This window comes from Phoenix dactylifera, chromosome 18 (assembly GCF_051530095.1).
Source record: "Phoenix dactylifera cultivar Ajwa chromosome 18, Ajwa_hap1_PhDact_Kaust_v1.1, whole genome shotgun sequence".
In the NCBI taxonomy this organism is placed as follows: domain Eukaryota; kingdom Viridiplantae; phylum Streptophyta; class Magnoliopsida; order Arecales; family Arecaceae; genus Phoenix; species Phoenix dactylifera.
This window is the reverse complement of record NC_143207.1, coordinates 13495314-13554674: the sequence shown is the minus strand read 5'-3', so window position 1 is coordinate 13554674 and position 59361 is coordinate 13495314. Positions and strand designations below refer to the sequence as shown.

At 37.7% G+C, this 59361-nt stretch overlaps 1 protein-coding gene and 1 long non-coding RNA gene across 38 annotated transcripts; one reads left to right on the top strand and one right to left on the bottom strand.

Moving 5' to 3' along the window:
• Positions 1-1474: 1474 nt before the first annotated feature.
• On the top strand, positions 1475-31398 carry LOC103715025 (uncharacterized). 36 transcript variants are annotated; one of them, XR_015974642.2, is made up of 7 exons: positions 1475-1872; positions 6687-6748; positions 8610-14582; positions 15310-15379; positions 16347-16694; positions 16794-16899; positions 25145-25461. It is a non-coding gene; the product is annotated as an uncharacterized LOC103715025 (long non-coding RNA). The 36 variants fall into 36 exon arrangements; XR_015974629.2 differs by having other exon boundaries at positions 1482-1872; positions 8610-10885; positions 14502-14582; positions 15310-16694; XR_015974639.2 differs by having other exon boundaries at positions 1483-1872; positions 8610-10261; positions 14502-14582; positions 15310-16694.
• On the bottom strand, positions 11403-43807 carry LOC120109097 (MADS-box transcription factor 23-like). 2 transcript variants are annotated; one of them, XM_039122841.2, is made up of 9 exons: positions 43547-43807; positions 43148-43346; positions 23072-23150; positions 14518-14579; positions 12411-12510; positions 12280-12321; positions 12151-12192; positions 11824-11978; positions 11403-11740 (listed from the first exon to the last, which is right to left on the bottom strand). In XM_039122841.2, exons 2-9 carry the CDS (start codon positions 43327-43329, stop codon positions 11686-11688), a joined length of 717 nt encoding a protein of 238 aa, XP_038978769.1. In that variant the 5' UTR covers positions 43330-43346; positions 43547-43807; the 3' UTR covers positions 11403-11685. The 2 variants fall into 2 exon arrangements, with proteins under 2 accessions (XP_038978769.1, XP_038978768.1); XM_039122840.3 differs by having other exon boundaries at positions 12109-12192; positions 43547-43806.
• Positions 43808-59361: the final 15554 nt, after the last annotated feature.

Genomic DNA, 59361 nt, shown 5'->3' with positions numbered 1-59361 from the left:
TTGACAAGTGAAGAACAGAGCATTAATAAAAATCTTATGCAAGCCTAGACAAAAATGAGAACGATAAGCAGACCTAGGATTGTCATTCTCAGCATGCACCTTGATTTGAATTTTTAACTTCCCAATTGGATTAATTTACTTCTTTGTTTTGTTTTTTTCAGATATAAGAACTATTTTCTTTCACATGACATGCAGGTCTGATCACAATATCAATTAGATATAGCATGTGTTTGGTGACATTTACAATGATGTTAAGACCAAAGATTACTCCTCGGTATGTACCTCAATTTAATTTCTTCACTTAAAAATTAGGTTTCTTTTACTAAATAATTACTTTGGATTGTTTTACTAAAAGATTAGATTATAACATGTCTAGTACCGACCTTCAGTTGCAAGTAACTTGATCTTAATGCATCTGCATGAAACCAAACAACCTATAAAACGAAGCAGCTATTTATAATCGATGCAAACTTAATTTTACTTATGGTCCTCAAATCTATTAGAATGAAAGAAAAAAATTGATATAGCCAACCTAACTAGTGTGAAATTAAGACTTAATTAAATCAGTTTTTTTTTTTTTTGTTAAAATGATTGACTTACACAAATCTAGTATGATTATATTTCTATTCTAAAAATCAGAAAATAAAATATTTCAAAAAAAAGAATAATAAGACAGCATCACCCATTCATAATATAACCTATTCTACTACTTCCCTCACAGTAAATATGTCTCGCACATGCAATCAAACTTTTATGCGAGTCTGAATTTTGCCTCGCGGTAAATATGACTCGCACTTGCAAGCATTAGATCCATGCACCTAGTCCAAAAGTGAAACTTTCCCTTGCAAGCACGTGCAATCCAGCTTTTTCTGCGAGTCCGAATTTAGCATCGATTTCTTGACTCGCACTTGCAATCTCTAGCATTAGGTGCAATGCACCTAGGCCAAAAGTGAATATTTCCCTTGCAAGTGCGAATTTAGTATCGATTCGTTCGCTCCGTGATGCCCGTTGAGGAAAGGCAGGGGACCACAGTCGCCTTAAAAGAATCCAACCATCCCCCAATCGTACGGATAGAGGGATAAAGCGTATCCAATGGTATTTTTTAACCTACATTCCCACTCGCCGACAACACCCACGTGTCGACGAAGTAAGTTGGCACGTACCATACGAAATCGGGCCCCGCTTGCCAGGTGGAAAGCGCGCAGTGGGGGCACGCGTTACTACCTGTTCAACGGCCAACACGTATTCAATAAAGCAGCGAAACGAGCGCACCGGGTCCGCTTCTCCACCTCGATTATAATACTCCGCAGGAACCCTCCATCATCATGGCATCGCCCAGATATTTTCCCACAGCTCGATCCCCTCCCTCGGGAGATGGACCACGTGGAAGGCATCCAGTACACCAGCTGTCACCCTGCATCGCTCCTGGGTAACACTTTATCGATTCCGTGGATAAAATACCTTGAAGTGTGCACCATTTCCGTTTCAAAACTTTCGAGGGTTATAAAGAAATAGAGGCGGCGATGTGGATGGAGATACCGCTGCTCTCCTCCATTTATTTATACCCTTGGGAGCACATGACCCCCCGAGATATTTTGGCGTCCCTTAGGCTTTCCCTCTCCATTCTCTTCCGGTTTTTGGATCCAATCTCTCTCTCTCTCGGCATTCTTGTAGAACGTTTGATACGTCGTTGCTCTGGCTTTCGCTTCTTGTTGGATCGGTTGTCGCGGTTATGCGTGAATTTGCTGTCGGATTGTGGCCGGAGGGTCGATCAGTTTGAGTCTGAGAAATGGAAGAGAGAGAGAGAGGGAGAGGGAGAGTTATCGAGAGGATCTGAGGGTGGAAGTCTTTAGCCTCGGGAGGGGATCTCAGGTAAAGAGGATTTCATATATATGTTGACTTCAGATGTGCTGGTGCGAGATTAAAATTCGGTTCTTGAATATGTTATGTGTTTCGTTGTTATTGATTTGATTTATTCTCGTTCGCTTCTTTTGGTTGTGATTTTGGTGTGGCTTGAGTTAATGCATCAACCCCCTTTTCCCCTCTCGAAAGGAATAATGGCTGAACTTGCTTTCTTTATTTCTTCTTCTTTTATCCCTCTTGCATGTATATAGGATCAACCAATTCCGTCATGTTACCCTTTGAAGAGTTTCCAATTCCGTGACAAGCTAATCTCCTTCAACCCCTATATTACTACTTTCTCTCTCTCTCTCTGTGTTACACGCACGCACAAAAAATTCTTTTGCTTTATCTGTTGTTAATCCAATACTATTAGTGTTATCTGTGCACCACAATGTTGAGCAACCAACTAGAGTACATTAATAGATGTATTATGGGCTGATTGCTGTGTTCTTGATAGAATTCTTTAGCCATAGATTGGCTTTTGTGAGCTAGTGTATTGGCATAAATTTCATTGAGTGGGTAGTTCCATGTGCTTATTTTTTGCTTTAATTAAATTTACTTTGAAACCTGATTTTACTTAAGCATGCAAGTTTTAGTGAGTATCAGTTACCAGTACTGTTATGGAGTGATTTTAAGACTTGGCTGTATGGATTAATTAAAGATGACCTCATAGAAAACTATTGCCACTTTGAGAGCTAGTTGTAAACATATTTGGACTTTGATGGGTCATACCTTGATTTAGAAAGCCAAACCTTTTAGATTAGATATTGCCTTTTTCTTAGGACATGTACTGTCGGACACTCTTCTTGTAATGTTCTCTAAAGCAACACTAAATTTATTTGTTCATTTCATACACAACCGTCCATAGGTTACATGCATGACATCATTGCATGTCAATGTCACACTCAATAGTCATGTTCACACACTAAAATTGGTGGGTAACCCCTTTTACTAACACTTAGTAGTAGCATGGCTATTGTCGGATTGCTGAGTAACTCCTGGCAATTGTTGTTTGGATAAAATTTCTGTTTCATTATTTTATAGATGTACTCACATTGAAGCAAGAATATTACAGCAAGAGATGCACATTTAGGATCTTGTTGACCACAGCTAGCAAAATCTTAACGTACTAACCATGTTGGCCTAAAATTTGGATTTGTATCTAACATTCATCATGCATAGTACGGCGCAATGACAACTTTAAAACACATATTTTGTCAAGATGGGGAGCAAAAGATAAATCAATTTGTAATGCAGTTTTTTGTAAGTGATGGAGGAGGAGGAGGAGGCCAGTAATGCCTTCCATCCTGAGGGATAAGGATAATTTCTTGTCTACACATTCAAAAGGATAAGTTATGGTCAGTAATCCTCCATTATGTATGTTTTGCCTAATCTATAAAATGAGTCAAGGTTCAATGGTGAATTAGATCTAAATTAGTATGTTATACATGTTTTGGCTAGAGCTGATCATGGACCGGGCTTGGACACAAGAAATATCAAATTTTACATAAGCTTAGCCCGAAGCCTGATTAAAAATGAATAGAGTTTAGATCCGAGGACCAGCCCATGATCAGCTCTAATTTTGGCTAATCCATAAAATGTGTAAAGGCTCAAAGTGAATTAGGTACAAACTAGTTATATATTTCAATATTTCTATATGTTGTTGTGTCTGAACTTGAAAAACTGGCAGATTTATCAATCTTTTGTGTCTAATAATCATGGTCAGTCGACAGAACTAAGCAAGGTTAATCAAGAAGGTATATGTTTAAAAGATTTCATTTCAAATTGTTCTACTGTGAAACACCAAATATTGTAGAAGTCTTGTTGGTTATACTGAGATAGAAGAGACACATTAATTGCCTATGATATAACTGAATAGCTTTGATGGTGTCAAATTCTGATATATTATTTTTGAGGTAGACGGAAATTGACATGTCAAAAATAGGAAACATCATACTCTTCTCAAGAAGGTGCCTCAACACAGTGGGAAGAATCTAGTCTACCTTCATCGTTAACTTAGGCATCTTACTCTTGGACCAGCCAGAGCTACTATTATTTTGAATCCTTGCTTGGTGGAATGAGAAATGAATTTAAAAATGGTGCATAAACTGAATTCAGAAACACTTAATGTAATAAAACTTTGAAGAAAGATACACGAATCTAAGAAGCAACTGTGTGGAAATGAGACATGGTTCAATAGCTTTTCTTTTGAAAAAAAAAATCATAATTAATTAATCATGATAAAAACCTCAGAAACTCATCTAATATGACAATGTTGGTCTAATATAAGGGCAATTTCTCGTATCATATCTCATGCAAGTCTTGGATTTAAGAAAGGGATGACTCACAATATCAATTGTTAGGTTATATGATGTGTTGGCCTTATGCTTTGAAAATGGATGTTCTCATTATATTCATTAAACCTTGATAGAGATACCATAATAGATTATAGACGTTCAATCAAACAATATGTTCTCATGCTTGGCATGCCAATCTTAAAATAGAGCCATTTTTTGAATGTTGAAGCTTGTTCCATTTCAATTTATAGCTCAGATTGAATGATGCGTAGATCTACAAATTGAAGATGGTAGTGAATTGTTATTTGTTTTGAATCTGATTTGGTTGTCATTTGAATTCAACATGAATTAGTCAAACTATATAATTTTAAGGGACTAGGAATCATTATATGCATCCATGAATAACCCCAATTACTCATCTTTTCTCATACAATCAATCTTATTCAAGTTCTCTTCTATTCTTGTGTGTGGTGTGTCATTGTGAGACAACTCAGAATGGTAGTCTGTGGAAGGAAAACTTGGTGAGGGGCAAAGTCTTTAACTGAAGTCCCACGAAGACTAACAATGTGAGGTTGAGTGTTGATAGCACAGAGGATGTGCAAGACCTTCATCCTTGTTGGTATAACTTAACCTTTAATTGCTATATATTATTATCCTTGACTTTATTGTTGTTTTGCTTGTGTGATTGTTTTTACTTTAATCTTTATAGGAAGAGAAATCTACCTGAACTTTCATGAGATTGCTATTAAAGGAAGTTGTTCTTGGTTGTTATCTCACTATTGCAACCAATCTTTCTACCTCTATTTGTGTGGTAGGACGAGGGCTTCTTGGATTCCAAGCATAGTTAAATCTTGGCTTTGTCTTACTTGCTAGCAACTGTCATGCATGAACATTGGCCTGAAATAGCAGACCTTTGCATTTGTTGCATGACAAAAAAATTTGCTTGATTGTTTTTTCAAAGCATTTTTGCTTGCTTCAAATTAGATTCCTTTCTAAATAATATATTTAAATAGGAAATTGTAATTGTGACCTAGTAACATTTGATTCCTCTAACACAGTTATCTTGTCCTTGTATCCTCAAAGAGTAAAAGCAGGCTTTGAGTTAAAGTTGAATTGGATTTTAAATTTCTAATATTTTGTAATCCAGTCCTTCATAAATGTCTTTTGTAAACAATGTCAAATTGGAATTGTTGGATGAAAGGCGATAGCATTTGATCATAAAGGAATAGAGGGGATTGGTTGTAGTGAAACCCTATTTGATGCTTAATAGAGGGGATTGGTTGTAGTGAAACCCTATTTGATGCCTAATATCTAGACATTTGATGCATTGGACATGTCAGCCGTGCAATATACAGAAGACACTGCAATTAGAAGCGGTAATTTGAGTTAACGTCCATCTTTTGGACACTTTTAATCTTTAGATGCGAGGCTTTCACTATTCTATTTTGCCCCATTTTATGTAACCATGAATGACCCTATTGAAGATCTCAGAGCATTGTGTATTGTGAATTTGAGAAGTATGTTGAATATACGGCTTGCAAAAATGCACTAAATAGTGGTATCCTTTTGGAAATTGATTTTAATTTTTCAAGAGCTTCAAGCTATCAGCTCGGCCACTAGTATCAAACAACCACTTGATATCCAATGTTTGACATAGTTTTGGAGTCAAATGAAGTTAATTCTAACCTCAATCTAAATTTGAGATGACTAGCTTTGATTTCCTAGTGACGAAGGGAAATATGCTTAATCATTTCCATTTAAGGTCTCTAACCTAGGTGTTGATGCTTTTACTAAATTGCTAGTAGAAATAAAAGATTGTTTATCTAGATACAAGATGACATGATCCTTGGTGTGGTTCATCCAGTGAGAACATTATGCCAATTGATATGTTGAGAACATCACTATCAAAATGTTAGGAGGTTCAGATATATTTTTACCCCCAATTATAGAAACAAGTTGGAGAACAACTCTAATCAAAACAAGGACCATCAACCATAGTGGATTAAATCGAGTGGTTGACCTTATAAAAATATGTAACATCTTAGATATAGGGGAGCTTCATAGCTCGTTACTGACATGGAGTGTGTCTAGAGATAAAGGTGGAATTTCCCTCTTTAACCCAATCCTCACTGATGGAAATTCTGACAAGGCCATGCAGTTGGTGGAGGCGATTTTCCTTTAGATAGCTAGGAAGCCAAGTTCTTGAGTCAGGCAGTTCTCAAATAGATTGTTGTCTACTTGCCAACCTTCTATGAAGATTGTTACTCCCACCACTCATGTCTAATGCACAGAAACTAAACATGGTCAAAAAAAATTAATTAAGCTGTACATGAATTAGTGGTGGTTATTGGTCAAGGTGGCAACTGCATAACTTGCAAGAAATTCAATAAAGAACTTAATGGAGTTTACAGTTTTATTTGCATGGTAATTATTTGTCAAGTTGAATCTATACTTTCGTTGGACTAAACTATTGATTGTTTTCACCAGTCAATGCAGGTGGACGTAACAAGCTCGAGGCGGCAACTGCATAACTTGCTAGAAATTCAATGGTACATCTATTTTCCTTGAAGGCCTTAACATGCTAGTCCATTAAATACAATAATTAGAATCAGGATATTTCTATCGTGACCTACAAATGTCAAAACTTTTGAACTTTTTGGTAAAAGAGTATGTCTAGGGCACTCGATGGTACCTCTCAATTTGGTTCAAGCCTATGGTTGAAAATTGTTCAAGGTTACCTTGCTAAAACCATTCAGAAATTTTAATTGATAGAATAATATGATCAATTTGAAATGTATGAGAATGTATGATTACTAAATGAAGATTCAATACTTTGTTATCTCAATGATTATGTTTTCAAAAACCAACTGGTTTGGTGTCTACATTGTGAGCTGGAAATTTGATTTCATGGTCAACATTTTCAAATATATGCCATGAAAATGAACCATTCATTAACTTTAGCATGGTTGACCACATGCAGCTATATGCACTATTATTTAAATTATTACTTTAGTTTCTTATGTTATCGTGGCGAAAATAAGTTGAGGGATGCCAAATACTTATGCCAGGAATCATTTAATGGAAATTGCTTATTTTTTTTCTTTTGGGTGAGCTAATGAAAAGTTTCATAAAAATATTAACATTGATAAGCACATTGTTGTTCACAAATCTCTCTTTGTACAACTAAGAAAGTTATGGATGGCTTTGAGCAGATGGCATAGAGCGAGAACTGTATAAAGCAGATTATTGTTGATGTATGCGAGATAAACACAACTTGACATGGAAAAGTGAATTAAGTTTTTCAGTATGAGGAATTCTTTTTTATTTTTGTTTTTTTTTTTGGCGGTTTTTTGCCTTCTTATTTAAAATGAATTTTTGATGTTAGGAGATAATTCTTTGGAAAAGTTAGCTGATATATGTTGACAAGGTACGTCGTACCTGTCCAAACCGGATGGTACAGGGCGTACCAACACTTGGTGCGCCAAAAAAGCCCTATACCATACAATACCGACACTGTGCTAGGGTGGCACCGGTACGGGCTCCAGTACCGAGATGGCGAATCTTATTTTTGACTTATGATGGTTTTTCTTATTATAATATTTTGTGGCATCTTTATTAGGCTGCAAACTGCTTCATGAATCAACCCTTCTTTGTGATGTTGGTGGCATCGTTTTGTATCTCCACCTGCTAATCTGATGCATTCAAATGAATGTCCTGACTCCACCTATTCTTTCTAGATGCGGAAGTAAACATTGTGGTATTTATGTTGTTTATCAGTTGTATACACTTGTATTAATGAATTTCAAATGTGTTAGATGCATGAAAAATTTGATATTTCTGGTTCCCCATGACTTTCATAAAGCTGTATGTTTGGTAGCAATAAGCATAAAAACCATCAATCTCTAAAGGTTTCATGGTCATTTGGTCTTTTTTTTTCCCCTTCCCCTCTGCTTCTGTCTAAACTTTTGAACCCAAAGTTTTTCTTTTGTGATGTGATGTTTGCACCTTGAATGTCACTTTAGTCTTCTGTTTCTTAGAATCTCTTTTCTAATTCCTACCCATGTCCTCTCTTTTTTTCTTTGCTTTACCTATTTTGTCCATCCTCATGTTTAGTGGATAACGTTTGGATTTTGATCAGCCATTTGTGCTTTTTCAGATATTATAGCCTGCTTAAAGAGTACACATGTTATATGCTGCTATTTGTTGTTTGCATATTTCTCATGGGAATACCTTCTTTGTAGATCTATCTTATTATGCTCTTTCTGATCCTATTTTCTCCTATTGTTATCAGTCTTATATTGCTTTGACGTGCTGTTTCCTTGTTGATCTTCCATTGTATAAGACTGCATATGTACCTGTTTATGAACACTTATGCCATTAATACTGCATGGTTCTCTGTTTTCTCTACAGCTGAGGACCCCAGCTCTCTGGTAACTCCTACTGGGCATGACTATCTCGTGATTCGAGACTCATATACCAACTTTCACCTATTTTTATTTTTATTTTTTTGTAGTCATCCACAAGCTGGGATTACTCATCAGTACCATGATATGGCTAATAAACTTGTTCATTATTGCACCCCGAGACATGTGATGTTGTTCCCTTCTCATGGGAAATCCTATCTCCTGCAAAATAGGTCTACTAAACTATATTTGAATTGGTAATTCATATTTGGTCTGAGAACTATGTTATAGATTAATGAGACTTTGCTCCTGTTTCCTGGATGATTATTTTGTGGTTCTGGATAGTTGTTGCAGCTCTGCAACCAGATCTTTTATTACCAAGATATAAGTGATAAATCTCTTCATGATAAATGTTCAAGTCGAGTTTCATATGCTTCCTCCTTATGGTCTTCTACATCCTCAACATGTTTACAGTTCTTGTTTGGCAATCTAGGTGATTATTGTGGTAAGACTATTCTATAGTAAGCATGACAATGATATGTTTATCCACTTTTCTACCTAAGGTGAGACTGGAAGGCATTATATCTTCATTGGTAGTTTGATGAGAATGATCTTGGTCAACTTCCTTTCTTGCTTGGCCTTGAGTAGGCCTGTATTTGAAGGACATTTTGTGGATGGAAGTCATAAATATGAGAATGTCCTGTTGAAGATCACCAATACAAACTACTCGGGGTTTAAATGAAAACTCTATCAAAGTTACAAGAGATTTAAGGTTGAGAATACATCAAGACATAGTCAGATTTGGCATCAATTATATCCTAATTTCTTAATATTCTTAAGAATCAGACTGATGGCTCAGTTGGCCTTTTTATGAGAGATGCCTAAAATTATGATTTTTGCCATCGAGAAAGGACCTAAGGACAAAGTTGGATTTTGTGTTTTTTTGGTAATTAAATGAAATTTTGGATTATTGGATTATTGGTTGTTATCAATGGTTAGAATTGATGCTTTGTTTAGTTTATAAAGTTCCTTGTTGACTGCAGAAACAATCTTACATTGGCCTTTTGTTGTAGAGATGATTGCTGAGAGTTAAGTATTTAGTGAAGTTTTGAGTGTTCTGGACTGGAACTTTTCCATGTTTGTTTTCTTCTGTCCTCATTCCTTCTCTTATTCTTTTCCACCTTAATTTCCTTGAAGAGCTGTCTCCTGTTCATGTTGAATTTGCTTAGGGATATCTGCTTTCTTGTCAGTAATCCTTTTGAGATCACTGCTTGTGCTCACTTGACAGACGAAAGTTTATAAGACTGCATGATTAGGAGTGCCTTCTAGCTTGTTGAAGCGCTGGGTATTTAGAATTATGTTGTTCATTTTCCATTCTAGTTTTTTGTTACAAAAAGGGATGATCATTACTCTATATGGTCGTTTGCATCTTCTGTTTTTCAGTAGCACCATTGTTGAAGTCCTTTTGTCTCATCCTTCACTACATCTCCATGCCTAGTCATATGTTGATTGTGTTAGGGATGTGATTGATTGTGTTACTGCATCTTCTTAGAGACTTTTATCTTCTATACAGTACAGAAGCAAGCTTTGAGTGGATGCTTGAGATATGGATAGAGTGTTGCACTACAGTTGAATCCTCTTTAGAGATGTCTACTGCTGGTACTTTCTTGTTGAAGTAGGCTTTTATTGGCACATCTACCAGTATTTATTGCAAGGACTAGTGTTATTGAGATGGAAAGAAATGCAAGATATCATTACATGCTTTGCTAGTATTCTCCTCTTATGTTGCTCAAACAGTATTTGCTGCTATTATAAATTATTCATTATCTTTTGTTGCTTTACTGGTTGTGTGAACCTTTGCCAAAATGGTTTTTGTTTTGGGCACACAACCCGACATTATTACAAGAAATCCAAGATTTCATGAACATTCTATCCAGTTATCAGTGCAGACCTCTTATCTTCCTTCTGGTAGGAGGCATTATTGTGTAATAGTAATTGTCTTTTGTTGCTTGCTTCACACTTCCTAAATAAGCACCAGTAGTCATGTGCCCTTGAAATTTATGTGTACCACCATGTTTTATGTTCAGGATTCCAATTTTATATGGTTCGTTTCTATGTTTTGCATCAAGGTGTAGTGAACCGTGCCGAACCAGCTGGTTCGAGGCGTATTGAATTGGACTGATCAGTTACTGCATGGTTCAGGGGTTCTCGTCAAAATGATAACCTCCTCCCCCTCCAGATGCTTCAAACCCTTGCCTCCCCTCTCTTTTGAATTTCAATCAGGTCATGTGGTTACATAAAAAAAATTGTTTTCTAGGAAGGCCCCTTCTTTTATGCTTTATAGTAAGGCAAATTCTGCAGGAAGAAATCTGCTGCTTCTGTTATCGTTTTATATATTCATGAGAGAGATTTATTGGTATGGCTGCATGACCGTGTTGCTCCTTATCAGCATATTCTAGAAGGGAGAGTAAATCAAGCATTTAAGGAAGTTCATTTGAAGGGCGCGACATTTTCTTATGTATAACCTACTAACTTGAATTCAGATGGAGTTGGTTTTATAATTTCAGCAAAATGATTTAGCTTGCTTGTATATAACTCTGTTGGGCTGGAGAGTAGGGATGCCTTTCCACCTTATTCTTTCACTAATGGTGAATAAAATAGTTTGTGCAGATTGTCGTGGTTGCATAATTCTCATGATTTTTGGTACGTGACAAGTGAAAAACTTGTTTTCAGCATACAGTCCATCTCTAGGCATCAATCCTCTCAATGTAAGCATCATTAAGGCAGTGATAATCCCATATGCCTGCAATGTAACTTGGGAGTTTCTTGATCATATGGCTTAATGACTAACTTAAAACATGGTAATACACTTCTAAATAGGCAAATGATTGCTGTTTGAAGCTCTTAAACTGAAATTCCTGGCGCAGTCATCACCTTTTTATAGTAACACAGATTTACAGAGTAATTAGTTATTCTGATTATTTTACACCATTTTTGGGAAGTAGATCCTTATCTTCCTTGTACACCACAGGTTATCATTAATAACATGCTGTGGTGATCCTTAGAACTACACTGACAAAAGATCACAAGGAACAACCCATGATTTGTGCATCGTCTTGTCTATGCAATTGAAGTCGGCTGCAACATTCAGCGAAATATTCTATGATTAAACTAGTAATTAAAAAATATTATTCAGTTTGAGTTTAGGAAAGAAAAATTACCCTGGCTTTGGTGCTGCTGCTTGCGCTCCATCTGTTTGCAATTGTGGCTGGCTTAGTTCGAGATGAATGGGTATATTTACATCCTCTGTGGCATTAAAACCATATGGAGTAATTGGACCTTTATCAATGCCATTTACGCCCCTTGTTGCATAAACCTGAGATGCAAGATTTAATGCTTAGCTTGTGCTATACCTGCAACTTACATAATTTACCATGGTCGAAAGGATTTCATTACAGAAGTCTCTGTATGGATGTATCAAGTCTATTCGTTCTCTTATTCAGTACCTTCTTCTGTAATTCCATGTTTTCTTGACGAATGAGGTTTACCTTCTTGTATAGTTCCATATTTTCTTCGTGAATAAGGATCCCCTGTTATGAACCAGTTAAATGTTAAGCAGTTGATATTCATCACCTAAAACTTAGAAGAGGAGATGTGGTAAACACGTGTTTTCCAACCTTTCGGTTTAGATCTTGAATTTCATCGATCAAAAGTTGGTCCTGTAGAAGCAAAAAATTAATACGTTGAAAATGGCTATTGTTAGAAAGGACAGCAAATCAATATTGAATGAGGCAAAGATGACCAAGACCTTCTTCATTCGGATACCACGTAAGCTCATTTCAAGTTGGTTCTCTAGATTTTGTAGATCTTTGACACTTAGGCCAGAAAGCTCTTCTCCCAACAACTGCCTGCAATCATTGAAATGTTGTTGTGTATGCCTTGCTATGCCAGTTATATATTTCTATTTAAGGTATGTTTCAAATGATTTCTCTCAATTTGATATTAAGCACTTATTTGAGCTTTGCTTACACAGAGACATAACCATGAGTTCAGTTTGGGTTTTGGTGCATGATGGACTTAATCTTCTTATGGTTGGACATTAAATGTTGTCAATTGTAAATATGAGAGTTTAGTATCTAGATGGATATTGTATATGTAGTATCGTCTTTAGAACTCTTTTCTTGTCATAGTGTCTGGTATATTGAGTGCACCGAGTATCGCTTGGGATACAAGTGGGAACTAAAGACTCATGGTTATTTTGTTGCGATTTCATCAGTCACTACTTACTATTGCTATAGACCTAGCCATCAGATAAGGTTTTTTGGAGACCTTTGTTTGTGTTTCTAAAGCTAGTCAATAGCTAATTTCTCTGATGAAGACCTTAGTCGCTCTAGGTGGACAACATTGGGGATGTATTTTGGTGTGGGAGTGGAAACAGACAACTAAGAAAATCTAGGATGTCAAACTTCCTAGGATGCATCTTTGTAAAATAATTTGAGATACTACAAAATAAATCTAACCATTTCTTTGTATTTTAAAGAAATACAAGTTTTGATCAAAAAATTAATACAGTTATCCATATGAGATTAAACTATAGTTTTTTTTTTAAAAAAAATAAAGAATGCAGAAGTACAAGGTGCTTAATTGAAGAGAATGGAGTGGAACATTATTTGGATCTTTTCAGAAAAGTGATTTTCTAAAGGTGATATGCATTTACAAAATAATGGTGTTTACCAAAAGTAGAAGTTACAAAAAAGAAAGCAGCAGCAGAAGAAAGAAAAGAAAGAGACTATAAAGAGATGAAGAGATGCACTATGGAAGATTAGAAGGGATATGAGCCCCTCCTAAATGGGGTTCTGTTATTTTGGTTTTGCACAAATCCCTACCATCTAAACTAGTTTAATCACTTTATTCTCAATTATGCTACTTCACCTCCACTAATATACTTTTTTTTAATCAGTTGTTGTTTCCCAGGCATATGTGGACACCTAGACCAAGAAGCATCTCTTTGTTTTGTTACACTGGCTCTAACCTTATTAGAAATATTTTCTTTTTCTTCATTGTTATCAAAACTGAGAACTTGGCAATGTTCATGCACTTTGATTAAGATGTTGTTGCTGTTATTTCAATGAATTTGTGCTTCTTTCATTATCATTTCTGTTGATGTTGCTCTACAGTCTCTATTTTTGTCCTATGGGTTTCTAGAAATGTCTAATTATATTCATCTGCTGTATTTAAGATACCTCATTGTTTTTGAATTGCGGAATAATAAAGTGAGATAGAAATTCTACAATTATAGAGAAAATGCTTTTACTATATTTCATAGACATAGTCTTATGGTCTTAAGAACTGATTTTTGGAGCGGTACGTGTGATGTGTGAACCAATCCCCTTCGTTTTTCTTGTGCTGGAATGATACATTTTCTTCTACTACATTTGCTTCATATAAGCTTTTCTTTTTCTTTTTCTTTTTTTTTTTGATACGATAGGTGAGAAGACTGCTAATTATCTAGTTCATTCTAAAGTTACCCACAAACTTGAAATTGTTATCTAGACTTCAATAATACTCTCTTTTAAGTATTAGATCTTAGTATGTTAGATATTTAAGTAATTTATTGTTGGAGACATTTTATCCGTCTGCCATTGGCATTTCTGATACTATTAATCAGCTTGACTCTTAGGGCATGTGATATGCTAGTGCCTCTGAAGTGGAATATGTCATTTCTAGTGTCACATTAAAATAGTATTATATATGTTACAAGATGATGAATAATTTTTAGCCTCCATATGTCATGTCACAACTTCCTGAATTTAAACCACTTGGCAGAAGTAACAATATGCTTATTTTGCGATGAACGCCTTCTGAGAAATAATGCCTAAAAAAATCTTATTTTATGCAGGGTGAAGTGAGCATACCTATGACTTTCTTGCAAGTTATGCAGTTGCTGCCTCAAGCTTGCTGCCTCCCTTTGCCAGAACTAGTGAGTACAGTGGATAAAGTTTAGCCTATGCAACAGATTCTTTTAAAATACTATATTACTGCTATGGAGTGATTATGTATTACAGTAACCAGGTTCAATAAAGAAACATTCTGTTAGATCACTTATAATCTGAAGTTTGTTCCTCCAGTTTTTCATCAAATCTATTACAAATCCAGTTTCAAAGCATCAAGGTTAAATACTTCTGAACCTCTACTAGATGACTTACTGCTGATGTAAACTACAATTTCTCAACTATAACTTTTTGAATCCTTATTGTTATGCATGCATGCTGTAGTGATCTTTGAATGCTCCTGTTTAAATAGTTGATGAGCTATTCTGATACTTTTGGTGCTTTGCCTAACATCTGTTGCATAACCACCCACCCAGTCCCCAACAAAAAAAGAAAAAAAGAAAAAGAAAAATCAACACACAAAAGAAAAAAGGAAAATAATATATTTGATAAGGAGACTGTTGACAGGAAGAGGGGAGGAGGATAAGATTTGCATTTAAATTATTTGTATGATTTATTCATGTTGCGTGACTAATAAATGGTGTAATTTCCGCATCATTATTATGGAATGTAGAGGCAACATTCAAAAGCTTCGGTATCTGGTTTTACGTTTGTTGAATATTTAAACATTACATGATTTCTGATTATAGATTCAACATTTTGATTGCACTGCATTAATCTTTCTAAACAATCTAAATTTTCTTAATTACATCACAGAAAGAAGTCTCAGGATCAAGTTCTTCAAAAAGTGGATCCTAAGCTTGTACTCAGCACCACATGACAGCAGGTTCTGTAATACTTTTCTTTATTAATGGGCTCAAACCATAGTATGTTGTACCGTATTGAACCAAACGATACCGGATGCACCGTACCGTACCAATTCGGTACCCGTACCGGTACTAGTGGCGTACCGACATTCGGTATGCCAAATAAACTGTATACCATACCGTACCGACGCTATATTAGTGTGGCATCGATACGGGGTCCGGTACCGAGACGGCGAACTTGGCTCAAACACAACTATCCCTAAAGATATGCAAAAAGTTATTAGCAAGCAAAAGAGATACAAGCAAGCACGAGAAATAGCAATAAAATATTTATTTTACATGGCTACCTCCAAATTATGCATCTAAATCAAAAACATATTAAATTTCTTCACTAGAAATGCCATGACCATTTATAATGGGAAGGCAATTCCTTTCTCTTGGATGGAAGCATCCTGCACCTCCTAGGAAATTGCTACTCCACGTGAAAGCTGCATTTGGTTGTGGTTTGTGGAATAAGTCAACCTAGATGAAATTGGTTTAGTTGGTCCTGACCCTCGTTCTTCCAAAATAAAATACTCCACACTATAATGTGCAATATTTTTCTTTGCTTAGGTGGGAAAATGGCTTTACAAACTTTTTAAAAATACTTGTTTTGATTTCCAAATAAATGGTCATTTTTTTACCATTTGACAAGTTAAAATGGAACAAATGGGCTAATGGGACCTTTGTTCCATTTACTCTTCTTTAACCCGCAACCTGTTGTAGACTAAGAGAACCATATGAGAACCTAACTCAAGAGAAACCTCAAGATGGACATGAAGTTGCAATGCATAGTTTGTTAACCTTGACAAAAAACAATGAGAGAATGCCTTCATCTAACCTCCCATAACCATTTCTTCATTTCCCACGTCATTTGCTTTGTAATCTTACCTCCGCTTATCTCACAATCCTAAATCTACATTCTTTTATTTCTCTCATTTTGATCAGTCATTCCTATGTCGTGAAACATATTCCATAGTGGGAGTTACTCATTGGCACCATTAATTGGATCAAGTACTCCATATGCAAAGATTAGTTTGCCAAAGGTATTTTACACCACAGGTTCTAATTAATATAGATCAAAGGGAACATATGCCACATGGCTTTTCCATAATATACAGAAATACCACAGATGCTTTTTTCAGGGCAGATGTATGGACAAAATGCAACCAGCAAATCAACATGGAGAAGTGTAGGATGACTTATTGAAAGAGGGAGAGGCACGATGCCTTCATGTTGACATGCTGTAACTACATTCTTCCTTGGACAAGAAGCAGGTATGATCGAAAAATAAAGGTATTGAAAATCTGCCTTCTTGATTCTTCCTTCTTTTGGTGTTGTAATGTTGGAAAGTACGAGTTTTTGGATAATTCTGAATATGTTCTATGATGTCAGATAGCTTGGATTCCATTGACTATCATCATAATTCATAAGACCTTCATGAGGTGGAAGATCACATGGATGACGAAGACAATGATTGGGACTTCTAAGGCCATCAGAGGTACTTTGATATTTTGAAGAGGTTTTATGTTTTACTGCATATATTCAGAGAAAAGAGAATAATGATTACAATTTTTTATGCTTGCAAATTGTTAATCGATAACTTCGTCTAATTTTGAGACACTTGTACTTATCATTGAAAATTGGAGATTCAAGATTGAAGTGCTCCAATGACATCTTAATTATCCAAATCATAGGTTGTCATATATGATGATCGAGAGCTTGGATTTAGTTTCTGAAGATCTTCTATGAAAGTTCACTCTGAAGAGCTATAGATACTGGCTCCATTTATTTGTAAATAAGAAAATTTTCTCATCAAGCTACCTTGGTTATTCTTATTAAAATTTCATAAACAAATGTCCTGATTTTGTTGTTCTAAATGAGACTTGAGCAATAGCATATCATAGGGAAATTGCCCTCCCCCGCTACTCATCTTGTTAATGATATGGTTCCTAAGGGAGCTTGGAACCTAAAAGCTCCCACAAGTTTCTCATTTGCAAATAAAATGAGTAAAATTTGTAAAAAAGATAACAAGAGGATGAAAACTACAATAACAGATCAACCATATAATCGATTGGTCTTTATAAGCTACGACTTAGTTTTTTTTTAATTTATTTCTTTTTTTTTGTGAGAAACATGGTGGCAATGACACCATCTGCTTCAAACACAGGACTTCTATCAAGGAGGAGAGAGGTGTCAAGCAGCTGACTCAAGTCTAGCAAATTCAACTGCAAAATGTTGTCAATTTAATTTACAAAATTTGGATTTATTGCCATTTCTTGTGGTCTCCATGTGATGTTCTTTTCCTAAGAATATTCATTGCCAATCCAAGGAATGTACTAACCTAATTAATTGTATTTGTTGATTTAACACAGTTTGAATACTAATATTGGAATTCATTTTAAGGTCTAAATGACTAAGAGATACATAAAACTCATGGGGCAAAAAGCAAAACAAGATTGCAAATTCCATGCATTAGAGAATTCTTTAAAGATGAAAATGAGTTTACCATCAATGGTAACTTACCATTTAAGGCAAGGTTCGCCATACCAGTTGGTACTAGTGCATGCCAACCGTACCGTACCATACTAGTATCGAACCAATACGTTGTACAAAGGGTGCACTTGGTATACCAAACTGGCTCCTATACCAGAGTACCAACACTATAATAGAATGGTACCGAGGGGATGTCTGGTACCGAGATAGCGAACCGTGATTTAAGGGTTGGAGAATCACACTAAATGATGATAAAAGTTCGATTAGTTTTAAGCTATGTCAATGAACTGCACCATCAAGATTTGATTAATCACGTGAGGCCAGAGGAACATATGGATGCAAGTTGAGAAGGGTTGCCAAAATAATAAGAGAATAAAATAATTTGCGATACAGAAAAGAACTAATCAAAGTGATGAGGAAGGGGGAGAGTAGCAATATAGATCCATGTGTTTCAAAGCCTTTTTTGCTCTTGAAAATCAAGTGGCCTTTAGAAACTTGCTCGTTAGCTCCTTAAAAATTCACCAAAGCCTCCTTTGAGCTTCTTTTGATCCAACACAGGGTTGACAAAGAATTTGTCATGCAAAAGCTGACAAATAATATACAGTGGTAAATTTGATTGTATAATGAATAAGTTTCATTAACTTGTAATTTGAAGAACTGGGGATTAGAAAGATAGATCTCAGACCTCCACACTGACCTAGGACTCTTTGAGACCTGAGAAATTCTTTAAAAAGACATTAAAAATTATTGAAAACAACTCAAGATTTTGTTAAAATGATGATCTATATTGATGGAATTACTAAACCCCAATTGGTGAAAGAACCATATCTCCTCCACATAGTATCAATATTCTCCAAGCTATTGAAAAATTTTCAAATTTCTCTTACTATTCCATATTTGAACTGTTTTCCATACTATTCCCTGTAGACAAACAAGTTCATAATTAATCAATTGTTCTCAATTTTACATAAATTTTATGATTTATTGATGAGTTAATCTTGATTACTTTAAAATTCTGTGTTACAGACTAAAGATACAATCTATCATTGGGGATGGTGTTAGTTTGCTACCATTTATTATTCTCTCCTTCTAGTCCTTGTTTCTACATAATGAAAATTAAATATTTTAGAAATCTCACATTTATTTTATTTTTTTATATATGTTCCAGATTTTTGGTTATCCACACTCTTTCCTAATTTTGGTGAATTTGCCAGATATAGCCAAATTTTTCTCAATGCTGAACTTTTGACCATTGGCCCTCCATTTATTATTTTATTCATTTCTTACACCATTAAAATTTCTATTTGATAAACCTTAGTGCACTTTGTTGTATCTTTGTTATTGCTTGTTTGAAACCAGCTTGAACTTACATTTCTACCTACCACAAGGAGTCATGACTAGTTATGAATTTATGATATAAAATAAAATAACAAGTAAATTATGATAAATTTTAAAGGACAAGAGCTGATACTTGGGCATCTCTACACTTAGCCTTTTAATGTATTCGAGTCATTCATGATCTCACGAGCAATTCTTGTCACTTCTCATGAGCATCTACAAGCATTAAAGTTGTCTACTTGTCTCTTTTGCCGTGTCATCCGCCCCAGCATGAGCAATGTGACTTTTAGCAATTGAAGCTAGGTTGAACTTTATAGGCTTCCAATTTTCCTCTAAATAATGTATGACATCTTGAAGTCACGCAACTCTTGTACATCTCTTAGCTCTTCCACCAGTTTATTATTAATTTCTGTTTGTCATGCATTCTTTTAGCTATAGCCTGTATCATACCATGATTGCTATTAAGCTTATAAGTTGGACCAAGGCTTTAGATTAACAATCCAAATGTCTATTAAGATTGATGAACTAGTGCAACATGATAGAAAATAATTAATAAATTATAACTAAATTAAGACTTGAATTAGTAATTTAGCATCTTCGCGCATAGCTCCAAGCATGCTTCAAGATATCGGTACTAAGCCCTGTACCGATTTTGGCCGAGTTGGGATGATATCAAGACACTACCATCTTAACTCTTAGGATGGTTTGGTGTCCCAGTACCATACTATTATGTCAAATTTTTTGTTCAATTTTTATTTTTTTGTCCTAAATGAGTATTTGAATGATTATTGATATGGTTTTGAATCAACGAGTGCTGGCACCGGTGCCAATACCTCAAGGGTAGGTGGATCTTTCCTCCTAGTCGACTCATGCTTGGTACCGGCTGAATCGGTCTTAGTACTGGCTGATCCTGACTAGTTTGAACCAAGACGAGCAGGATGTCTCAGCCCATAAATAGATCGGTGTCCCACAGATGTCCTGGGTCCTGATTTCCAGTAACGGTATGGTACCAACCCTGCTGTCTCATTTCAGCAAGTCATACATCCTTGGCTCAAAGCTATCTCCAATTTGACAGGTAGTCCTCAATCAATGACCAATGCCCATACGTAGGCCTAGGGAAACGTTATGTATATTGAGTAACTATTGTGTTATACAATTGACTCTACATGAGAAGAAGTAGTACAATCCTTTTCTGTAGGGAAAGTGAGCAAAATCCTAACCTAAATTGAAAACTGATTTTGAACCATGGATTATTAGGCCTTTGGAAAACAAAAATCACCACCATCAACTTTGCACCATGTTCACTCAATATTTATCAAAGGAAAACTCAATTATGGATTTTACACTTGTAAGTCCTGTCAATTGCCAAGTCCCAATTCTTGGTAGTTAATAGCTCTTGTAAAATTGTCATGGTTCTTCATCACAAGCTCTTGTTTATAGATTTTTAAGCTGTGGGTTGGGGTTATAGGAATGCATTGGAATGAGGTAGATGCTTTCATAGCATTTCCAATTCAAGGTCATCATTTCCTGGATATTAGACAGACCAACTCACTTCAAATTAGTATGGCCAACAATTACGCACCAAATTTGTGAAAGCCTGATGAGGCCTCAACCTTTGCTCTCTCCTAACAAGACTTGGGAAGATCAACTCAGTGAAAGCAGCCCGGTCTTCCCGTCAGTTTCCACCCTTTGAATAAGATGGTCGAACAAATACCTACATAGCAGTTAATAGTATACTAATTTTTTATGGTGAGTCAATGGTTCAAATCTCCAGTAGTAGGCAAAACTGGTTGACTGCCCATGCAAACATGTCTGGTCATGATTTTTCACTGTGGCCTTATGTCTCCTGGAATAATCCTAATGTGGTCTTATTTCACCAGTTGCCTTTTTTCAATCTTGACTACTCAGTGGTTGTTAGGATTGCTTTGTTTTGCTTCTATAACTTTTCAACTTATAATTTAGGACACCTGAATGCATCTCCAAATCATTGCCAACAGATCGGTGTAGATTCTAGCAGTATAACTCTGGATGACCACTGTTGATGACTACAGAGTAACATTTTTATCAAGGATGATGAATAGCTCACCATCAAACATACTAAGAGAGAACATTTTACCACAAAAATGTCCTTATTCACTTTACTAACTAAATTCCCTATTTAGGGGATGATCTAGAATTCTTCCCCTCGACTTGTGAACAACTGGGAGCCATTGGATGGTATGATACTTGACTCTGAAATACAGAAGCAGAAGCAGTGGTGTGATCATCCAACTGAAAAGCTGCTAGCCAACACTAGTAGTGATTGAGATTACTGGCTATTGGTAATTATCCATGATCATAACTAGCAATCAGCAATTAACTATACCAACCGACAAGTAGCAATCTTGTAGTAATTAAGTGTGACAATCAAGCAACTAGCAGTACCGCCCACTTAATGGTTGATGGTAATGGCTACTATATGGTTGAAAAAAAAAATGATCAAGCTTCCAATATTAAAGTGAATTAAAAAGGAATCAGTTTGAAATAGCTAGCACCATAGCAGCATCAAAAAGTGAGAAATCACATCTGAGAAGACATAGAATGACCATATGCAAACATGCACATAGTTTGGTTCACAAACCACCATGCTACTTTCAGAGCTAAGAAAGTAACAAAAAATACTTAGGGATGTAAAATTTATAATGAGATCAAGAGGGTATAAAACATGTATAAGTAGAACTCTTCCAAGTAGATAATCATTGTTAAAATTATGTTATCTTCATCTCTTGCTTCTTGTGATCGTAGTGTCTAGATATCAGACTTAGTTGTGAATTAGTTTAGTGCTCTGCTTTGTATTTTAGTCCATGTAGCTTAGCTTTAAACTGCTTTGATTTAGGAACTACACATAGTACTCACATTTTACCCAATATAACCAACAACTGTAAATTTTTTCCTTCAATTCTAGGTAATTCTCCATTTTCTCCACTTTGTTTATTCTATTTTGACATCAAGATCCTATTTCAAATATTTTGATCAATTAAAAATTGATTCATATAATATTTGGTTTGAAATCATGAAGGTAGACTTGTAGTTAAGCTTAAAAGATGTCTGTCACTAACCTTAGGCCTCATTACTCTTGACCTTGCAATTATGTAGCATAGCTACGAGCAGGGATCTTGTGAAAGCAATTATTAGTGACCAAAATTGTTTGGGTAAAGGAGGAAAACTCCATCCATGCCAATCTATGACTCATAGTCGGACCTGGATAAACTAAATTCTCATATGCCAAGAATGATACTTACAGTGAACTAATTCTCCACTCCATAAATAAACTTTTTCAAGGTGGTGATCTAGAACCATTACGTATGATACCTTAAAGCTAGAAAAATTGTTAAGATTATTCTAATATGTAAAGATCTGTCTATTACAACCATCCAAAAAAATATACCTTGGTATGCTTTTAAAAAAAAGTCAGATAACATGTATTTTTAAAAAAATCTGTATTTGGTTTCCTTATTGAATGATTACTTAATTAATTATTGTAAACATAGCCCATTTTTTCATGTTATTTGCTTGAGCTATGAATGAAATTAAGAGGACATTTTAGGGTGTGATATTTTCAGAAGAGAAGTATATAAATTTGAGCAACAAAAAGAAACTTGAGCCTAAGCAGTGCATGTTCTATGATGATGAGCTATTTAGTTGCATTTTTGCTTGAAACTAGTTGGAGAACCATAAAAGTCAAGAATCTAATGTTAAGTGGTTGTATTGACTAATTGTAAAAGCATGAGTTAGAGAAAAGATTACAACTTTAAACTATTTAGGGGATATTACAAGATATACTTGTGCTTAAAATGTACCTTAGCCTCTGAACTAGCATTCATAACTAGATGATGCTCCTCTCGGGTCTTGTTGTAGCGTTCTATCACTGACTTCATGCTAACAATAAAAGGTTTGTTAGTTTATTACTTCAAAATCACAAGAATCGAGATAAGTATGAATGAAGATAATCATATCATTATCATTTTGAAAAGATAAATGAATGGTTACCTTCTATATCAAAATGACAAAGATGAAACAAATATTACAAAAAGGAAAGCTCTGTGACCTTTATGTTTTTAACACATAGAAGTAACTTTTTTCCCAACATAATGCTTTTTCATGTAAAAAATGGTGGCATAAAAGGAAAATTGTAAAAAAAACACTAGGATGGTGTATAATGTTATATTTTATTAAATTTGGTTAGAGCACAAAGATAAAGCTAAATACAAGTATTTAGGTCTCACTCAATATTGGCTCATACCTAGTGTCCTATATCGGACTGGTGCTCAACCATGTCCTAGGATGGGTTCATGACTCTGAGCCATAAAAATAAGTGTTCTTGGTGCTGAGCTGATCGGCTACCAAACGGGATAGGAAACTTATTTCATGCAAGACTAACCAAAACATAGTTAGGCGACTCCTCATTGTTTTTTTCTTTCCTCTTTTATTGCATTGGATCATGGGGAGGAAGAGGAAGGGAGAAAAAGAGGATGAAGAAGACAACTAGATAACAAATTTGTACTAGGACTCGCACGATATCATAAACCCAACCATAGGCTTAAAAACTCACCTAAGCCTAAAGAAATATTTGAAAAAAAATTAAAAGAAAAAATATCAAACCAAAAAAGAAAGACAAGAAAGGAAAAAAATTGAAATTCTAATATGGTATTGCTATTCCCTACTTGAGGATTTCTATGTGTGATAAACATACAAATTTCATTTATGATCATACAAGTTGTAATCTAAAATTTATTTAAAAGATATATGTATTACAATTTGCAATTGAAATGCAATTAAGCGAAGAAAAATATATTTCAAATGCTATTTAGAAGTAGTGAAAATTGCAATTCAAAATCACTTTGAGCTTTTCAAAATTTGTATAGCTTGCCTAAAGTGCAAAGACATTACATGCATCTTTTGGAGCATTTACCGTATTTCTTTTGATACAACTTATTTTTCCTCTAGAAATTATAATTTTTAATATAAATTAACTTCTAGAAAATTCTGTTTTTAAATAGATAGCCTAAAAAATATTTTGGTAGCTTTCTAGATTGGACCTTTCTTGTCTGCATTTTCGGAAAATCTTCTTTAGCAAATGCATAGCTTGGGTTATTTTCTAATTTACACAATTTGGGTTTTGGGGATCAATCTAAAATCCCAAAATTCATTAATTTTGATCTTGGATTCATACTTTGGGCATCGAGCAAGTGAACTGAGAAGGTTTAATCTCAGCTTATGGGGGTTTTCCTTAATTTTACCGACTACTCTTGAATTAGTGTTTGGATAATTGATGAAATATAAAAAAGATAAAATTAAGAAAATTATCTAGCTGGAATTAGTTTCTAGCTCAAAAAAATGGTTATGGTTTTGTCAATCCGGTATGGTACATGCCTAGTGGTTTGCCCTGGACTACTTGTTACTTCAACTCTTTATGGTAATAGGTATGATCAAAGTTAAAATTCTATTAGCATGCATATTAGACTTGTCCAATCAGGCCAGGTTTCTCAATTTTCTCTGCAAATCTAGTGGACAAGGACATTTAACAATGGCAACAAAATAACTTCCAGTGATAAAGCTTGAAGCCATTACTTTTGATTCATGAATGTTTGGTGAATAAGTCATGAATAAATTATCAACATTTAATAGTTCTTTTTGATTTGACATAATGCATAGTATCTTTCAGTCAAAGAAAAAGTTAGTGGTTTTAAAATTCATAATACTTTGACAAAATATTGTTACCATGTTGCTAGTTGCCCATGTTTTGACTGTAGGAATGCTTATAACTTACGAGTGCCTAGATTATTGCTTGAGAATTGTAAATAATACTTCATATATTCCTCCATATTAAGTATAAGCTTCATCTAAATATAATTGATGATTTTCTTGTGCAGGTTTACGAGTTCATGAGATGCAAGTCAAATACCCGGGATGAATTTTTAAAGATCGTTTTATTGCCTTTTAGAATGGGTGTCTCTAATTCCCAAGTTCTTCTTCAAGTTACTAACCAAGTCCTCAATTCAGCTTAAGCATAATTTCTTAGTCTCCTGAACATGTGTAGGATGGAATAACTGGTTTGTTCTAACAGGGACCAAGTCAAATCAATGATATTGCATTAATGTATTTGTTCAATTTTTGTGACATTCTCTGCACATTAATTCTATAGTGTGGGAAATCAAGGTTCTTTATTGAAATGAAACAATTTCTTTCATATTTGATTGGATAATTTATGCTTGACAAGGTTCAGAGTAATTTTTCTGACTCATACTCACTTGCTCAGAAGCATCTAGGCCTTCCAAGCATGCATAACATTATGTATTTATTCACAAATATCAGCTGTTTTTTTTCTAATAATAATTCCAATCAAACATGAACTAGAGTCATTAAGTTATATGCTTTTCATTCCTGTTGCTTCTATGGCACCTTAAGCCCAATAATAAAGCTTATGTTATTGGAAATGAGGTACCTTGTCACTTGCCCTAACCTTATCACCTTGGCCTGATTTCAGTCTATGATAAACTGAATTACCTTTAGATGATGGGCATACCATCTTGCAAGGGAAAGACTTGATAGAATCCTTTCTTCTCTTGATTGGTGCATGAAGTACTCAAAAGGCACAAGCAAAACATTTTTCAGATCATACCCAAATTTTAATAATATCCCAGGCTGAACACCATGGTCATCAAAGAAGGAAAAGGAAAATGTTTAAATTTGATAGGTCCGGACTTACGAAGTGCTGCGTGAGAGCCGGAACATAAGTCAAGGAATGGAAAGAGTTACGGAGAAACTTAAGATAACAAAACAGGAACTCAAGGTTTGAAACCGAAATAGATTTGGCCTTGCTTATGAAATGCGTTACTTACATGACTCATTCTATTCTCATTAAAAGGAAAGCAAACAGATTATTTTTTCCATCAAAAGGTCTCAGAAGGGGGAGCCTATTCTCATTACTTTTCGCTGATGATTATCTTCTTCTGGCCAAGGCGCGGATTTTTGATGCACGGGTCCTCCACAGAATGGTGGCGGGCTACTGCGCGGCGTCCAGTCAGAGAGTAAACTTTCTGAAGTCAGTTATCCATTTCAGCCCGAGTACGGAGAGCAGAGTCAGATAGGAAATCCGGAAGAATCGGCAGATACCAGAGCAGGAGGGGACACTGACCTACTTGGGAGTCCCCATCACTGGCCGGAGACTACGGGTGGCAGAGTGCTCCGATCTGGTGCAGCGGGTCCAGAGCAAGTTGGAGGATGTCCTCCCTATCCATGATGAGGAGATTGACACTAATCAGCTCAATGTTCGAATCCATGCTGGTATATCTCATGGCCAACAATGTGGTACCGAAGATGACTTTACTGATGATCGAGCGACTCCTTTAGTGCTTCTTATGGGGGTCACACGGTGGAGGCCACAGGGTGCATTTGGTGGTCTGGGAGCAGGTCTGCCGTCCCACCAGTGAGGGCGGTCTAGGGGTGCAGTCCCTCCTGGAGCGACGCGAGGCTTTCATTGCTCGGCATGCTGTTCGGTTTCTGTTAGAGCCACACGGGCTCTGGAGTCAGATAATGGCAGCCAGATATGGTCGAGGGGGTTCAAAGGTGGCACGGAGTGGCCGTCGAGTCTCCTTCATGTGGCGCGAGATCAGGAGGTACTTGCCGACTGTGTCGGCAACCACCAGGTGGTTGATAGGCGATGGGCGGAGCATCGAGGTGACTGCTGACCCATGGGTGGATATCCTTCTCCTGAGGTGCTGGCCGACCATGGTTGATACTGAGGCAATGGAGGGGCTACGGGTGTGCGACCTCCTAGCCTCAGGAGGGGCAGCGTAGGATGAGGCCAAACTACGACAGTTGTTCGGGGTACACCTAGCTGAGAGGATCCGGTCTCTTCCGATACCCGGATATGCGTGGCCAGATGTCAGGGTTTGGGGCACCTCGTGCAGGGCCAGTGTCAGATTGGGAGACCTCTTCCGTGTCATCCAACAGGAGCATGAGCCGAGGTAGGACTACACTTAGATCTGGATGTCGGGGCTTCATCTGAGGGCAGCACTCTTCTTATGGAATGTGACATGGGACCGTCTTCCGACGAAAATAGTGCTGAATAGGCATAACTGGGGGATTCCCGCGGAGTGCAAGACATGTGATGCTGAGGAGTCGGTGAATCATGTACTATTCCAGTGTACATTGGCAAGGTTGGCATGGCAGTGGACAGGAATCCCGCAGGAGGCCTAGAGTGAGAGGCTTCAGTTTCTATAGGTAATACGGCAGTGGTTGGCCATCCCCCAGAAATATTAGGAGGCCATCAAAGCGACTTGCATAGCACATCAGATCCAGCTGGTGAAGAACGCCCGCACTTTTGGTGAGCGCGGAATGTCACCGAGGTTTGTTGCGGAGTTCGCTCGAGCACAGACGATGGAGATCAGACCCACTCTCTCTTCAGATAGATCTTTAACAGCTCGGGACATTCAGGGTTCCCTCTCTGCTCAGGCAGCTCCTCAGATGGTGTTTTTCACTTGGGAGCTCCCATCCCCGAGTTTTCTCAAGGTCAACTTCGACGGATCGGTATTGGATGGAGGAACGCGGGGTGGTGCGGGGTTTGTTATATGGGACCCGCACTCCAGGATGGTGGCAGTGGGTGGCTACCAGTTGTTTGACACGTCAGTTCCGGAGGCAGAGCTGCGAGCCTCCTGGGCTAGTCTTCGACATGTGCGGCAGGTGCTGCAGGCCAGCTCGATCATTCTGGTGGGCGATTCGGCCACGATTGTCGGGCGAATTTAAGGGAGACCGAGGGGTGAGAGCACGGACCACCCCCTGATCCGAGACATAGGGATAATGATGAGGGATGGGGTGGCCTTTTAGACCAAACATGTATTCAGAGAAGCCAATGGGGTGGCCGACTGGGCAGCTGCCTATGCGGCTTACCACTTTGGATACACCCTCTGGTCAGGGGAAGAGGAGCTGCTACAGGCACTCTACGAGTTGGTGTTTTTTGACTTAATTGGATGTATTCGTACACGTGTTGTATGAAGAACCCGCTTAAGCCCAAAAAAAAAAAAAAAGGGTCCTATGAAAGTAATGGAAAGAAGTCCTTGGAATTTCTATTATCAAAAGAGGGCTAAAAATATCTTATCTTCTCTTTGCAAAGACCATTCTACTATTTGCAAATGCCAATAATGAAGAGGGAAGAAATGTTGAGTATTATGTATTGTATGTAGTGTATATATTGTATGCATGTAACCTTGATGGTAAGCTCACTTCATAGTTATTTCAACCATCATCTTTATATGATTCTCATCTTTTTTTGGTAATTCTAATACAATACCAATAGATAGAATGAGAGGTCTTCATAGCCCATGCTCTTAGCTTCATGCACCTCTAAAATAAGCTTTCCTCACATTTTTGGAAATGAGCTTCAAGACAAAGCCTCGTAATACTGCTTGAAGATTTTGACATTATCAAACTTTGCTGGCCGCAGACTCAATCTTGGGCTCTCTAATTCTTTGGAATTTTCAGTTCCACCATTCATCTCCGATGGTTCGCTATCTTGCTAAAGCTTTGGGACATCCAAGTCTTTATCTATAGATCCCTATGTTATGCTCAATACTGCACCCACCAGCTACTCGATAATTGGTCCAAACCACCCAAGCATAATATCAGCCTGCGGCCATCTAAAAGTCATCAGCCCATGTTGGCATGTGAACTAAAGTAACTTCTGCTGAATTATTCTTGGATCTCTATTGGAGCTGATCCATGCCTTGTTCCAAATATCTCCAAGGCACCTGGACCAGCCAACACCTAGAATAATTGCGCATTTGCTCTTTTCATGGTTTCCATGGTCTTCCATAGACAAGCTCTCATGTTTATGAATATCTGAATGAGCTGCTATAACATTGCATTTCAGTGACAGCAACTGCAGATTACATGTTTGATGATTTGCCTCAAATTAACTGCTACAGCCTACAATCATACATTTGCTTGACATTGTTAGAAGCTGCCACTGCAAGCCATTTGTTAGCAGTCACTCCAAGGGCAAAAGCCACCTAAGGTATCATGAATCAACAACCAACTTCTTTAGCTCCTTTGGGCACTCCTTCAAGTTCGTCTTCAGGAGTTCTAGGAGCCTCCTCACCTCCAGCTGTGAGATCTTCAACCAATTCCACCATCACTCTAGACATTCAATTAGATAGTTATGCCACCTAAAAGTTGTGGGCAGTATCTATTCAACTTCAACTATTTGCTCATCAGCTATGGGGCCATATTGATGGGACTACGCCTTGTCTGCCAGCTGGCTCGGACCCTAATCTTTTATTTACATGGACAATGGCTGATCGTCGTGTCATTGCTGCAATTTCTTAAAGTGTCACATATGCCATTAGGCTTCAAATTCTACATCTGATGGAAGGCCAGGATATTACAACCAAAGACTTGTGGGATTATCTTCGCTAATCAAGCTCGTACATACTTTATATTTCAAGAGCCCTCTACTGCTCATCAACAGGACTACTCTATATTGGAGTTCTACAATTACATGCAGGAATTGTGGCATCATCAACTTCACTCGGTTCAGCATCATTTATGCTCTACTTGGTCAATCTGCACTTGCTTTAATGAGCAACGCAAGGCTCTTGATCAGCAACATTTTTTTCAGATTCTTATGGGTCTCCGATTTGAGTTTGAGACCATCCATAGTCAATTGCTCTATTGTGCGCCACTTTCTACTTTGGATGCTGCTTTATCTGACTTGATAGCTGAGGGGACCCATCTTCGTATCCTACAATCTCAGATTGGCGAGCCTACTTCTATTTTGGCTGCCCATAGTATGCAGCCTACTAGCATTGGCTCTTGTCCCACTTTCCTTCCTTCTTCTGATGCTATGAAAAAGAGGAAGAAGTTGTGCCGTTACTGCAAACGCACTGGACACATCATTGAGGAGTGCAGTATTCGACCACCACGCTACAAACAAGCTCTAGGCGCTACTCCTAAAGAACCAGTTGTTGCCGCGCCTGCCATGGATTCTTCATTTGATGCAAGCTCTAGGTCTCCCATGACAGGTTCATTGACAACTTCATAGCACTGATGCTTTACCCTCCGGTCATGCATCTTCAGCCTTTTCTACAGATAGATCCTGTTTCACTTGGATCTTGGACTCTGATGCATCCTTTCCCCACATGCTTCTCTTCTTGTTTCCTGTTCGCCTCCTATGTAGCTTCATATTGTTACAGGTGATGGCACCCAATTACACCATCTCAACAGGGTGATCTTAAGACCATCCATTTTACTGTTCCTTCCATCCTCAATATTCCTCAATTATCTGTTAATTTACTATCTGTTTGTCAACTCACACTACAGCAAATCTGAGTTTTTCCGATGCTAGAGGAAAGCATCGGGAAAGTTTAGCTCAGCGCCAATCTTTGCCGACGCTTCCCCGTAGCGTCGGTAAAGCTTAAGAAACGACGAGGCTTAAAAGCGTCGTTAAAAGTTTAAGAAACGATGATGCTTAAAAACGTCGTTAAAAAACTAAACATAAACCCACCTGCTCGTTCAGCCCCCTCTCCCCATCCTCTCTCGGTCGATGTCCTAGCTGCCGACATCAAACTCTCACCTCCATCCCGAGCCCTGATCGGCGATCGAAGATTCCGCTTCCCCGTCGCCGTCGACCTCGCCCTCGTCTAAGGTAAGTCTCCTCCTCCTCCTCCTCTTTGTTTTCTTCTTGTTTTTAGTGCTCGCCTGGCTCGCTTTCCTCAGTCATCCACTCTCGGTCGATGCCCTAGCTACCCTTGTCCTCTCCAGCGCCGAGCAACGTCCGACGCTAAGTTCCTCTCCTCCTCCCTCCTCTCCAGCTCCGAGCGACCGCGCGTCCGCAACCTCCTCTTTGATGGAGGGTGGCTTTCGGCCCGGAAGCCTCCACACCACTCTATGTCCCGTGCTCCTTATGCGCACCTCGAAGATGAATGATTTGGGCCGATGCAGGTAACGCCGGAAGGTGTTCGGATATTCTAAGTGATGGTGGTAATCAAGGCAAGGGGCGGGTCTACTGGTTGCAGCTTGGCCCGACCCTTGGCTTGAAGAAAAACAACCGATGACGCAAGTAGAAAGCTCAAATTATGTAGAGGAACGCTTAACGGTTGATTTAATTCCCAAAGACAAGGTTACAACAATCTAGTGGAACTATGATTGGTCCTCACTAGCCCAAGTCTTAGAACATGCTCTGAGACCGAATAAACTAAGGCAAAAGCCTTCCCAAGCCCTTAGGCCGAAATACAAGGAAACTCACTAAGACCAAAGATGTTCTCCCAAGCCCCCTCAACACATCTTTATAGGCTCTTCAAGAGGGGTCAAAACCATTCAAAGGGAGGTGGCTAATAGGTGGCCTAGGCTAGCCAAGGGGTGGCCTAGCTTGGCCAAGGCTTGGCCTAGCTTGGCCAAGGCCTAGGCTGGCCAAGGCTGGCCAAGGCCATTGGCTGACCTGCTGGGGCGCTGCAGGGCCTTGGTAGGCTTGCTGGGGCGTGGCCAGGCCTTGGGCAGGGCGCTGGGCGCGGCCAGGGCTCGGGCAGGGCGCTGGCAGGGGCGCTGGGGCGCTGGCACGGCTCGGGCAGGGCGCTGGCAGGGGCGCTGGGGCGCTGGCAGGGGCGCTGAGGCGCTGGCAGGGGCGCTGGGGCGCTGCAGGGCGCGGCAGGGCCGCGGCACGCCGTTGGTCGGGCGGCCGCAGGGACGCTGGGGCGCGGCAGGGCCGCGGCACGCCATTGGTCGGGCGGCCGCAGGCGTCTGGCGCGCGGGGAGTCGCGCGCGGCACCAGGCGGGCCCTGGCGAGGTTCGCTGGGCCGAACCTCGCTCGGGCGGAGCGGGCGTGGGCGCGCGCGGGCGGGCGCGGGCGCGGGCGCGCGCGGGCGGGCGCGCGGCTGGCGAGGTTCGGCCGGCCGAACCTCGCCTGGGCTGGCTGGCTGGGCGCGGGCGGCCTGGCGGGCGTGCAGACAGCTGGCGGGTGGCCTGGCGGGCGTGCGGACGGCTGGCGGGCGCGCCCAGCACTGTAGCTGGCGAGGTTCGGCGCCCAGAACCTCGCCTGGCACACTGTAGCTGGCGAGGTTCTTTGGCCTGAACCTCGCCCAGAACACTGTAGCTGGCAAGGTTCTTTGGCCTGAACCTCGCCAAATCAATGCAATAACTCCGGCTTTGGCCGCGGCAAGCGCGCGGTGGGCTCGGCCGAGGTTGGGCATGCTCGGCCAAGGCTTGGACATGTGCGCGGCGTGCTCGGCCAAGGTTGGGCATGCTTGGCCGGGGTTTGTCATGTATGGTATGGGTCGGCCATGGGTGTGCTTTGGCCGAATGAAAGCTTTGACCAAGGCTCTCCAAGTAATGTAGTTGGCCTTCGTTGGCTTCTTTGTGGCTCGATGCCTTCCTTGGTTGGCGGCGTTTGCGGGGGTCCTCAACACTCTTCTCCTCCCTCCTCTGCGGCGCCGACCGGAAGAGCCCTAGAGGTATTATGTTCTTCCCCTTTTTCGATTCCCATCTTCTCTCCTTCCTCTTCCCTTTTTTTGTCCGCGGTGATCCCTTGACTTCGTTCGGTTTGATCAGATTCACTACATTATATGCTGCTGCTAAGATACTATTCATGCATTACTCAAATTATTAGGTGCTTGTGTGTCTTGCGAGCAAAAATCATGCGTTTATTGCTCCAGAAAATGCAAAAGGGAAGGAGATAATAAAGATCATTGAAATGTTCTTGTAAAGTTAGTTTTCCTGTAGTGTCACTAATCATGGTTGCCTTGTCTCCTTTGATGCATCCTCTTGCTTTGTGATGGATCAACAAATCGGTCGTCTGATTGGTGTTGGCCATCGCCATAATGGAGTGTATCTGATGGACCACCCACATGTGCCCAATTCTCCTGCCTCTACCTTGGTAGATGTTTCCACTTCTACTTTCGAGATCTATCATTGTCGTCTTGACCATCTTTAGGGTTCCCATCTTACCACATTAATTCATAGTGGTGTCATAGGCTCTATATCTAAGGTTGTGTTCTTGGAAAGCATGTGAGACTTCCATTTCACTCTAGTAATTCTATAGCTATTTCACTTTTTGGTTTAGTTCACCCAGTTGTCTAGAGTTATTCCCCTTCTATTTCTAAAGATGGAAACTGCTATTATGTCATATTAATTGTTGATTATTCTCGCATTACATGGGTTTATTTTATGCAGTCTCACTCTCAACTATGCCAAATTTATAAAAAGTTTGCTACAAGAATTCAAACTCAATATCCATTATGGCCATTTGGTGTGCTGGGTAGATGTCTTTTATTTTCTTTTTTTGGTGTGCTGGGCAGCTATCTTCTTATCCTTCATGTCACTCGCTGCCTATTTATTCTATTTGTCACTCTCTGCTTGCTTATCCTTCGTGATCCTGTCTGTCTGGCTATGTTGGGAGGATATATGTCACCCTCCTGACCGAGTCGATCGAGTAGCATAGTGGCCTCGTCTAAACATCTCTCGATTATATCTCTAAGAGGCTGTCTTGAACAAAGAGTCATATGGTGACCGACTCCTCTATGGTTGTGGCTAATCGGCTGAAGGATGCATAAAATATTGCTCTCTTCCCATTGTCCTGCATCAACCCTAGCCTCGCTGGCTATGAAGCTGGCTGGTTGCGGAGGCAATCCTCGCTTATCAAGTTCTGACTCCTGCTACTGGCCCACAAGCTATTCGATCATAGGATCATCCACATCATCAACAAAAGCACTATAGATTCAATTTCTATACTTTAGCTCCACTTTCTCTTGAATGCACTTCAGTGTCAACCTCAGATTATAGAAATATATACAAGATTACTGAAACACTTCTATGTCAAACGGTTTCTCTGCTTGTTATGGATAAGGGCAAAGGTTAACTAGTTGCGCTCACAGTCACTCGAGGAGACCGTTTGGAAAAATATTTGAATAGCGAACTGCTTGAGATTTTTTGCGGACAAACCAAAATGGATCCATCGTTCGACTGTAAAAATATTGAAAAAAAAATTGTATATAAGATATTGTTATATTAGTAACCATCTATGGCCAGGTAAAAATCCTCCCGATGTGTAATATATCTAGATTCATACTTTTCTTACATACGGCAGCTGTCGAAACTCCAAAGCTATCAGTGCTCCCTCTCAATATTTTGATCTATAAAAAAGAATTGTATTGTAATATGTTAATAATTAAAAATACTAGTTAACTTATACATGTCACTTAAATTAACTTACCTCTTTTAGACATAGGGCGGCGACTTTTGGATCATGCTCCATCTTATAAATCGCATTATGCAGAGCGGCCAGAAGTTCATCATCCATTTCGATTCCAGCTATGGCATACTAAAACTGAGGGTTCAAATAGTATGTTGCACATAGAGTTCGTTATTGTCTAGTAAAATTGTACAAGTACAGGAGCAGTCTAATTTTCAATGTTCCTACTTACTCGTTACATGCAAGTCCCTATCCATTTAATAGACCCATCGCCGCTCAATGATGTCGATGTACTCGTAAGCATACGTCGGATCTGCCTCCATGATATGAATTTTTGCTCTCACTATCGCCCATCTGGGGGTATCTCTCGTTGTCTAGAATCCGAAGCACTTCATACAATAGTCTGATAGCCTTCACTATTGCAGTACTTGTTGCCAGAATGTCTGCCTCATCACCAAGTCCTTAATAATGCTCTGGCATATCTACTTTTCTACCACTCGGAATTAAACAAACATTTGACGTAAGACCGCTTTCTTCTCAAGAAAGCTATCAAGTGCAACGTAGTTGGTAGCAAATCATATGACTCTTGGTCTCAAGATCTCTCACCCTGCATACCTCCTCATTAGTTAAAGAACCCACGTATGGTTAGAAATATATCTGGTGATACTTTGAGCTGTCTCCACTATCTGCTGCACCCTATGAATCTTCACAATATTCGTGAACATGATGTCGATACAATGTGTAGTACATGGCGTCCAGAAAATATGTGACTGTCACTCCATCAAGATCTTTCCGGCGACGTTATATTATGGCTTATTATCAGTGATGACCTGCACGACATTCTTCTCTCCTACCTGATCAATCACCTCTTCTATCAGTTTAAGGATGTACGTAGCGTCGTGCACCTGATCAGAAGTATGAACTGACTTGTAGAAGAAAGTCTTTGTATCACAATATGTCGGAAAGTTAATAATACTCCATTTGGTAGGACCGGTCCAACCATCACACATAATTGTCAGTCCATATGTGGGTCACTTACTCTTGTGTGAGGCAACCCATATCTCTAGCTCCTCTTTATTATTGTCAAAAAGCTCACCGTAGATGTTCTTCGGGCCTGGAGGATCTACATCGGGACTGACAGCCTATATGGAGGAAATAGCAGATCTATAGTACATATTGTTTGTCACATTCGCTAGGATGTGGCTGAAGTAGAATCATGATCAAATAGCTCGCCACATATCTTTCTTGTTATCCTTCTTCAGCATTGTGTCAATCCTTCACTGCTTTGAATCTCTACGGGCGAAGGCATATGGATCTAAATTATGGATTAATACTCCTGATGGAATCTCTCTGGATGATTTGTTTTTGCTACCAAAAGCTTCCAACATAGATGCAATATGCCATCGCCTCTGCTGACAGCCTCTTTAACTGAGGAGGCCCTTTTGAACTCTAGATTTGCCCTGCTGATCGTAGAACCAGAGCCTGACTAGTAGTATGAGGGGCCTAATAAAGCCCTTTGCCTGGCTATCTCATCCTGCTGTCACTGTCATCCAGGATCGCTTGCATGACAGCTTAGATCTATGCCTTCTCGTCATCTAGAGCGGATGTCTTCTCTAACTTCCTAGAGTAATAGAAAAGTGGCTCTGCCGCTCGGAGTCCATCTCTGCCTTCTTCTTAGAAACTCTCTCCTTCGCTGCTCTGAAATCGGCAAAGTGCTTCTTCATCTGCTACCAAACCTTCTGACGGCATTTCCGGCACATAAATACGTCGAGGTAACCACCAGCTAAGTGCTGCTTCAACCTGATTATTCCTCCTTTAAACTCTATGTTGCACCAGTTGCACTTTCAATGATGCCGACCTAAGAGCATTTGCCCATGATTCCAACCAATATCATGCTCTGGCTCCTTTTTTCTTAATGGTTCCATTTCTGTGAGTTTATCATGTATGTTAGTTTTTCAATTATTTAACAATACCAAAATTTTGTTACGATAAAGATAATTTTTTTACCTCAGAAAATACATGTAGTTTATCTAATACATAATATGAATATTTCATATTTTTTATTTATATATTTATAACAATGTTTAAATTTAAAATATATTTAAATATCATAAATTCAGAAAAATATGTTTTCTACTTCATAAATTACTTCCAATGTACTACTAATTTTTCATAAGTTTTGGTATAATTATATATTTTTAATTATTTTTTAAATTTAAAAATAATTTTAAATGTAAATATTTTAAAAAAATAATTTCAGCTCAGATCCACGTAGAATCCAATAATAGATGCTACATATATTTTTCTAGGCATGTAGGCATGCTTTTTTTTTTTTTGGTGTAATGGCGTCTCACTACATAAGGCCGTGAGCACGCCCTGAATAGTCACACTGTAAAATACACTCTAGTGCCAAATAGGCATACATTAAAGGCTACTTATTTCTTAAATTTTTTTCAAATTTAGGCCTCGGCCACTATGCGCGAGATCGCATCAACTTAAATAAATAGACACAAAATATAGCCGAAGAGTAGCTTACATGCTCCTAAATATACTTCTGATTTTTTATTTTTTTATTTTTTATGTTTTAATCCAAAAGTATATTTTAAATTTTTAAAAATTATATATAATCCAAAAATTAAAAATTTTTATGTCATCGTGTAGATCATCTATAGATCTACAATATTTAATAAAATCAATGCCAAATCAAAAATTTTGGCAAGATTTTTTCTTATTTTATAATTTTTGAGCTATTTTTTCAAACAAAAAAATAGAGAAAATGAGATAGGGAAGAAGAAGCACATCTTATTTGGGCTTGAATCTTTCTTCAATCGTACTAAATCAGTGTGATTTCATAGATTGGTAAAAAAAAGGGAGTCGTTTAGAACGAACTTTCAAAATAAACTATTGGAAAGGCCGAAACAATTATTTTTAACAAAAAAAAGAGAGGGGCAGGGCCCAGTTCCGAACCGGATTGACTCGGTGCGAAGCGGATGGTTCGCACCAAGTTCGAACGGAACTGGCTGGTTCCAATCAGTTCCGACCGATTCAGATCAGTTCCGGCCAATTCAGTCCGGTTTGAGTCTTTTTCGGTCGAGTCAAGACATGTTCCGGCCAGTTCGGGGCCAAAACCGATTTCTGTAGACGAACCGACTCAGTTTCTCACCGGGTTGGCTCGGTACAGGCCGAACTAAATAGTTCGATCTAGTTTGGCCTACATTGATCATGATCCTACCACATTTGTCAATTCTTCTTACGTGGTCAGACTTTTTTTACTGCTTTGTGTCGATAATATGATTATTACCGTGGATGACCTAAAGCATATTGCATTTGTTATGCAGTATCTTAGTCAGCAACTTGCAATGACCACTTTGGGATTTCTTGGACCTTGAGGTTGCATATAGCTCTAAGAGCTACCTCTTATTCCAATAGAAATACAATGCCGACCTTCTTTCTAGAGCTGGTCGATTGCCACACTGCTAATACTCCATTGGTGCTCCATCATAACTTAAAGCCTAGAGTTGGTGCACCTCTTTCTAATCGTACTCTCTATCAATATCTTATAGGTAGTCTCATTTATCTCATTATTTCCAGGCTAGATATATATTGTTCATGCTGTGCATGTTTTGAGCCAATTTGTTTCAGCCTCCACAACAATTCTCTATTTCCATCTCTTACACCTGTTGTGTTTTCTTCAATGTACCATTTCACAAGCTTTGCTTTTATCCAATTCTTCCTAGCCTCAGCTTTATAATTTTTCCAATGCTCCTTGGGCAAGTGATCCATGCAATTTTTCAAGGCTGCTTTTTCCAATGTATTTTTTCTTGGCACTTCAGTAAATGATCATCTACTAAAGCTGTACTCTGCGCTATGGCTACTCCTACTGCTGAGATCATTTGGCTTCATTAGCTTCTTGCAAATATGAGTGCTATCCTTTCTGAGGCGACTCCTCTCTACTATGGTAATACCAGTGCCATTCAAATTGCTACCAACCCCACCAACCATGAGCTCACCAAGCAAATTGGTGTTGATGCCTTCTTTACCCATTATCATCATCTTGCAGGGACACTCTCTCTTCATTATCTTCCGAGGCTCAGCCTGCTGATTTACTTACTAATTAAGCCTCAGACGAAAGCTCGAACATCTTATCTTCTTTCCAAACTCATGGTCTACAACCCACCATGAGTTTGAGAGGGGTGTAATTAGAGTATTAGGTATTGTATATAGGGTATACATTACATGCATGTAACCTTGGTGGTAAGTTCACCTCATGTTTTTGTACCACCATGTATATATGATTCTCTCCTAATACAATACTAAAAGTTATAATGAGAGTTCTTCACAACCCATTCTCTTGGCTTAATCCTAACGAGAAACATATTGAACTTGTTATAGAGATATGAGAAGGCTTTGGGGCAAATGATCAACTTGGATAAGTCAGCCATCACATTCATCATGAAGATACCACGAGATGTAAAGGAAGAAATTAGCAATTTAATAGGAGTGAAATTATTTAGGGCTTCCAACTATGATGGGGAAATCAAAGAGAAAATTATTTATTGAAGATGATCACACAAGCACTTCCAACATATGTAGTGAGTTGTTTTCTTGTTCCCAAACAAGCATGCAAGGAGTTAAATTTATTACTAGCAAAGTTTTGGTAGGGGCAAAAGAAAAGTGAGAAGGTTCATTGGATAAACTAGAATGATAAACTGGAATAATTTTGTTTAGTAAAAGAGAAAGGAGATGTGGCTTCAGAGAATTACAAGCTCTCAATAGAGCACTACTAGCAAAAAAAGAATGGAGATTTCTACGGCGGTTGAACTCTATGTTGTTTCAAATATAGAAAACCGTTGCCTGAAGCAGGTGTATGCTCACAAATTGAACATGAGAATAGGGTAAAAATTTGGAAGTATAAATGGCTATCGGTGAAAACAGCCTTCCAAGGGGCCTGTTAGCATCTTGAGCCCTAAAGCTACAGTCGGTATTTTGATGGGCAAGGATAGAGGGTGCTATAACGAGACAGTTATTAATCAGGTATTCTTTGCACAGAACATTCTTAAAATCCTAATTAGTGATAGATTAACAGATCATAGATCGATATGACATGATACAAAAAATAGAATTTTCACTGTTAAGAGTGCTTTTCACTTGATACTGGAGCAAGAAGATTTAAAGAAGGCAAGTAGTTTTAATTTTCATAGTTCTGGTAGAGAATAGTAATTTTTGGAAGCTACATAATCCAGAAAAATCAATTTTTTTATGTGATATGCTCGCAAAATTAAATATCCTTCCAATAAAAGCAAATTTGAGTAAAAGGAAAATCAAGTTGAAGGATGAATTATGTGAACTATATTACGAACAGAATGATACATGAGTGGAATTTTTTGATATTATTAGTTTGCACTACAAGTTTGGAGTCTTGCATCTCTCCAGATGAGAACCAAGGGAAGCAAAGCTGAAAGCATTTGGGTTAGGTATAAGAGCTTTAACAAATTGGAAATGGAAATGGAAGGATTAACTACATTTGCTATTATTGCTTGGGTAATTTGGAAAAGCATAAATGACTTCATTTTTGGAGGATAAAAGCTCAAGCCATGGAAAATAGTTAATAAAGCTTGTTGGCTATTATAAGAATTCCAAAGTAGTCAAGAGATTAATACTAGTATAAAAGTTCAAATACAAGAAAGATGGTCTACCCTGCCAAAAGGTGTATATAAATCAATGCTGATGGTGTATTTTTTGCAGATGGAAAAGCTGATACTGGATGTGTAGTTTGAGATAGCAAAGGGGAGCTTATTGGAGCTAGGACAATAGCAGAATGTATCAAAGCATTTACAACCAGGGAATGTTCTATATGGGCCGGGTCGCATTGGGACTTCACGATGTCATATTAGAAGGAGACTTAATCAGCATCATGAATTCATAATGCAGTGGACACTATATGATTCCTTACTTGCATCCTTCATTCTTGAGGATGCAAAAGCTTTAAGGATTTTTTTTTTCAAAATGCATATTTTGTCATGTTAGAAGATAAAGCATTTGAACAGCGCATAAACCAACAAAGCATCTTCATTCTTGAATTGAAGATTCACCAGATTTTATTACTGATACATGGAAGCAAGTAACAAACTACCCTTCTTGATTAGAATGATTATCCTTTCTATCAAAAAAAATATGCAAAACCCATAGAATATGAAAAACAAAGAGAATCTAGTTATTATCATGTCCACTAACTCTTCTAGACATATCTCAACAATATATGTTGTATCATTATTCATGATCATGTAGGAAGAATGCTTGTGTCACATTCCAAACAGCTCTTCACCTGCTCAATCCCATTGGTTAAACTTTGAGAATAGGAAAGCTATAAATATATCGATAATGTCTTACATACTTAGGATGTTTAAATTGAAGCAAATTCAGCAATCATCTTTTCTAGATCACGGATGGAGGTTTTTCATCTTGTAGTTTGAACTAAATATAGACTTTCACATTTGCAAAGAAAGTAACTAAACCACTGATTGCTTAGTTAACTATATATGCTACCAAAGTTGCTCAAATGGTAATTTTTTTATTACACTTTTCCTATACCAAGTTGAATATGGCTTGGGTTTATTCTCCTTCTCTTGTCTTTTGAAGGTAGTTTTAGATTGTATTTTCCTTTCAACAATCAAAAGGAGAGACAGAAAAGTATATATCAAGAGGAAGTTCCAAGGTTCACGCAATATGTAGGCGATTTTTTTCCATCAAGAGCATGCATCTGAATGATGCTACAAGACGAAATAAATTAGTTTAACTCTTCAGTCATAATGAAGGCAACCTTTCAGACCCAAAAAATAATGATGGTAACCTATACCTTACAAACTAACAAATTTCTCCAATTAGAATCTAATAATTAACCTTAAAATGATACTGTTTCCTCTCAATTGATCCTAACGACACTTTTTCGTTTGTTTTATCTTGAAACTCTAAACAGCTACTTATAGACTGCTTTGTGAAGTTATAATGTATGACTACCTAGTTTTATGTAATGTTACATCAACATCACATACAGAAAATTGTGTAGGCAGTACTTCTCGAAGGAGGTTTTATTGCGCACTTTCATATATTCTGAATGTTATCGGATCTGATAGTGAGATGGATGCAAGGGAAGTATGATGCATTAGACTATACATTAGACTATTTAATCTTCCAATATGGTTCCCGCTACACATCCCACTTTAAAGTAAGCTAGATCAGGACTGGACTCAAGCCATTAACTTGTTCCCAAGTTTCATATACTGATGGCATAACTTGTAGCGGTTATTGCATCAAATGATCAAATAGTCCAAGGCACGTCAGACCTGCCCCACTCCCACGTTCAGTACCATCATTGGTTGTCTCTCTTCCTTGGACAAAACCATATCTGTATAAATAGGATGCATTCACAAAAACAATGATAATCCAGCTACGGCTTAGCAATTGCGGTGCATGCCTTTGGAGGATAGCCATATATATATCCAAGCTTCTAACCCTCAGCATCCCTTCCACTTCTGAATCTAAAAGTTCAGTTTTATTAAAATAACATTTCACACACTTCAAAAAATACATGCGTCCTCATGTTCGTTGCCTACAGTAATAATGTGAGAAGTAAAATATTTAATTCTAGTAGTTTTACCCTGGACTTCGTCCTTGTTATTCTCGATATATGTTCAGCGCTACCCTAACTTCACAAATGCGCACGTGAATGGATGATTATTTATCTTCCTTAACAGTGCCCCTTCGTCACATCCAACAGTGTTCTGAAGCAGAAGATGGTATGATCAGTGGCTTTGGTTAAAGATGAACGTGCATGGAGCATTTATCATTTGATAATTTTTGGATTGATTGGGGAAAATCAGAAACTTGGAAAGATGAGAAGTGTCAGATGCATGAGAAACTGCCACATTCTTATATTGTTTTTTTTTTCCCTATCCCACTTCAGTGTTCTTACAGACTCGAAAAAACCTTCAGGCACCTAACAGGCTTACAACTGACATTCCTTGGATCAACTTGCAATTTTTTTTGATTTAGTACTCTAGGAAGCAATATCATGCCTTATAACATGTAAGTATAGAAGACAAGAAAATAAATCCACCAAATACACTCTTGAATATCCGAGAAATGAAGTAGAATGGAGTGGGGAGCGAGAGAGAGAGAGGGAGAGAGTTTGTCTAATGAAAATCTATGCGGAGAGAACAGAAATTGGAAGAGAGATATACGACATGAGCATATAAAAGCACATGACAATGTTACATAAAAAAAAACATATGACAATAGTTCTTGCTAACATTAAAACTAAGAATAAGAAAGCTATAAAAGAGAAGTGATATTTTCTCGAAAAAATAAAATGAAATAAATAAAATAAGAGAGAAGTGGTGGGGGAGATACACCATTCCTCTTTTCTCTAGTTCTTTCTCTAAAACATATCAGCTAAACCATCTATGCAACAAAGATAATCAAAACTATGCAGCCGACCACCTTTTCTAACATGATCGATAAGTCCCATCCATATCTATCATTTCAATGTAAAAATACTCTTCCATAGGTTAGACTTACTCCCAGTCCATCCATGCAATAACCTCAACAAGACCTTACGAAAGACTGATCGAATTGAAACCATATCTATCATGTAGGATGACATAGAGAGTTTGTAGAAGAGGAAGCAAGCACGAACCTGGTGCTGGCAAAATCGTAAAGCCTGCCGGTGCTGGAGAAGACCATGAGGCCGACCTCGGCATCGCAAAGGATGGCGAGCTCCTTGGCCTTCTTCAATAGCCCGTTCCTCCGCTTCGAGAACGTCACCTGGCGGCTGGTGGAGTTGTCAATCCTCCGGATCACAATCTTTCCCCTCCCCATATTTCTTCTCCTCCCTCCTTCACTCAAACCACCAAAAACTCAGTATCAGATGTATCAGATCTGGCTATGGAAAACTAACAACAAGGAATCAGAAGGATAGGGGTAGAGAGAGAGAGAGAGAGAGAGAGAGAGAGAGAGAGAGAGAGAGACAACGAGGTGGGAGAGAAAAGGAAAGGAAGAGAAGGTCAGAGAGAAGATCTGGTGGAGAGATTGTAACCTTAATTTCCGGGAAGACAACTGGAGTTTGAGCCTCTTTCTGTATTTGGCTTTGGCCTAAGTGGTGGGTGGTGGTGCCTTTCCTATCAAGTCTACTATTTTATAGACAAAAATAGAAAGGAAAGGAAAAGGGTGGTGGCCAATAGGCGGGCTTGGTTCCCTCTCTCCCTGGCCCTGCTTTCCTTCCCTTTGACGGAGGGACGAGGCGATTGTTTGGGATGGCGAAAGGAATCCATATATGTTCACCAAAAAAACAAAAAAAATCCATATGAAACCCAACTATTCTGAGCCCCCGCTCTGCACTCGCTTCCTTCTTTATACACTTGTTTATCATGCTTATTTTTGTTTATGTTTTCTTCGTGGTCCGCAGAACGACGGAGCTCGTTTCGCTCGTCGACTGCTTTTAGATTTATTGAGACTTTTGAGACCCGCCGCCTGCCGTATAGATCGCCGACGCGTGGTTGGACGAGTACGTGCGTCCTACGGTCCCAACTGGCCCGTGGTTTGGCGATTCCGCTTTTGGTTTACGGTATTCAGCGTTACCCATTTCTTTGAAATGGCCAATTTGTCCCTCAGGAAGGCTGAGTGTTGGAATAATTGGAGACAGCATGGTTGGCCACTCATCATTAGTACAAAAGATCATATTTAGATAGTTGATCACTAAAATTAACTATCTGAAAAAAATTATTAAGACAATAAAGAGTTATTGATATAGATAACCACCACCAAAAAAAATTACATGGACAACTAACTACCCACGTATAGATAAGAATTTCATAGCTCTCGTATGTACCATAATGAGCATCAAGAGAATTTTGTATGTCTGAAGTTCTCTAACATGAGATCTTATCGCACCTTGGAGGTGATTAATTGAGCATCCAGATGAATTTGCATACTTCTAACATAAGAACAAAGAGTCAATTTTGTTGATGTATAGGAAGCATGATTCGCATCATTCATTCATAGAGGTACAGATCTTTCCATTTTCAATCTAAATCATTCATTCATAGAGGTATTTACTTGAGTAGAACCATTTACTTGATGGTACATTGCAATACTTCTAACATAAGAACAAAGAGTCAATTTTGAAAGAACTTATTGTCAGCCTCAACCTTATGCCATGACCTACAAAACAAGAGATAGTATCAAATAGACATTTTGAATGGGGCATAGGCCTCCCAAAACATCACGAAGGCATGCAAAGGTTTCCTCAAGTTAGATATTATAAGGGGCACATGCACTAAAAAAGAAAGAGCAATTAGGCAGTAATGGTCAAGCTTCAAAAACTAATAGCCTCTCTATATGTTTTTGACCATTAGACATAAAAGGCTTTACATTTTTGTACTCAAGATCTACCCAATATATAGCCAATATGGGACTAAATACATTTTTATACGAGTCCTTACATACTTTCTCCATTTAAGCCCTGAGTTTGCTAGATGGATTTCAATTCAAATACTATTCTATATTGGAATTGATAAGGCCCAAAATTTGTCAAACCCTACTAATTATAATCTAAAACACAAATTATCCAACCTTTCTACACTCATTATAAGCCAAATTCTATGGATGAGAAACCTAGGCTTTGATTTCATTGCTATCAAAATATCTAGTGATCCTAAATTTAAGCTTTAATACCATTTCTGTTATAATCCCTACTTATCTTAAATTTAGCTCTTGTACCACTTCTATCACAACCTAGGCCCTCCTCCATGAAAGCTAGCTAGAAGGTATGATTTAAATTTTTTGTTCCTGTATAAGTATCTAAGATCTACCTAGTATATAACCGATATAGGACTAAATAAATGCCCGCATGGTCCTCACAGTTTATATCAAATAAACATTGTTAATAGGCTTATAATAAAACAAACACCATAGTTAACATATGTGATCAATCAGGTATAATAATATATCATTATGATCGATTATATGTATTAATAATCTGCCAACTATAATATAAAGCTCTAATCTATGATATGGCTGATAAGCATGCTTGGTCAATTTTAAAATTTTAATTTTTATCATGGTTAATAGGCATGATTTAGGGGCTATATGTTAGTCAAAATATATGATTGACCAATCACATATAATAGCTTATTTCTATATGACTAATTGGTCAATTGGGTAATAACATGCTTGTTTGGCACAAGAGAAAATATTCATTTGATTGAGCCACAGGGAAAATCTTTACCACTAAAAATTAATCAATAATATTACATTAACAAAGATTTAAATAATAATTTATATCCTGACACTTGGAAAGATCATAGTTGGCAACCTATCATTTATACAAGAGATCACATTTAGATAGTTGATCATGGAAATTAACTACCTTTAGAATAACAGGACATTATTCATGTAGGTAACTATTGGCAACCACCATGGGAAGAGTTATAAAGACAAGAAACCACCTAGAAGATTGTTGGAGATAACTACTAATCTACAATATAATAACAGAAAGAAGACTTCATTCGAGATCACTCACACTCCGCCACGTAGACATTTGACTACCCTAATATAGACAAGGCTTTTGTCTCACCAATATACCATAATGGGCTTTGAGATGATTTTACATCCTCGAATCTAGACTAATATTCTCCAATATGAAGTCTCACTCCATCTTCAAAAAGATGGACTGAACATTAAAATGATTTTGTAACCTTGTCCCTTATCGACATATCCAGTTCTTCTTCGATACATGGACTATTCCACTCAAGAGTTATTACTATATGCAAGTTATTACTCCCTTATTTGTTTTCTTTCTTTGCAAAACTTTCATCCCATTAGATATTTAAATCTTCTTACTAAGGCAAACCGAACCATGCATGTCTCCTGGTTGACTTAATTCTACTAACCAACCTAAGCATTCTGGCATGTTAGATGCTCTGTAGACCAGTAATTTATGCTTTGTAGCAAACAAACTATATTTCTATTACTATTCATTTGTAACAAAAATAATAATTATCTATACTTTTACTAATTTTATAAATAATATAATATTTAAAGTAAAATTTTATAATAATTTCTTTCAACAAAGTTTTTACCATTTGAAATAATAATAATTATTTATAAATGAATAGTAATTTGATCATAACACTGCCATTCTTCTATTGTTGTTTGTTATTTTTATTATAATATTACAGTGGTTAAATATTTTCAAGTCATACATTTTGAGGTAGAGAGAAACTCATAAAATAATATTATCAATAACAATTTTGACGGGTGTGTGTTATAATTGAAAATGTTATTATTAAAATTTAGTATCTAGCAATTGCCAAAAATAATACTTCACAAAACAAGTTTAACACCAAAACAATTCTAGTTAATGGTAATGGTGGCCCTCCATCCTATAGCTAGAAATTTTGGACAAATAAAGAACGTTTTCTGGTAAATGACGCATATTATCTAAAGAAGTGATCGATGCTATTAGTCTTGTGCATGATGTCTTTGCCTTGATTAGCAGTATGTGTTTGATTTGAGGACACTAAGAATTTTCTCACGGTTGGTTAACTAAGAAATTTATAAAGAAAGCTTTCGAGCAACTAGCTAAGATATATATGACTAAGTCATGTCTTGAACCATTGCCTACATTCATTTTACCTCAAAATCACGACCTTTTGGAGAAAAAAATAAGCCTACTATCCAAAATTTTGGTTGTTTGATTTTGTTTTCTCGATTTTTTTACCACTAAACAATAGAAAAGAAGATTTTTTTTTCCTAACAAACTTTTTCTTTCACTTTTGGCAGCCAAGCCGAGCCTAACTCTAATTTATCGGCATGTTAGTTTTCCTCACTCAATTTTTCGAAGACAATCTAGTAATTGAAGAGACATGCATAATTAGCCATCAAAAGCTCCTCCCCCTATAAGTACAATTCAAGGAAAGGATATCAATTTCTATTTGCATGTCTTATTAAACATTTTTCTTCGATAAGATGGAGGATGCATGGTGATTTTGAGCAAAAAAATAATCTAAACCAGGCTAGTATAATTACTATCCAACTACAAGTTTTGAATAAAAAATAACAAAAATATCAAAAAAAATATTTTTAGGCTAGTGGAGTGCTTTTGATCTTTGTTTTTAACACGGAATGAATAAGAAGGGGAGAACATGTAAGTGAAGAAGAGGAATCCGAATCAACCGAGGTCCGCATGGCTAGTTAAGGATGGTGACAATAAGGAGATGGGGTGATTGTCTTAGGACGATGGCAATGAGGTGGCGGGATGAGTTTGAGGTCTAGGATGAAGGATGAAGCATGCATTGAAACAGAAGAAAACAACTAAGGTCTTCTATGGCTCAATAACATATGTTTTGATGCTAATTTATCCCATTAATTTAATAAAGGATCTAGTTAAGTTCACAAGATTGTACTTGTTTTTTTTTTATGACACCCGGTATTTATTCAAAGAAGTTTCACAAGACTGTACTTGAAAAAAAAAAAAAAAAAAACTTCATTGAACCTCATACCTTTCTACAAATTAAATAAACCCTTATTGTATCCTTACCGTTTGATTCTTCTCACTATTTAGAATCTCAAACAACTCGAAACTCCAGGCCTCTAATAACTCGGTAGACTCTAAATCTTATCTGTCAGATACAATGTAATTTTAATCGCTTGAACATGTACCAAGCAACAAGCTTATATATCGAGAGATTTAGATAACCCTGATTCAGAGACATCAGAAAGAGTACAACAACTAGATTGACCAAGACTGGCTCTTTGCCATTTATAGCAATAGCAAACTGCTTGGTTAGCGAGCTCGCTACTGACATCTGGCCCTGTTTCTTTTGTAATCATACGTCGACCTTCCTTTGATGCTTCACTGTCAAGTAATTGGCCTGGCGAGTATTTTGGAAGAAAACCATGTTACAAACCAAATCCTATAATAAAAACGCTGTCTTTCTTGAGCTGATGGGCACCTAAAGAGCGAATGAGAATAAAGTATCAAGCAGTTAATTAAAAGAGATGGATAAGTTCAAGTGACCTGGTCTCAGAACTCTAGCACTGAACTTCGTCATGCTCCGATCACTCTCACGCACGTGTCAAAACCCTAGCAACCGGCATGCGCGCGAACGACATGAAACCTTATCCCGTCCACCATTCGAGAGCTCTCTCCGCACGCTTACATCGAACTCAGCCATCTCGCAGGGAGGCCAGTGAAAAGAATGGTTGGAAAGCACCCACGAACAGCATCAGCATCAAAGTTTGGTGCTTTGGAGTTGTCCTGGAGAGACAGATGATTTGATAGCTCCCAAGTTGGCCATGATCACGTGGACACGATTCGATCCTCCAATGAGTTGTTCAGTTGCTTTTGGAGCTAAGTAGGATTCTTCAGCTATTGGTTTGCTTAAATAGAAGGCGCTTGCTTGACTAATACATGGAAGTTACATGGATTAATCAATGGATATTAGTCTGATGTGAAGATAATCTAATCCAATTCGGATTGAAGTTACATGGATTAAACTTAGATCTATATAAACAAGACTTCCTTTAAATATCGATCTCCACTTCGAACCCGAATGAATTAATTTAGACTAAAACAAAACTAATGAACCGCATATTTCAGATTGTTGCTTAAAAGTAGTGTTTGATTTCGATTTCATTGTATTGAACAGACTATCCACACCTCGATTTTGCTATATTGGCTGAGATTTTGGACTATATTAATCCTCTTAAAAATTTTCTCGCGTATCATCTCGGCCAATATTATAAACACAATATCAATGAATGATCAAGATGGCTGATTTTAAAAAATTTTAAAACCTGGAATCGATGGCTTTTACTATGAACTATAAAAAATATACTCCCAATGCCTTTAGCTAATTCCAAGGCCAGGTGTCAATCATCGCCTTATCATGAACCAAACGCATGCCAAGAAGAAAGGCAGCCTCATGGAAACTCCCAACTTCTTTACAACCTAAACAGTGCTAAGTGTCCCCATGTTGGACTCAGCAGCCTTAAAAAAAGGAGTTCTATATGGAGTAAAAGAATCTTTCAGGAGTTGTGGAAGATTTACTCTTTTTTTTTATTCTGCATTCTTTCAAAACCAGAAATCCACAGAGCCAAGTGGGAATAACGCTTTGGAGGGAGAGGTATAGGTCTCGGTTGGCGCCTCCACTGCATGTGACCGGAGATGGCACTAGGAAAGCACTGGCCAATGTGTACTTGGGAAGGTACTATCAAAAGGCACACAGCAACCACGGGGAGGGACGAGGACGGGGGGAAAAAAATTCGCTTACCTCCTTAGCTTTCTCAAATGTATCTGCTTGACTTGAGAGCTTCTCATTCTTTCTTCTAAGGATTGAATTGAATAGTGATAAGTTGGGAATTTATAATACTATATTTGATTACTTGTGATGCATCTGGTTTGTCCGGGGACTGCTGTGATCCCGAGTTCTGGAGTAAATTTGAGAAATATGTGTTTTTTGTCTAATTTCATGCAAGTATGATACCTGCGCAATAGAAGAATAAGCAATTTTTCAGAAAAAAGGATGACATATAAATTGTAACAGTTGCCGATGTTTGTTATATAGTGATTGTTGTCACAAAATAATGACCACATAACCAATATAAATACTTATCAGGTCAATTTGGTCCAAAAATTAAAGGTTACTGGACTTAGAAATCATATATATTATTGTATGCTATCATGATTTTGTTGTTTTGATGAACATTTATATATAGTACTCAATCAATTTGATCCAAAATAAGTTCTTAGATAATATCTACATGCTATTTAATTAATTAGTTCTTGCTTATAATTTGTATTTGGTTATTTGAGGCTCGATTTAACTTTAAAAATCAGATATATTAGATTAATAATAAAATAAATCTTAAACCATTAAACATTAATAATAAAACAAATCTTAAACCATTAAACCATCACAAGTATGGTGCCCGCGTGATGCGTGGGGGGGTAATAAAATTATAAACGGGAATTTATACAATTGAAGAATAAGTAATTTCTCAAAAAAAATGACATATAAAGTGTAAGTGGAATGTATTTAGTAATTGATTTATAATTTTAGTTCGGGCATCTCATTAGTAAAATGATGAACATTTATAGAAAAGATAAATTTGAACTTTTATAGACTAACAACTACAAAAATAAGTAAATAGAACTCTTATTTAAATAGTTATTTTATAAAAGTAATATAAGAAGCAGTTCTATTTATGAACAACAAAATTCAAAATCAAGATTAAATGGAAATTAAGGAAAAGTCATTTGGAAGGATGTATTGCATGTTAAGGGTAGGACTCCTTTCCTTCTTAGAAAATAAAAAGGACAAAATTCCATGGATTCTAAAATCACAAGATTTTCTTTAATGGAATTTTCTGTATTGCTATCAATTCTCTCGTCTCATTACCACAATATGTTTATTTTTTATTAGAAAACAAAATACTTTTGCGGTCGTCCTACTTATCCAATTAGTGACTTCCTCTTTCTCCCCATATTTGACATCTCCTACCCCGCCATTTCTCTTTTCTTAGTTTAAAAAGTGTTCAAATGCTATACCAAATGTATTTTATCTATCCAAGCTATATAGTTTTAAAAAAATTAAAAATTTATGCACAAAAATTAAAAAAATAAAAGTAGTGGATCATATGATTATTGATATACGAGAAGATTAAAAATAGCAGATCACATCCAATAGCTCGGATTCATCGATATGAGACCTACATTATTCAATATAGAATAATACCAAGCAGCGCAATATAGATTTTTAGGATTCTTTGTTAGATATATATATATATATTACTAAGTTGTTTAAACGTAAGTAAACTTGGATTTTGGTCATGCCTAGAAAAATATCTAAGTTTTCTAAAAGCCAATTGGTATTTTTATTCTTATTTGGCTTGAATATTAACCATCCATATAGCAATAAAATCATCTTGTTATAAATTTTATAGTCCTTACAATTACAATTGATGTTAGTATATGTGTCACGCTCCAGATTTGGAGCCTGATATGGCCGTGCTACCGAGGGGTACAACCCACGATAATACGAAGTCAAATATTTTATTTAACTTCCAAATTTATCTCAAACATAATATAATAAAGAAATGTCTAATTTGATTATCCATTAAATGCAACCAAAACTGGTTCGAAGCGTCTAAATCCAAACATAAATACCAAACCAATAATCCTCAATATTCAAAAAATCATTAAGTAAATATTCATAGTCAATTTAAAATACTAAAATTCTGCTAAGAAATCGTCAAGCTTGTTAGCACGAACTCTAAGTCTGGACCATCCTTCATTCCTATCGACCTTATTCGTTTAGAGAGAGAAAAATAAAAATAAAGATATATGAGTGACACATCTCACTAAGTACACCTTTCACTATCTTACCGGATCAAGCATAAGTTTTTGCATGAATCAATGCAACATAAAGTGAAGACAATAATTATTACAAGTTAGAACATCTCATAGTATCATATGATAAAGTAAGTCATAAAGTCAATCATACATGCAATATTATCAATATGTCATAAACATGGTTTCAAGCACTACAGCAAAATTGGTTTTCGCCTAAAAAGCCAGAGAAGGTAGTAACACTGCAGAAGTTCGTCATCTTCAATCAACTATTGAAGAGCTGAAGCAGAACCAAGCAAATTTGCAGTCTCAGCTTGAGAATATTTCATCTATGTTACAACGATTTCTCCCTTCTCAGGTAAATAACTATATATATTTGAATACTTTACATATTATCAATTATGATATATGAGTTAATGTATCACATTATTCCTAACTTCTAATATTTCTCTCTTTTTTTTTTGTAGATTCCTAATACTTCAAACGCTCGTAGAGATGATGATGATGGAGCTGAATCCCATCCCTGATGCCTTCTAGACAAGTTTTTATGAGTTTGATATGTATATATTTCTTATTTTTCAGAGTACATTGTAATGATCAACTTATTAAGCAAATTTTTAATCAGATATGATAATATTCATATTTCGAATGATCTAAGTGTTTGTGTCAATGTATCAATGTAATACAGGTTTATACTGTTATGATGTATGTTTTATAATATGAATGTGTGCTCTTATTTTTTAAAAATAAAATACAATTTTCGACGTTTTTAAGCATCGGTAAAAAACGTCGTGGCATACCCCGGCACGCTTATGCCGATGCTTTAAATGAAGATATCCCGACGCTTGGAACATTCCGACGCTTATAAGCGTCGGGAAAAACTAGGAGCAAAATCGTGACGAATTTGGCCGTTGGGTTATCGCCGACGCTTTATAAGCATCGGCAAATCCCGATTTTTGCCGACGCTTTTGTCCGGCGTCGGCAAAAAGTTTTGCCACTCGGGTATCGCCGACGCTTTGGCGACGCTTCGCTTTGCATCGGTGGGGTTTTAACCGATACTTATAAGCGTCGCTAAAGGTCCCAAAAAGTGACGGGATAGGTTGTTTTTCCTGTAGTGAAGCAACATAAGTTGTGCTGGTATCGGGTCTCGGACCAGTTGCCTAGTGCACAGGTTGGTACGGCCCTGTGTTGGACTGTGTTGGCCCTGTACCGACACAGTGGAGGTAGGAGAGAGGAAGTATAGAAGAAAAAAAGAGAGAAAAAAGAAGGCCGATGGAGGCCGGTGTAGTGCCAGTAGAGCGTCGAGGAGTCGCCGCACGGAGAAGGCGGAGGATGGAGAGCCGTCGTGCGGCGGGGACGGAGGCCAAGGATTCGCGAAGGCGGGGCTCCACCTCTGGTTCGAAGGTGAAGCCCCGCCTCCACGGCTCCTCGACCTCCACCTCTATGCTGAGGCTCCCCGACCAACCTCTCTCTTCTTTCCTCTCTCTCCCTCTCTTCTACTCTCTCTCTCTTTCTCTTTTTTCTTCTCCTTCTCCCCCTCCATCGCCGATCTCGGCTTCATTGCTAGAGCTATCCTGGTCTGTCACCGGTACAGCTCGAGAAGCTCCAAACCGAGCAGTTCGAGATAGTTCCGCCGACCATGGTTCTAGTTGTATTGCATAAATAAAATCATAAATTATTTACCATTTAACTATATAATTAATCAAAATACTTCCCTCAGCCTAAATGCTAAGGTTACTATTATATCCATGACAGTGTCGTAATTGACAAATAGCAACTACTATTATCCGTTGGCAGGTCGTATGCGAACTACTATTACTCGTTGATAGGGTCGTATGGAACTAGCTTTGGATGTCAATCACCCCACTTTCAGAGGTTATACATAGCTATCTCAGAGCCTTTTGTTATAGTTCTTAAAATATTTTTTCTTAAGTGATATTATACATGAATATAATACTAAATGAATTTTTAGAGTTCATAATCCATAAATAAGCGTTTAGCAATAGAATGAATAATCATGAAATTATTTTTTTCATAAAAAAATACAATATTAACAAATGTGGAAATTATAATTCATAAACAAGTTGTTAATATTAAAATATTCGTGAAACTATTATTTTACAATGCATCATGAGTTTCATAATATCATATGCTTAATCCTTAATTTTGAGAAAACATAATATCATCAATATTTAATACTATCTTCATATTTTTATATAAATCATAAGCATGAAAAATGTGTAGAAATTTAAAATCTAATAAAAAGTGTCAGAGTTACTTACCTCTTCCATCTTAAACTTTCAAAGTTCACTAGGCGAACATGCTAAACCTATTCAAAGATATTAAGAGTAAGATTAATTTTCATTCGATAACTTTAATAGTATTGAAATAACAAGACAAAGGAAACGATTGGCCGGATGACAATGGCTCGATTAGGTCGGGTCTAAGCAACTTGATCAATAAATCATGGCGCACATGCTAGATTAGGGCTAAGGCCATTCGACCGGGTTCATCAATACTAGGTTTCATAGGCACTTAACAGGGTTGGGGTGATCAGTCTAACAAGCTGCCCGGGCACCAGGATAGATCAGGGCCCTTTACAGGGGTCAACACGAGTCCATAGGATAGGAAGATAGGAATCAATTTATGGATCCATAGATCTTCTTATAGAGAGAAATAGGGAGATGTGAGAGAAGGTAAAGAGAGAAGAAACAAGAGAGAGAGAGACTCTCTCTCTCTCTCTTCTTCTTCTTCTTTTCTTTTCTAACTTTTCTTCTTCTTCTTCTTTTCTCTATCGCTCTCCCCTCTTTTCTTTGAGAAACAGGGGAGGGGGTGTGAGCCCACCCCACCAAAAAACGGGGGAGGCGAGGAAGGGGCCTCCAGCTCGACAGCAGCTACGGTCGGAGGACCGGCAGCTGAGGCCCACTAACGGTGACCAACACAAGAGAGAGAGAGAGAGAGAGAGAGAGAGATGAGGATTTTCCAATGATCTTTTCCTAGATTTCAGTCAGTGCCGGATCGATCGAAAAAAGGAAGAACAAGGGAGGAGCCAAGGACCATACCTTGGCTTTGCGGCCACAATTCCAACGACATGAAGACAAGCAACCACGAGTTCAAGAGAAGAAAAGAGAGAGAAGGAGAGCTAATGACCATCGGTGGAGTGCGTAAAAGGCGTTTATATAGAGGAGACCTAGGGCACCGGTGGCCTTAGGTCTCCGACTCCTAGTTGGCGCCATCAGGAACAATGGAGGAAGGAAAGAATCCTGATGAAAGTCTTCCATCCATCACATGGAAAGCACGCGCGGGGCTAACATGGGCCAAGCCCAGTTGGGCCAGTCAGGCGAACCGGGCCCGGACGAGCCTTCACATTCGTCCCCCTTAAAAGAGTTTCATTCTCGAAACTTAACGTTCCTAAATTCTTAAGCAAATTGGACTACTTAGTCTTTAATCTAACATTCCACGATGCTTCCGTCGCACCACTCTAATTGAAACCAACTCTTCTATAGCTCAAAACTCTAGACTGGTTTGTGTTAATCCTAGCTTCCTCATCTGAGTGATGCAATTTTTAAATACAACATCGGCAAGAACAAATTCCTTAGAAGGAGTGGCAGCATAGTGGTCCATTCAATTCTTTAAATTTGCAATTTAAAGAGGTATCAACTCGAAAGATGCAAAGGGATTAGAAGATTAACAATCAAATAACACAAGAACATTTATGGAGTTGTCTAGAATGATACTTGTCACTGCTTGATCACTTGCACCGGCCTTGTGCTGGATCAAAGCGAACATCTGTGCATTCTCTTTCTGTTTCTAATTAGTAGGTTTGGTGGCTTAGAGTCATTCTTTTTGTTAAGACAATTCCACGCCAAATGTCCCTTCTTGCCATACTCAAAGCATGCTCTAAGTATCTTGAAACAAGGCCCATCATGATTCCTACCGCAACCACAAATATCAGCACGCTTCCTTTGTCAGAGTTGTTCCCTGAATTTTTCCGCAGGGCATTCTATGTTCTCACTAGTCTAGGCCTCTTCTTATCACTTTCTTGTTCATATCCCGTTATGTCCAATTTAACTTTCAAAGCCCATTCTAGCACATCTTTATAGTTGTTAAAAAGATGAGAAGATAAACAAGATCAAATCTCATATCTTAAACCTTGTTCAAATATGTTTGCCTTGCTTTGTTTGGACTCCATGAGCTGGAGGCAGAATTGGCCTAACTCGTTAAATTTTTTTGCAAACTCTAATACTGTCATGTCATCCTTCTAGCTCAAAGCCAAGAACTCATTCTCCTTTGCTAATATTGTTGGCTCAAAAAAATATTGCTCATAAAATATCTTCTTAAACTCCTCCCATGTCAACAGGTCATCCTCATACCCATTAGCAACTCTTATAGCAGTCCACCAAAACTCAGCATTTTCCCTCAACATCGATATGGCCATCCTAACTTTTACATTCTCGGAATACTGTAGTGCATCGAACATCTTCAGAGATGGTGCATGTCGAGGAGCAGCCTACAACTGCTATTGCTGCTGAAGGAGCTAAGCTGCCACTTGGCACACTTCAGCAATGTCTGCCCGAGTGGCTGGCCCATTTGAAGCTTGCTCGACCGGCTAGTTGGCATCTCCTCTTGCGGTCACTCTTGCTCCTCTCCTTCTAGCAGCAAAATTTACTAAGACTCTCTCTGTTGCTCATTGTCACCTATCAAAATACTAACATTAATCAATTTTCATGGCTGAGCAAAAGTAAGGTTAAGAAAATCTATCTGCTCTTATTCAACTAAAGGAGACCTAACTATCTATTGCTAGACTTTATGTATTACCCATGATAAAACCTGTTGCTCTAATACCATTTTGTCACACTCCAGATTCAGAGCATGACATGGCCATACTACCGAGGGGTGCATCCTACAATAACATGAAGTCAAATATTTCATTTAACTTCTAAATTCATCTCAAACATAATATAATAAATAAAAGTCTAATTTGATTATCCATTAAATGAAATCAATACTGGTTCAAAGCATCTAAATCCAAACATAAATACCAAATCCATAATCCTCAATATTCAGAAAATTATTAACTATAAATTCATAGTCAATTTAAAATACTAAAATTTTTATAAAAAATCGTTAAGCTTTCTAGCACGAACTCCAAGTCTAAACCATCCTTCATTCCTATCGAACTTATTTGTCTAGAAAAAGAAAAATAAAAATAGAGATATATGAGCAATACAGCTCAATAAGTAAACTTTTCACTAGCTTACCGGATCAAGCATAAGTTTTTGCATGAATCAATGTAACATAAAATAAAAATAATAATTATTGCAAGATATAACATCTTATAGTATCATATGATAAAGTAAGACATAAAGTCAATCATGCATGCAATATCATCAATATATCATAAACATGGTCCCAAATGTATAGCATAAATAAAATCATAAATTATTTAACATTTAACTATATCATTGATCCAATTACTTCTCTCAACCTAAATGGTAAGGTCACTGTTATACCCGGGCCGTAATCGATAAACACCAACTATTATTATCCATTGATAGGATCATATGCCAACTACTATTACCTGCCGGCAGAGTCATATGCCAACTACTATTACTCGCTTGCAGGGTTGTATGCCAACTACTATTACCCACTAACAAGGTCATATGCTAGCTACTATTATCCGCTGGCAGAGTCGTAGCCAATTACTATTATCCACTGACAGAATTTTATGGAACTAACTCCAAATGTCGATCTACCCCACTTTTAGGGGTCATACATAGCTATTTGAGAGTCTTTTGTCATAGTTCTTAAAATAATTTTTCTTAAGTCATATTTTTAAAATTATATTTTCTTGAATCATATATGAATAAAATACTAAATGGCTTTATAGAGTTCATAGTCTATAAATAAGCGTTTAACAATAGAATGAATAATCATGAAATTATTTTTTTATAACAAAAATATAATTTTCATAAATATGGAGTTCATAATTCATAAATAAGACATTAATATTAAAATATTTATGAAACCATTATTTCGTAATACATCATGAGTTTCATAATATCGTATGCTTGATCCTTAATTTTAAGAAAACATACTATCATCAATATTTAATACTATCTTCATATTTTTCATATAAATCATAAGCATGAAAAATATGTAAAAATTTGACATTTAATAAAAAGTGTGAGGGTTACATACCTCTTCTGTTTTAGACTTTCAAACTTCACTGGGCAAACTAGTTAAACCTATTTAAAGATATTAAGAGTAATATTAATTTTCATTCGATAACTTAAATGGTATTGAAATAACAAGACAAAGAAAACAGTTGGCCAAATGATAGAGACCCGATTAGTTGAGGCATGGGGCATGGACTAGATTAGGACTAAGGCCATTCAATAGGGTTCATCAATACTGGGTTTCATAGGCACTTTATAGAGCTGGAGTGATAGGCCTAGTAGGCTGCCTGGGCACTAGGACAGATCAGGGCCTTTTGCAAGGGTCAACACGAGTCCAGAGAATAGAAAAATAGGACTTGGTTCATGGATCCATGGATCTTCTTAGAGAGAGAAATAGAGAGATGAGAGAGAAGGTAGAAAGAGAAGAAATAAGAGAGAGAAGTTCTCTCTCTTCTTGTTTTCTTTTCTAACTTTTCTTCTTCTTTTTTTCTCTATCGCTCTCCCCTCTTTTCTTCGCGGAACAGGGGAGGGGGTGTGAGCCCGCCCCACCGAGAAATAGGAGGGAGGAGGAAGGGGCCTCTAGCTCGACAGCAGTTGTGGCCGGAGGAACAACGGCTGAGGTGGAGGACCAATGGCACGACGGCAAGAGAACGGCTGCCGAGGTGACCAACACAAGAACGAGAAAGAGACATGGGGATTTCCAACGATCTTTTGCTGGATTTCGGCCATTACCGAGTCAATCGAAAAAAGAAAGAATAAGGGAGGACATGGGGACCTTACCTTGGCTCTGAGGAGGCACTAGGCCATGATTCCAGCGGCACGAAGACAGGCAAGTGTGAGTTCAAAGGAAGAAAAAAGAGAGAAGGAGAGATGATGATCGTCGGTGGAGGGCTTAGAAAGGGTAAAATGTGTTTATATAGACGAGACCTACGGCTCCGGTGGCCCTAGGTCTCCGACTCCTAGTTGAACTCGTTGGGAGAAGGGAGGAAGAAAGACTCCTGATGGAAGTTCCACCCATCACATGCAAAGCACGTGCAGGGCTAACATGGCCTGGTCTGAGAAAGATTCTCAAGCCCAGTCAGGCCAGTTAAGCGGACCAGGCCCAGGCGGCACTACACAAAAAAAGGACATTACCGACTCTTATTTGCCGACGCTTATTCCAAGCGTCGGCAAAAAAAATTTTCCGTCAACATTTGCCGACGCTTTTTAAAAGCGTCGGCTAATGACAACGCTTATAAGCGTCATCGAAGTTAATATGTAATTGACGACACTTTTAACGACGCTTTTTAGCGTTGTTAAATAACGACGCTTAAAAGCGCC

Coding starts and splice junctions, on each gene's coding strand:
- LOC120109097 (XM_039122840.3), bottom strand. CDS start 43,329: ATGGGGAGGGGAAAGATTGTGATCCGGAGGATTGACAACTCCACCAGC. Junction 23,151..43,147: donor TACGATTTTGCCAGCACCAG/GTTCGTGCTTGC, acceptor TTTTATTGTTAG/CATGAAGTCAGTGATAGAAC. Junction 11,979..12,108: donor ACATGGAATTACAGAAGAAG/GTACTGAATAAG, acceptor CTTGCATCTCAG/GTTTATGCAACAAGGGGCGT.